General features: G+C 40.8%; 13 protein-coding genes across 13 annotated transcripts; 7 read left to right on the plus strand and 6 right to left on the minus strand.

The window, feature by feature from the left end:
• Positions 1 to 9276: 9276 nt before the first annotated feature.
• Positions 9277 to 9806, minus strand: K441DRAFT_163587 (uncharacterized protein). The gene has a single exon (XM_067640271.1). It carries the CDS (start codon positions 9679 to 9681, stop codon positions 9346 to 9348), a length of 336 nt encoding a protein of 111 aa, XP_067509425.1. The 5' UTR covers positions 9682 to 9806; the 3' UTR covers positions 9277 to 9345.
• Positions 9807 to 16833: 7027 nt separating this feature from the next.
• Positions 16834 to 18517, plus strand: K441DRAFT_673421 (PLP-dependent transferase; the record flags this gene model as incomplete). Its single annotated transcript, XM_067650647.1, has 3 exons — positions 16834 to 16981; positions 17161 to 17752; positions 17872 to 18517. 3 exons carry the CDS (start codon positions 16834 to 16836, stop codon positions 18515 to 18517), a joined length of 1386 nt encoding a protein of 461 aa, XP_067509426.1.
• Positions 18518 to 19262: 745 nt separating this feature from the next.
• K441DRAFT_673422 (glutathione S-transferase-like protein) lies at positions 19263 to 19987 on the plus strand (the record flags this gene model as incomplete). The annotated part of the gene is made up of 2 exons (XM_067650648.1): positions 19263 to 19466; positions 19526 to 19987. The coding sequence occupies 2 exons, from the start codon at positions 19263 to 19265 to the stop codon at positions 19985 to 19987; spliced, it is 666 nt and encodes a 221-aa protein (XP_067509427.1).
• A 6483-nt stretch (positions 19988 to 26470) lies between these two features.
• Positions 26471 to 27061, plus strand: K441DRAFT_535782 (uncharacterized protein; the record flags this gene model as incomplete). The annotated part of the gene is made up of 1 exon (XM_067642388.1): positions 26471 to 27061. One exon carries the CDS (start codon positions 26471 to 26473, stop codon positions 27059 to 27061), a length of 591 nt encoding a protein of 196 aa, XP_067509428.1.
• Positions 27062 to 27960: 899 nt separating this feature from the next.
• On the plus strand, positions 27961 to 30020 carry K441DRAFT_652221 (ADP-ribosylglycohydrolase). Its single transcript, XM_067647332.1, has 5 exons — positions 27961 to 28305; positions 28371 to 28466; positions 28612 to 28625; positions 28676 to 28846; positions 28944 to 30020. Exons 1-5 carry the CDS (start codon positions 28188 to 28190, stop codon positions 29910 to 29912), a joined length of 1368 nt encoding a protein of 455 aa, XP_067509429.1. The 5' UTR covers positions 27961 to 28187; the 3' UTR covers positions 29913 to 30020.
• Positions 30021 to 30376: 356 nt separating this feature from the next.
• Positions 30377 to 31865, minus strand: K441DRAFT_652223 (phospholipase C/P1 nuclease). Its single transcript, XM_067647333.1, has 3 exons — positions 31531 to 31865; positions 31385 to 31479; positions 30377 to 31296 (listed from the first exon to the last, which is right to left on the minus strand). The coding sequence occupies exons 1-3, from the start codon at positions 31769 to 31771 to the stop codon at positions 30703 to 30705; spliced, it is 930 nt and encodes a 309-aa protein (XP_067509430.1). The 5' UTR covers positions 31772 to 31865; the 3' UTR covers positions 30377 to 30702.
• A 2194-nt stretch (positions 31866 to 34059) lies between these two features.
• Positions 34060 to 35334, plus strand: K441DRAFT_163947 (uncharacterized protein). Its single transcript, XM_067640275.1, has 3 exons — positions 34060 to 34421; positions 34533 to 34602; positions 34654 to 35334. Exons 1-3 carry the CDS (start codon positions 34342 to 34344, stop codon positions 35107 to 35109), a joined length of 606 nt encoding a protein of 201 aa, XP_067509431.1. The 5' UTR covers positions 34060 to 34341; the 3' UTR covers positions 35110 to 35334.
• K441DRAFT_652226 (uncharacterized protein) lies at positions 35252 to 35708 on the minus strand (the record flags this gene model as incomplete). The annotated part of the gene is made up of 2 exons (XM_067647334.1): positions 35666 to 35708; positions 35252 to 35578 (listed from the first exon to the last, which is right to left on the minus strand). Coding segments are annotated over exons 1-2 (226 nt in total), but the record flags the coding sequence as incomplete, so codon positions are not given.
• Positions 35709 to 36226: 518 nt separating this feature from the next.
• K441DRAFT_163866 (uncharacterized protein) lies at positions 36227 to 36849 on the minus strand. The gene has a single exon (XM_067640272.1). The coding sequence runs from the start codon at positions 36660 to 36662 to the stop codon at positions 36321 to 36323; it is 342 nt and encodes a 113-aa protein (XP_067509433.1). The 5' UTR covers positions 36663 to 36849; the 3' UTR covers positions 36227 to 36320.
• Positions 36758 to 37776, plus strand: K441DRAFT_163879 (uncharacterized protein). Its single transcript, XM_067640273.1, has 2 exons — positions 36758 to 36976; positions 37083 to 37776. Exons 1-2 carry the CDS (start codon positions 36853 to 36855, stop codon positions 37457 to 37459), a joined length of 501 nt encoding a protein of 166 aa, XP_067509434.1. The 5' UTR covers positions 36758 to 36852; the 3' UTR covers positions 37460 to 37776.
• Positions 37777 to 37945: 169 nt separating this feature from the next.
• K441DRAFT_652228 (DUF890 domain protein) lies at positions 37946 to 40153 on the minus strand. The gene is made up of 6 exons (XM_067647335.1): positions 39869 to 40153; positions 39646 to 39721; positions 39574 to 39584; positions 39199 to 39297; positions 38562 to 39126; positions 37946 to 38512 (listed from the first exon to the last, which is right to left on the minus strand). Exons 1-6 carry the CDS (start codon positions 40135 to 40137, stop codon positions 38093 to 38095), a joined length of 1440 nt encoding a protein of 479 aa, XP_067509435.1. The 5' UTR covers positions 40138 to 40153; the 3' UTR covers positions 37946 to 38092.
• A 153-nt stretch (positions 40154 to 40306) lies between these two features.
• Positions 40307 to 41469, minus strand: K441DRAFT_652230 (siroheme synthase middle domains-like protein). Its single transcript, XM_067647336.1, has 3 exons — positions 41292 to 41469; positions 40748 to 41229; positions 40307 to 40698 (listed from the first exon to the last, which is right to left on the minus strand). The coding sequence occupies exons 1-3, from the start codon at positions 41385 to 41387 to the stop codon at positions 40530 to 40532; spliced, it is 747 nt and encodes a 248-aa protein (XP_067509436.1). The 5' UTR covers positions 41388 to 41469; the 3' UTR covers positions 40307 to 40529.
• Positions 41470 to 41679: 210 nt separating this feature from the next.
• On the plus strand, positions 41680 to 44420 carry K441DRAFT_163965 (uncharacterized protein). Its single transcript, XM_067640276.1, has 6 exons — positions 41680 to 42081; positions 42142 to 42164; positions 42221 to 42717; positions 42767 to 43141; positions 43194 to 43407; positions 43461 to 44420. Exons 1-6 carry the CDS (start codon positions 41800 to 41802, stop codon positions 44065 to 44067), a joined length of 1998 nt encoding a protein of 665 aa, XP_067509437.1. The 5' UTR covers positions 41680 to 41799; the 3' UTR covers positions 44068 to 44420.
• Positions 44421 to 67986: the final 23566 nt, after the last annotated feature.

Consider the following 67986-nt stretch of genomic DNA (forward strand, 5'->3'; position numbering starts at 1 on the left):
TAAACTAAAAAAAACCATAGAAGAATTTAGATAGAGAATTATTATATAGTAAAAACAGAAACTAAATAAGAGATCTAGTATATTAGGACGTATAAAGGATAGAGCGCTAGTATAGAGAATTACTAATAGGCCTAGGGTAGGTATATTAAGAGTTAAGTAGCTTACTAAACTAGAAAATAAAGAGGATTTAGGAATTCCTACTAGGTTTAAAGAATAATATATAAAGAGCTATTATAATATAGTAATAAGAAGATACTTCCTTACGGATAAGCTGTATATACTCTAATAGCTATACTAAAAGTGGTATAAATAGCAATATAATAATAAGTAGGAAGATTTCTATATATAGTTAGATAAAAAAGTTATTTAAGANTACCCAATTATAGAAAAGGCTATAAATTATATTAAAGGAGCCTTAATTATAACGTTAAAGGATCTAAAGGAATAATTAGAGGACTAGAGAAGTAAGANANNTATTTTANTACCTANAAANAAAGTTATAACATTTAGATTAGNACAATAAAGGTTTAAACTTAAGGATAAGGATAAGCTAAGAGTTAACCTAAAGCACCTAGCATACTATACGCTATTATGGATTATATATATAGACGATATATATAAGATATATAAAAATCTATAAAAAAAAAAAGAATCGGAAATACCCTATAAGGATGTACTAGATAATAGATAAGTAATAGTATAGGAATGCTAAATATATATATAAATGGCATCTAGCAGAAGTCTAAGAGGAAGGGGATTTAATACTTTAACCAGAAAGATTTCCTATAGAAGAATATTTAGATGGATAATAGTGGTAGGAATGCCTAGAAAATACGTATCTATAGTATATTAAAGATAAAAAGTAAACTAGGTATTGGCTAAAGAGTAAGCTAAGTATAATAGGATTAAGTAGCTAATAGTTAGGAAAAGTAGAGGCCTATAGGACTAGAGGGAGCTAGTAGTAGAGCCTTAGACCCTTAAAGGAATTTAAGGACAACACCTAAATTTAAGAGTTAAATAGTAAGATTAATAGTTTAAAGCGCTAATAAATAGTAAAGTAACGTAAAACCATATCTTATTAGTAGTAGTTAAGAGAATAGGGCTACCTTACAGATAGAAGGAGTAATTTTACCTATTAGTTATAATTTTAGGAGATCTAATAGCCTATAGAGGAGGGATTATTAACCTTAAAATAGGACCTATTTAGATAACTATTAAAGGAAGACGAATTAAGATATCTTTTAATATCCTACTTTTTTTTTTTTTTTTTTTTATATCCGTGTATTATACTACGTACAATACTGCGTATGCAGCCTCTAGGCTATAGCGCTATAGTCCTATATACATGAATCCCTTAGGGCAGCTTAATATATGTACTAGTAACTATGTCCTAGTAGTTTATAAGCCCTAAACTAGGGTTTATAGTTCCTTAGTAAAATACTAAGTTACAAGCAACTACTAGGTAATGAGAAAACGGTAGAAAACTATAAGAAATAAGAAATCCTAACGCCTTTCCCTATCCTTTTATAATTTGATTCTGTCCTTTTGCTTACTAATATCTCTTTACTAGAAGCCTAGTAGGAGTACCTCCTCTATAGATCCTGCTGTTATTAGCCACTTTCTAGTAGCTATCCCTGTCCTACTTAAAAATAGGAAAAGCGGCCTCTCTTTCCTTTTAGTGTACAAAATAGCTTCTTTAGAGAGAGAGAAAAGCTTAGTTTCCTTTTGCATTTTCTCTTCTTTCTTCTCTATATAGGTTGCAGTCTAGTAGTAGGTGCTTAGGGTTTGTAGTGCTCTACATTCCCTAAAGCATCTACCGTCTTCACTCTCCCCCCCCCTATTACTTTAGAGAAGGATTTAAAATAGCCTTTTCCTAGCTTTAGCTGGAAGAAAGCTAATTGTAGCTTTTAGGATATTTATCCTTAGGGGCTTTAAGAGAAAAGGAATAGCTTCCTTTACAGATCCTAGTATAGTGTTTTCCCTTATTCTTATTCTGCTTGCCAATTGTTTTTCCACTGTTCTAGTATCTTTTCTCTTACTGCTCTCCTATATATAGGCTAAGGAGGTATAAGAAGATTGTTAGTTTTCTTCTAGAAAGGCCCTTTTTAGCTAGCTTGTCTGCTATTTCATTCCCATAAATTCCTAGATGGCTAGGAACCCAGTAAAAGTTAATAGAGATCCTTTACTAGCTAAATAGAACAGGTAGTTATATATTAGCTAGTAATATTAGAGAGGTTCTATATACCTACTTATCTAGGCCTTCTACCCTAGTTTTCTAGTGCTTTAGTCCTAGTCTATAAGCAGTTGGCTGCCACCACCTATACACGGGGAATCTCACTAGTTCTTTCGGATATCTTATAACGGGATTAGCCCGAGTACTAGTCCGCCCCCCAGCGGTCCTATATAAGAGGTTTCCTCCTAGAGGTTAGTACGCTTTCGCACGGCTTAGGAGCCTTCCATAGCCTCTAGTTTTACGCCTCTCTTTATCATTTCCGCCGGCACGGGCATAAGCTACCATTTGCAGGGGTCGCAACTCCCATCTCACGCGCCTACTGGCGTAATCCTACAAGGGCGTCGTGGCTGCATCCTGCAATATAGCTAGGTATACTTCTACGGTCAAGTCCTAGCTAAAGCCTCTCCCGCCTGAGTAACTCCTGTTTGCTCCTTAAGCGTACCTCACCAGCGTACTGCCCTAGCGAGCAGTCCTGTCTATTAGTACACCGACACGCGCATCCGTTCTCTCGAGCCACGTAGTAGTCTCTCTAGCTAGGACGTAATCCTGCCTGCCTACCAGGTGCACTAGGGGTCAGAGCCCAGCTAAGGGGTGAGGTCCCTAGAGCCAGCAGTGGCTACTACGTACTACGCCCCGCGGGAGGTTCCCGTTTCGCGTTGCCTATAAGAGTCTCTCATAATAGGCCGACCGTGTCTTGCAGGAGGGGCCATAGAGACGCCAGGGTCCCGTGCCAGGCGACCTGCTCCCCCCTCTCCTACTAACCAAGCTTGTGTCCCCCCTTCCTATAAGCTGGCCTGTGTCTCTAACTGTCGAGTCCTCATACGACTGGCCTGTGTTTCCTTAGAGCCTCCCCCATATGTATATGCGCAGGTTGCGTGCACCACGCCTATTAAGACCCTCCTGTGAGTCACCTGGTCGCCATAGGGCCGTCAAAGCTGGCCTGTGTTTCCGCTGCCTAGAGCTTTGCCCGTGTTTCCACCTCGTTAAGCCGTCTGGTCGCTGTCGCGTCGCCGTCGCGTCGCCATCGCGTCGCTGTCGTCGTCCAGGTCGCGCGCACCACGCCTATTAAGACCCTCTTCTGAGTCACCTGGGTGTACCGGATACCAGATAGGCCCTTATAGAGGGGCCTTAACGAGTTCTCTAGGCAGGGCCTTAANAAGTTCTTTGNGGTGGCCTTNGGGCCTTAACAAGTTTCGTACGAGGTATCTGCGACGCGTTAACCTTAACAAGTTCTTATAGAAAGAGGTTCCCTACGCCCTCGCCGTATCCTCTCGGTCTCAGAGCTAGTGCAAGCCCAAGGGTGTCCTGTCGTACGCCTAGGACGCGTCCGCATCCGCTGGCTTAATAAGGCCAGTTTCGGCCCTAGCTACGAGCTAGGTAGTCGTACGTCGGGTGGTTTTCGTATCCCAGTTTCCCTTAATTGATTGCCCCCCTAGATGGTAGAACGGGAGCCCCAAGCGGGGGCAGTAGGACTCCTGGTGTTGTTGAGGGCAATGCTTCGTACGCGTCGCAGGCTCAACACCACAGAGTCGCGACGACAGCGCGCTGCACGCGCTGCGACGGCTCCTTACCATCGCCTCTGCACTTAGCCATCGTAAGGAACGATTTCCTGATGATGTTTCCACCCGCGGCGACGTGGACGCGTGCAGTAGGACTTCGCGGGCTTAATATCCTACTATTAGGATGGGATAAGGCAGTATTAGGGATGCCTTAGTTACAGGAATATAATCTAAAGATTAATTAGATTATAGGTTAGGTCAATATTAGAGATACTTAATACCGTAAAATGTGATAATAAGCTAAGATAGTATAGTACTAAGTTAGAGCGATATATAAAGAGACTAAGTAAGGCTTAAGTTATATACTAAAGAGATACTACAAGTACGGCAAAAAACTATAATTACTAGAAAGTAAAAAGCTATTAGATTATATAGTATAGGACTATAAGATAGAATTAGAACTAGAAGTAAGTCTAAAGTTCTTTCTAATCTATAAGCTTACTAAAGAAGAAGGTAAAGCACTTAAAAAGTTTATCTAGGAAAACTTATAAAAGGGATATATTAGACCATCATAGTTATTAGTGGGTTATTTAGTACTGTTTATACTAAAGAAAAACGGTAAATTAAGGCTGTGTATTAACTATAGATAGTTAAATAGTATTACTTAAAAGAATAGGTATCCTTTACCCTTAATTAGTGAAATTTAAAACAGGATAGGTAACGCGTAAATCTTTATAAAGATAGATCTAAGATGGGCGTATTATTAGATTTAGATTAAGGAAGGCAATAAATAGAAGGCAGCCTTTAGGTTAAAGAAAGAACTATATAAACTATTAGTTATATAATTCGGGCTTATAAACGCACTAGTGATGTTCTAGAAGCGTATTAACAATATATTAGGAGAATACTTAGATAAATTTATTATAGTATACCTTAATAATATTATTATCTACTTTATAACTAAGGAAGAATATAGGGAGTATATTAAATAGGTTTTATAGAGACTATAAGAAGAATAGATGCTAGTAGTAATTAAGAAATGCGAGTTCTTTATAAGGAAGACAGATTTTATTAGATTTATTATTAAACTAGGCCAACTTAGTATAGATCTAAAGAAGATTAAGGCTATAGTAAATTGGCAAGAACTAGAGAATGTAATATAGTTAAGGTTATTTTTAGGGTTTTATAATTATTATAGAAGGTTTATAGTATAATGGTTAAAGGACATTAAACCATTTATATAATTAACGAAGAAAGAGGAACTATAGGCATAGGAAAAGGAACAGTAAGAGTTATTTAAGAAGGTTAAAAAGTTGTTTACCTAGGAGCCAGTTCTTAAGATCTATTAACTAGGACTAGAGACGGTTATAGAAATAGATGCATTAGACTATATACTAAGGGTATACTTTATATAAAAATATTAAAATAAATGGCACCTAGTGGCATACTATAGTCGAAAGATAATACTACTAGAGTTAAACTATAACATTTATAATAAGGAGTTATTAGGTATAGTTATAGTACTAAAGGAATAGAGAGCATTCTTATAAGGTATAGAGAAACTATTTATAGTTAAGACGGATTATAAGAACCTAATAGGATTCCTAATAATAAAGGAACTTAATTAGAGATAGGTTAGATAGGTAGAGATGCTTATAAAATACTATTTTAAGATTTAGTATATTAAGGGTATAAATAATATATAAGCAGATACTCTAAGTTAAAAGGCTAAACTATAAAATAATAAAAAGCTATTAGGGGCTTTACTGTAAAAAGATATTAATTAATTAATTAGGTATAATTATCTAAAAATTGCAGTAACTTAAGAAAATAAGGAACTAGAAAAAGTCTATAAGATACTAGAAAGCTTTTAGGTATAAAGAATTCTAAAAGCATAGCTAGAAGATCTATAGATGGATATATACGAAAACTAAAAAGTAAAGTATATCCTAAGAAGTATAGCAGAGTAGTTTATAGAGGACTTTTATAAGGGACTAACTTAAGGACATAATAGAGCTATAGGCTTAGTGTTAAAACTCTAAGAAGAGTATATTATTAATAGAATTTAAAATATTATAAGAAAAGTAATAAAGGAGTATTTAGATTGCTAAAGGAATAAACTAATAAGGTATAAGCTATATAGAGGGCTATAACCTATTAAAATACTAGAGAGACTATAGGAGGTTATATTATAGGACTTTATTATTAAGTTACCTAAGTTAAGAAATCCTATTACCGGATAAGATTATAACGTAATCTTAGTAATAGTAGATAAGCTTATAAAGTAGGGATACTTTATAGTATATATAGAAGAAATATTAGTAAAAGATATTGCTAAAATCTATATTAAAGAAGTGTTTATAAGATATAGAGTACTAAGTAAGATTATATTGGATAGGGATTTAAGATTTATAGCAGCATTCTAGAAGGTATTTTTAGCGGAGTAAGGAGTTTAAGTAGTAACTTCTACTATATATTATTTGCAGACAGATAGTTAAACGGAAAGATTAAATTAGACACTAGAATAGTATCTAAGGCATTATATCAATTATGCATAAAATAATTGGGTATTGCTATTACTAGTTATATAGTTTATATACAATATAACACCTTAAGAAGGGATAGGCATATTACTATTTAAGGTAAATTATGGATATAAGCTAAGGACATCGTTATTACTACGGTAAGTAAAGAAGACAAGTAGTACAGCTAAAGAAAGAATAAAAACATTAATAAATCTTTATATAGACCTTATAGAATTAGTAAAGAAAGTATAAAAGAGAATAAAAAAGTATTATAATGCTAAGAGATTTAAGGGACTAGATCTTAAGGAGGGAGATAAAGTATAGCTACTATACAAAATTTTTAAGAGTTGACGATTAAGTAAGAAGTTAGACTACGTTAGACTAGGACCTTTTAAAATTATATAGAGGATTTNACTAGTTATATTTAAGTTAAACCTATTAGCTAAAATAAAGATCTACCCTATATAGTATATTACAATGCTAGAGCCAGTATATAGGAATATTAAGCTACTAGTTTACGAAGCAGACACATATAGAGGATAAGAAGAAAATAAATAGTAAGTTTTAAAGATCGTTAGTTATAAGGATATTAACGATAAAATATAGTATAAGGTTAAGTAGATAGGCTATAATAAGACTACCTAGGAACTACTAGAGAATTTAAAAAACGCTAGGAGAAAGGTACAGGAGTATTAGAAGAGATTAGGTTAGGCAGCATTAATAAAAAAGAATTGCCAAAGAATAAGTTACCTAAGGGGGACCTAAGAAGAGTAGTTGCCGAGCTACTTAGACCTATTTCCTTCTCTATTAAAAGAGAATTCGTTCTTTTATCGCTAAGTTCCTATAAACCTTATTTTATAAGTTTTTACTCCTTAAAACGGACCTTCTTACGAACCTTTTTAAGACAAATTAACTAAGTAGACGCAGTAAGACAAGAATTAAGGGCTCTTTACTAAGCTTTAGCAGCCTCTTATTTAGCATTATAGGAATAACATAATTTCGCTAGAGTAATAGACAGTTTATTATCTAGCTATGTAGTAGTAGATTAAATATAAAACCCTAAAATAAATTAATTAGGGAATTAGACGACTATTAAGAGTAATAGGTTATGTATATTTAGTATTAGAAATAGAGCAAACGTTATAGAATAAATTAATATTTACTTTAGTGCACTTTAAATAAGAGGACGGTTATTGCGAAGATGGACTCGCTAGCGTAATATAAACTAACCCCTTTTTTAAACAACGTGAATATAGAGATAGTATAATCTCACTAAGAGATAATATAATAGTAATAATACGAAACCGACGGGCTATAGAAGAAGAAGAAATTGCTTTAGGTATAATAAGTAAGGATATTAACTAAATTAATTAGACGGACATTATACCTTTAGTAAATGACTTAGAGATATTTTAAATCTTTAAGAATAAAGATAAAGAGGAGGAAGATAGTGTTACGGACGCTTTAAGTACAATATTATAATTACTTAAAGAAGAAACAGAAGAAGCTAGTTAGTTAATATAAGTACGGTCTAGGATAGAGCTAATAGAGCTATATAATGAAGAATGGTAACTAAGGTTATATAGGGTAATCTATATAATCTATAGGATCTATAGGATCCGTAATAGAGCAGATAAAGCATACGTATATTACGTATAAGAAGGATTTTATAGGAGTACGGTTATGTATTTAAGGACCCTTAGTCCCTACCTAGACAGTTCCTTCCTTATAGTGATTCTTAGAATATAATTAGAGTTAATCTATTAGGCAACTACTCCACCAGTTATTATTACGTTGTTAACTTTAACTTACATTACCTACACATCTAGCCTAATAACGAGCCTATTGTAGTTCTTGCTACAAGGTTCCGTTACACTATATAAATAACACATAAAGCTAAAATATGGGTTAGCGGCGGGTTTAATAGGTATATAGCTTTACCGTCCTAACCTAGCTGTATATAAATAACCTATAACCTACCTATAAAGTATATACGGCGCTATACCGGTATAGCGTAAGGCCAAAGTAGGGTTAGTAGCGGATTTAATAGGTATATAGCCTTACCGTTCTAAACCTAGCTATATATAAGTAACCTATAACCTACTCGCGAAGTATATATAGCGCTACGCCAGTATAGCATAAGGCTAAAGTAGGGTTAGTAGCGGATTTAATAGGTATATAGCCTTACTGTCTATAAATCTGGCTGTATATAAATAACTTACGACCTACTTATAAGGTACTAGCGACCTACCTATATAAGTGAGCTTTAGAATATTTCTAGTCTACTAAATTTAGGTGATAGTATTAAGCTCTACTAGCTCTACCTATTAAATAGACTAATTAGGATTTTCTATACTAGGTATATAAAATTGCTACTAGCTTAGTTAAATACAGGGGAGTCTTAGTAAGGCAAATCTAACTAATTAGATAACTTTAACCGCTGGTTAAAGTTCCTTAATATTTTTGCGCCGTGTATATATACTACCCGTCTCTCTATACGCAAAATTAAGACGCTCTTTCCCCTCTAAATTTTTTCCTTACTAAGGTTTTTTATGGGGTTTTATTAAGGCTTAAGTATATAAAGGATCGGGGATGACCCTGTTCGGATCACGGTGGGGGGGTTTTTGGTTCAATTGTATTCGTCTTATTCTCTTTTCTTCTACTTCTACAGGTAGAATTTGATAGATCTCCTGAGCTCGCTTAGCTCACGTGGTTAACCCAATTGGTTACAAGTAACTGTGTCTACTATATTACAGAACCTTATTCAGACACTGGCAACAACTAGGAAATAAGAGAAAAAGAAGTACTAATAAATAAGGCCGTAGTCTATCCCTCTCCCTTTGCAAATTCGGTCCAAAACGCCTCCGCCTTAGGGTCGCCGTAATAGCTAGGACAGGGTTCTATATTAAGGTGGGTGAAGTAGTATTTGAGAGCAAGGCCGCGGAGCATAGTAGGAATAGCAATGATATAGGCCTGCTTAGGGACGCGGCTCGCTCGGAGGCAGTAGTTTTGGAGATCTTAAAACTTAAAATCGAAGTTGTCTTGTTCGCTAGAGTACTTAACTTCATCCGTGTAGAGCTTAGTTAAGTTAGTGATCTCTCTTCCGAAGCTTCCTTGTAGGGCGAGCTGGTCTGTGGCTTGGGTCGCAGTCGGTAGTGATGGTAGAAGCTGGGGTAGGGTCGTCGGTAGGGTCGTCGGTAGGGTCGTCGGTAGGGCCGTCGGTAGGGCCGTCAGTAGGGTCGTCGGTAGGGCCGTCGGTAGGGCCGTCGGTAGGGCCGTCGGTAGGGCCGTCGGTAGGGTCGTCGTCGGTAGGGTCGTCAATGGGGTCGTCGGTAGGCCATTTTGAGGGAGTTGGTTCGTGAATAACTCCTAAAAGACCGTCTATAATTGACTTCCTTGCCTCCTTTCGTACATATATACCCATTTTCACGGAGGTAATCCCTGATCTCCCTCAATCGATCCTTGCCAAGGTTATTAAGTATATCCTTCGTAAACGACTCAAAATCGTCGATAAAGCTCTCCCATAAGTCGAATCCCTTCCATCCTTCTCTTCATATATTGATAATCGCCATCGACGAATGCTTCGACTTCCTTGATATCGGTTGCGGTCGCGTCGATTCCGGTCTTCCATTTTGCAGTATCTATCGCGGAGGTAGCCATCGCGGAGGTAGCCATCTTTTGGTTCCGCAGTTGATTGGATTCGACAGTCGGACTAGAAGCGTGGAAACCCACAAACTAAATCGTTCTGAAGGGCGTGATGGACGCAGGTCAGAAGCGCGAGTAACCTCACAAACTGGCCTTTAGGCTTAGCAAGCAATACTTTAATTCTTAGCCTTCGACGAGAGGTCTAGAGAATTAGGTAGTGCCTCTCTTCGTTATACCTTGCTGATCTGTGCGGCACTGATCAGTGTTCGGATCACGGTGGGGGGGTTTTGGTTCAATTGTATTCGTCTTATTCTCTTTTTCTTCTACTTCTACAGGTAGAATTTGATAGATCTCCTGAGCTCGCTTAGCTCACGTGGTTAACCCAATTGGTTACAAGTAACTGTGTCTACTATATTACAGAACCTTATTCAGACAGACCCTTTTTAAAGGGGGGGGCATTATTAGGTAAAACCTAAGTAGATAGTTATATAGCTATAAGGTATAGGCGACCCTAAGGCAACCTAGGGGTGACTCGCCCGTAAGGCACGTGCTCTGCATATACCTAGGGAAAACCCTTCTTACCTCGCACACAGACTCCTCCTTTTCCCTTAAGGATTCGTCTCTGTCTATATAATATACCTACTATTCTATTATTGGACTCCCTATCTACATCCTTACCTTATATATAGCTTACTCTAGCCTAAATAGTATATAGGTATATACACTATTCTTTATATCCTTAAGCAGTTAAGGGTTCTAAAATTTTATATCCACTAATATTAAGTATAGGTTTATACTAGGGTATTAACGAATTAGCTTAACCTATTTCCCCCCTAGTTTACTTAATAAAATAAGCTATATTATAATCTGGCTAGTTAAGACTAAGAAAGTATAGAATATAATATTTTTACTAAAGCCAGTTTTTATAATAAGTATAGTATCTCCTATTTTATAAACTAGTTAATAAAGTGCCCTAACCTACTAAGTATAGGGATTCTTTTTACTAAGGAGTTAGTATATAGCACAGGTAAGTATTTCTATTTAATGCTTAATATTTTAAGATTTAAAACCATCTAATATAAGCCTCCGGAGCTATAGGATAGTTAAGGTTAGTATATATTTTATTCGGGCAGTGTTACGGCACCGTAACGGATCTAGTTAGGGGGCTCGCTTGAGCCTTGGCATATGTATATAGACGTGTCCTTTTCCACCTTCTGCTCCTTATCTTGATATCCGGGTCTATAGACATTCCAATTATATAGGCTTGCATACGTTCTAAACGGCGCTCATGCCTCAATTAACTGAGTCGCTGTGATATTATATTAAGATCCCTTAACCGATCGCAGGCTGTTGTATCCTAGGTCAAAGAAGCCCTATGGCCTAGGGTAGTTAATAGGTAACGGAGCCCTATATACTAGCAGGCAAGGAAGGAGAGCCTAACTTCTATAATAAAGAAGGCAGGAGACGCATACTCTAAGACAAAGCAGGATCATTGTTATTGAAGTCCTGTGGTGGCTGGGTATGGAATCCCTATACCGTACAGGCACCCCTTATACTTATTGTTACTGTGGACCTATAGTGGCTGGGTATGGAATCCCTACACTTATAGGTACCCTCCCTTATATTCTCTTCTTTTTTTCTTTTCTCTTTACTAAACGGCCGCCTATGCTATGGGGAAGCACGTGCCGAACGGTAACCTCTTTCCGACCGTACGATCTCGTTGACCAACCGAGCAACGCGTATATCTGTCAACTGAACGCGTACACCTACCGACCGATCAATCGATCGAACGACGACCCTTTAAACGACCACCGTACGTCTCTATCGGACGCTTGCACCGTACTGCTACCTAAATAGTCCTTTTTAATAGACACTAAGCCACGTATACTGTGAGGAACGAAATCGGTTGATACTGAGACTAGTGCTATGCATTGGCTGCGATAAACGACCCTAACTGATACTGAGTAATACGAGCTTTGAGGAACGAAATCACTAGGACTATTAACGCTGGCATCACTCTGCTATTGACTACCGATCGTGCCAATATGCATACGATCTATATACTAGACAACAGTAGTGCCGCTATACCTACTATAACCGACTACAACTGTGCCGATACGCCTACAGTCCATTAACCGTACGATCGTGCCGTTACGCCTGCGATCCACAACTTCCGCTTGCATCGTACTGCTACAACGAACGACTGCCCTGCCACAGTCGACGAGACAATAATCGTGCCTCTACGCCTACGATCACTCGACCAATCGATAGCCCAAGCTCTACGTTTAACCTGCTATCACAAGACAACCGATAGACGAGCTCTGTGCTCGACCACTATCGTTACCGCCGCTAGTACCGTACTACTACCCGAACATAGCTGCTCATGCCTGTAGCTAAACCTTAATTCGACCACTACTGCTCCTGCCTGCAGTACCACAATTGACTTCTGCTGCTACGCCCGCAGCACTACGATCGACCCTCGCTGCTCTGCCTGCAGCATCTCATCGACTACTGCTGCCCCACCTGCAGCAAATAACCACAACTGTACAAGAGGTAGAAGACAAGCACCTAAGGACAAAGCTTGAGGGCAAGCTTTTTTGAAGGGGGGGGTAATGTTACGGCACAGTAACGGATCTAGTCAGGGGGCTCGCTTGAGCCTTGGCATATGTATATAGACGTGTCCTTTTCCACCTTCTGCTCCTTATCTTGATATCCGGGTCCATAGACATTCCAATTGTACAGGCTTGCATACGTTCTAAACGGCGCTCGTGCCTCGATTGACTGAGTCGCTGTGACAGGCAGTATATAATTAGGCCTTAAGAGAAGTTAAAGAGGCTAAAAGAGTTAGGGGGTTATGGCGTAAGCCGCCGTGTTACCGTTAGTAATACCGCTTACTTTAAGGCATTAAAAGAGGATTTATAAGTTAACCTAAAAAGACGTATTAAGAAATTTTAACCCATAATTTTAGAACTTTATATTAGCTAAAGTATATAAATAAGTATATAGATAAATAAAGCGGCCTTTAAAATATAATTAATTACCTTTTATAGTGGTTAACTAGTTAACTAGTAGAGATATATTGCTCTTTAGTAGTGTCGCGTTCTATTAACAAGTTAACCCTCCTATATTTTCGCACTAAAGGCCCTTAAACAGTAAACAAGATAGTGCTTATAAGTACAGGGGTTATATAACGCTAGCAGGGGTTTAATAAAGCTAGTAGGGGTTTTATATAAAGCTATACTAGTTAAGTACTAGCCAGATTTATCTCGTTTGCTATCTAAGTCGCTTACTAAGATAAACTAAAGTCTCTATAAGAGCTCTGCCCACACAGTAAATAAAGTATATAGTAATTACTCTATACAATAAAGCTTTAAATTAAAGCTTTAGGTTAATTAGTTGGCTTATTAATTATAAAATTAGGTTAGGTTTTTATAAACTCGGGTCAAAATTTTCGTTAAGCGCCTTTTTTCACCTTGTCGACCAAAATCGGATTTGCTTACCACCCTGTTGTTTACCACCCTCTTATTGCTTGCACCTACCTCATGTATATATAGTCTCTTTCCCTTCATAGATCGATCGGCACACGAGTTCCTGACCTGATATTTCTGGTCAAACAGTTACGAGCCCGGGCGACTTCGAGCGTATTTTGAGAACCACCAACGACTACAAGACACGACACGAATTCTTGACCTGACATTTCCGGTCAACGCACCTCTGAGTTCCCATTTGCTATGAGGCGTTGAAGGACAATTGCGGGGCCATAGGATGATTACAAACGCCACTAAAAGGTCATTTTGGGAGAAGGACAGCACTCTGGTAAGGCTCAATTGTGGCAAAAAAAAGATTCTGATTCGCAAATTCTGGTATTGGAGAACAGCCTGCAGCATCAACCTCGCATTGGCACAAGGTTGCGAATTGTGAGTGATAATCATTGGATGCCTTGGGAAAAGTTGGTCGTTGCCTTCTTCCATGCAGCCTAGAACCAGCCAAAGACAAGCCTACACGTAAGATTTGAGCATAAAATCAACATACTAAAATATCCCCAAGTTTGATGTACATGATTGTGAGCTTCCAATGCGCAAGGCAAAACCGCTAGTCTATAGTATGAAGGCATATTCTACAAAATAAATAAACAAGCCATTAATTTATTATTATTATAGAAGACTTCTTTTACACTATAGTCAATACTTTAACAGCGTATGAGAATCTTGGCGTCTACTTCCAGCCTTACCTCTTCGCTGATGGTTCAGCTTTGAGCGCACTCACATGATCACTATGCAACTGCAAACACGGGGAGGCTAAGGCATACTAGAACGACGTATTGCTAATATACATAGCATCTTCCTTCTGCCATTACCTTGAGCCTGCTCGAATTATTCCACGTCGTGTCGTTACTCGAGATGGCATCGACCAGCCTTCGCGTTGAGGATTATACAATCGCATGGATATGCGCCCTACCAATAGAAATGGCTGCCGCGACAGCCATGCTGGATGATCGCCATGATCAGCTCTCACGACATTCTCACGACGACAATACCTACACCTTTGGCAGCATCGGGCCGCATAATATCATTCTTGCCTGTCTGCCTGCTGGAGTCCCTGGCACCACTTCCGCTGCAATTGTGGCTACCCAACTGCTTTCAGCATTTCCCTCAATAAAGTTCGGCTTCATGGTCGGGGTCGGAGGCGGCGTGCCTAGCTCGACGGCTGACATTAGGCTGGGAGATGTTGTGGTTAGCAAGCCGAGCGGCACATCAGGAGGAGTTATCCAGTATGACTTTGGGAAAACAGTGCGGGAAGGCCGATTTGTGCGGACTGGGTCACTCAACAAGCCTCCAAGGGTGTTACTCACTGCGGTGTCGACCCTCGAAACAAAGTGTTTATTAGAGGGGAACAGGCTGCCGAAGCACTTATCAGAACTTTCCCTAAAGTATCCACAGCTACGATCAACTGTCGCTTATCCTGGTGCAGAGCACGACAAGCTGTTCGAAGCGGGATATGAACACCAGGGTGATGATAATGCCTGCACATCTTGCGATACTCAAAGATTAGTCCTGCGGTCAATACGTAGTGAACACAACCCGACCATCCATTATGGCGTTATTGCGTCTGGTAATCAAGTGATAAGGCATGGTGCCACGCGGGAAATAGTGCGTAGGAAGCTGGACGTGTTATGCTTCGAGATGGAGGCGGCTGGGTTAATGGACAGCTTTCCATGTCTGGTGGTCCGGGGCATCTGCGACTACTCAGATTCACACAAGAACAAGTTGTGGCACCCTTATGCAGCAGTAACAGCAGCAGCTTGTGCAAAGGAGCTTCTGTCGGTAATACCTCCCGCTGAAGTAGGCCAGACAGAGACTCCATGCGACACTATAATCCGCAGTAGTATATCGAGGCCTGTCTATCCTAATTTCATACCGAGTACACGGGGTCGGGCTTATAGTTCTGGAAAGGATTCTGTGCAAGAAAGAAATAGGTATGAAGACAGTGATGACGCGGCAGGCTATGACGTCCACCGGGAAAGCCAACGGGTTGATGACCAATGTTTTACCTGCGGACGGTTTGGCCATTGGGCTGAGGACTGCTCTAGGGTGAAATGCTACAAATGTGAGTAAGGATTATAAAGCTCTAACATTTCCCTGTGCTTGATTATGCTAACCGATTAGGCGACATATTTGGCCACCGTGCAGCGACATGTACTCGCCGACCTGGGTCTTGTTACAAATGTAAGTATCCGTAATTTCTTGTTAATGGCGACAAAATTAATATTTCTATTAGGCGGTACATGGGGCCATTATGCAGATACTTGCTGGAAATAACCGGCCAGGATCCGGGCAGTAACTCTGGGCAGTAACTTTACTGCCTGAATCTTTTGATCAGCGGCGGCTCAGCAGGCGGTAAGGGTAGCTAAGGCACTACTCGGGCACCTATTTTACTAGTAAAAGCCATACAAATGCAATGTTCACCAATACTCCCCTACCCCTGCATGCCCCACCAGCTGCTGCACGATTAAACGAAGGTGCACGTAACACTAGCGCGTTGATTAACACCGCTTGATCGCCACCTAAGCTCTACACCACCTTGTCAACTCCGATTGAAAGCGCGTGTCGATCTTGGTGATCGAACGGCGGAATTTATACCTTTTGAAGTAATAAGCACGGCCATTTAAACGTATTTCTGCCTACTTTTGGGTACAAATGTACGCATTTTAGTTAGCGTAATCAACGCGCTTTCAACCGAGGGTCTCCTGTGTCGTAATTATCGTACTTGCGGACCCCTAGCAGTGAGAGGCAGACATAGTGACCATTTGACCCTTGTGTTTTATACAACTTAATTGAGGAGTCGGATATACCTAGCATCATCTATCTTAGTGGCGGCATCTCTCCCTTAACACGTTGGGGTCCTTAGAGAATTTGCTACTGGATTTGATTGGGCACTTGCATTGAACCGGGTTCTCTGATTGGCTAGTCCCTTATCGATAACCGTAGGACCCAAATCAACGGGTTAAGGGATAAAAGAAGTGCTCACCTCCAAGCTAATGGGCCACTCAGCTGGCATTCTACCATTTCTTTTCCGAGAAAGTGATTACGATGAGCAAAACTAACACAACTGCCATGCAGAACTTCCAGTCATGCAGCCAGAGAAGCACGAAATACGAAAGCCGCGTCTAGCCGCTCGCTCCTGATTGGCCAATGGCAAATCAATCACGCCCTTCGATTCTACTTGGAAGCGACTAGTTAAATCCGATGTCGCAAACATGAATGACTCCTCCATCCAATTGACCTGCGTGCGTATAAGACCAACTTCGTATAGCTGTTGTGTCATTCACGTTCGCCATATACATGAATTTGAGAGTTTGAGTTTATTTTCTACTTCTGTTCTTAATTTGAATTTCGGCATCCTGCAGTGCAGTTGCCGGAGTCAGGCTGTAATGGCGGACACAATAACCCTGCCCGTGCGCGAGAAGCCTGCATTGACAGAGTCTGGTGGTATTGGAAGGGAGGGAGGGAGGATTCCGTTTGGAAGAGAGATGAGGAAGCAGTTTTTATTTGACGAGAATTTTGTGAATCTGAATCATGGTAATTTTTGAAAATTCCCCTAACTGCTATATTGAAATTTTCATTGAGTCTATGGCGTATTTCTCATTTCAGAATAACTACCATATAATCAAGTGTTTCAATGCCCACCGCCAGCTTCCCATTACCCAACCATGGCATTACTACAAAGCTCTAGCGAGCTGACAATCTAATTCGATCAGGCTCATTCGGTACCTACCCCAAGCCCGTCCGCGACGTGATGAGGCAGATCCAGGACCGAACCGAAGCGCGCCCTGACGCCTTCATCCGTTACACCTACAAAGACCTGCTGGACGAGGCACGTGGCGCTATGTCAACGCTACTTAACGCACCTGTTGAGACTCTCGTCTTCGTGCCTAACGCGACGACTGGCGTCAACACCGTCATGNGAAATCTTGTATTCGAGCCTGGCGACATGATCCTCTATTTTACAACCATCTACGGTGCATGCGAGAAGACGGTTGAGTATATAACTGAGACTACGCCAGCTAAGGCGGCGAAGGTGCAATATACGTATCCGGTCTCAGACGACTGGCTTGTTAGTGAGTTCAAAAAAAGGGTGCGGGAGGAGAAGGAAGCTGGAAACAGGGTTAAGATCGCGATCTTCGATACTGTGGTCAGTCTGCCCGGAGTACGCATGCCATTCGAACGGCTTACGCAGGCGTGCAAAGAGGAGGGTATGCTGAGCTGTATTGATGCGGCACATGGGGTTGGGCATGTTGAATTGGATTTGGGGAAACTGGATCCGGATTTCTTGGTTAGTAATTGCCATAAGTAAGCCCTTCTCTACTCTGACATATTGACTCAAAGGAAGAGGCGGAGTTACCGCTTCGTAGACGGGAGGGGGAAGGAGCTAGTGCTTATGGAAGCATATTCGAGCTAACTTCGTGAAGGTGGCTCTTCGTGCCCCGCGGCTGCGCAATCTTCTATGTTCCGGTGAGGAACCAGTACCTCTTACGATCCACGCTTCCAACTTNCCATGGTTTCATACCAACACCGAGACCTGGCCAGAAAATCACAAATCCGCTTCCTGCAAGTACGAAGTCGTCATTCGTGACGAATTTTGAATTTGTGGGCACGATTGACAATGCACCATATCTTTGTATTCCTGCTGCTTTAAAATTCCGGGAATCTATTGGAGGAGAGGAAGCTATCCGGGACTATAATACGATTCTTGCTCGTACGGCTGCTAAGCGCGCTGCGGAAGCTTTCGGAACGGAGGTTTTGGAGAATGAAGAAGGAACCTTGGGAAATTGCTGTTTGAGTAATTTCAGGCTTCCTTTAAAACTAGAATCTGTCCAGGCTGTAGTGAAGAAATTCGAAAAGGAAAAAGAGAATATTGAAAGCGCAGTAAGGGATTGGATGAGCTTGAAAATGGTTGAGGAGTACAACACATTCCTAGCTATATTCTTCTACGGAAATAGCTGGTGGGTCAGATTTAGTGGACAAGTCTATTTAGAGCTCGCGGATTTTGAATGGGCTATTAGTGTGTTGAAGAAGCTTTGCGATAGGACATTGGAGGGGGAATTTTTGAAGTGAATAAAAGTTATGGACAAGGACGGGGGATGGAATTGAGTGATTAGTAAAATCTGACTTCTTGATTACGACAGCATGTGAGGCATTTATTGCTGTTCTTCATACTCTCTGTTTGATTGGGTTCAAGCATGTAAATCGACAGCAAGTTGGGCACACAGCATTCGGAGTCGGAATTTTGGCTTCTTCGGCCGCGTAGAAGGCCGATGTGGCGTCTGCACCGGACGAAAAAAGGGGTTTGAGGTCTTATACGGAGGCTTTTGAGTGGTCGCATGGGAGTATACACGAAATATGGTGGGTTGAGGTAGTATGAGAGCTAGGCATTTGTCATCAGCATCCAGTTCCGAGCGCCGTGCAGCATACCCCTCCCGAAACCCTGCGCCCTTACTAACATTGCTCGCATCATGCCACGGAGACTGCACCACGGACGAATCGTAAGCCCGACGTGCCTGGAGCTATTGCCAACAATGACCAGTTGCGGAACTGTGCGCAGAGGTAGATTAGTAATGGGGGACCTGTGGCGTCTACTGTGGTGGGGAAGTGAAGGGGAGCATGACGGCCATGACGGCCATGACAGCGTCGTTTGGAATCGAGAGTGGAATTGCTACCTAAGGATTGGAGTATAAGTAGAGCCCTGTTTCTTCTTCACCAAGACTTTTGTTATCCTGCAGCCTTAGTCAAGCACCTATTCAAACCATAACACCTTACGAACTTCACGAATCCTCTTAACTTCAATTAGAAGCCTATCATTATGACGAAACCAATCACTCTCTATAGCCATGCCTCAGGGCCAAACCCATGGAAGGTCGCCATCTTGCTCGAGGAGCTAGGCTTGCCCTACGAGACCGTATACCTGCAATTCCCAGATTTGAAGAAAGAGCCGTTCGAGTCGAAGAATCCTAATGGCCGTGTCCCTGCCATTAAGGACCCCAACACCGGCGTAACTATGTTCGAGGTAATATCTGTTACTTCGCACAGTCAAAATAACAATGTATAACTGACGGCCATTCCTAGTCCGGCGCCATTCTTGAATACTTAATCGATACTTACGACAAAGAACACAAACTCTCCTACACCACTTCACCTGAGAAATGGCTCACCCTCTCCTGGCTGCATTTCCAAATGTCCGGCCAAGGCCCGTACTACGGCCAGAAAGCGTGGTTCTCTTTCTACCACCCAGAGAAGAATCTAACCTCTGTGCTCGAACGTTATAGCAACGAGATCAAGCGCGTTGTCGGTGTCATCGACCGCCACCTGAAGAAGCAGGGTACTGAGTACCTTGTTGGAGATAAATGCACATTTGCAGACTTAGCGTTCGTGATGTGGCATCAGGCGATGCCGAGGTTGGTGGATGGCTGGGATTACCAGACAGAGGCGCCCACGTTCCATGCCTGGAATGAGAGGCTGCAGAGCAGGCCAGCCGTGAAGAAAATCTCTGAGGAAAAGGCTAAGGCGACGGCTGCGGCGCAGCATTGATTTGATGAAATGGCTCTACAGTGGTAAAAAAGTCGTTTGATTGACTCTGGAATGGTCAAATAATCCACGGAAGCAAGAATTAAACTACTTTTCGGGAAGCGTGATCGCAAGTTCTTTGACCCTAGGCGTTTGATCTGCAACTATCGCCCGGAATTATTTCCAATCTCTCCTTCCTCTTGTTCCTCCCCACGCCTCAAACCTCAGAATCTCCGTTTAGAGCCTTCCCTCTCTCCTATCGCTTACAACCTGCGCCTCATAAACCGCTGCTACTGCTTATACGTGTGCCGCTATGCTAGGGAGAACCCAACCTTGCCTTCGAGTCATCCAACGTCTCGTACAAGTCTACTCCTAAAATCTTACCCAACACTAACACATCAGATTTCTTTAGGTTTTTTTGGGAAATAGTGTTCCTACTTTATTGTCAAACCAATTCTATGCTTAAATTTCGCAGCGCCTTATCCCCTGGAGTGCTCTCTCAGCCGGTTTAATGAAGCTAGTAGTACATGTCATTTATATTCCTCAGAATCTCTTTTTCTACATTTACTGCATTATGTCTCCAGTCTTCTCGTATCTTGAAGAATGACATGTATTGAGTTAATGTAGAATGACAGTAACGCAAAGTACAATACCAGGTGGAGACTAAAGAGATCGGAAACCTCATGCTTCGAACACATCTATATTTGAAGCTAAGCAGGTCACTCTGCAGTGCATAAAAATATGCGAGTAGGCACTCAGTAGCATGTCCACCCGGACCGGTTATCCGACGGTGTACTAGGAAGGCTGCTATTGTTAAATATTGGTCAAGGATGCGCTGGTGGCTCGTCGGCTAGCAGAACCATTTCGTGTTCATGGTTAGCTATATCGTTGTTATGGATGATATTCTAAGATTTGTGGTTTGCATTAGACGGACTTTATGAGATTAAACACTTGATGAAACCAGCTGTATAGGTATAATCGCAGGGTTCCAAGTATATGGAGTTAGTATAAACTTCCAACTATTCCGTCCACGTGGAGGTGGTGTATAGAGGCTTCACGCCTCTATGGAGGCTCCATAGCTCCATACCCTTTACCTATAAATTTGGGCTTGAAGTTTAATATAATCTAGAGTTAAAAGTCCTCGTTTTTAAAAGAGGCTTCGGCGATATATTTAGTCTTATTCTTTACCATGGAAATCTACTACAGATGATAAGATAGAGTGGCTTACTTATCCTTGTAGAAGCGATAGAGCTCCACGGGCGGCTTATCTCATAAATCCGACGCTTCGCAGAAGATTCAGGTCTCAGCATTCGAGCGAAATACCGGCTGCACTACCCGCGGTTGGGGCGCCCGTAGAGGTCAAATAGAGGCATCAGCACCCAATCTAGTCTTTATAGCGCCTCGCAGAGCACTCTATAGTCCTACTAGTCAACTTAGGATGATCTTAAAGGTGTTAAAGGTGCTATATTTTAACACTTTGATTTTCGCGATTTGGGTGTGAACAAGTCAAACACACGTGATATTCTAACTTGAAGTGGAAGGATCTAAGCTTGTTGGTTATCTCATAAATCAGACCCCCGGGGAGAAATTGCGCTACGACGTGGAAAGACTAGCGCTACGCTTGTGGACCTTACCCTAGTCCTGTGGACTCCTGGACCAATCAGATCACACCAAGAGGAATTTCTCCCCAAGGGTCTGAGAGCTTATGGGCGCCCTTTGTATGAGAACTCAAAGTTTTTTATTAGGCGATAACTCTTCCACCACAACGCGTATCTTAACCCTTTTATAACGTCTAGTTATTATAAAAATACTATAAGATAGGAGCTCTTTAATTTCTCTATCTATTGCATTAAATAATAACGTTGTAGCTATATTATATAGTTAGTTACGTTAGTTGCAATTTTTTCTTATTGGTTGTGTTTTCTTGTCGGTCGCATTTTCTTGTCGCAATTTTGCCTTACTACTATGCCTTATATACTTCTCTACGTCTAATTATCTCTAAAATAATACGAGCTAAAAGCTCTTTTTCTTCTCTATCGCCTTTATATTATAGCAATATCGTAGCTTTATTCTACGAGAAGTTAGATATAGGTAGTTGGTTGTTTTAGTCCATTTTATCGCAATCTTGCCTTACTGCTAAAACTTACATACTTCTCTATGTCTAATTACTTCTAAAATAGTACGAGCTAAAAGCCCTTTGTCTCCTCTATCGCCTCTATATTATAGTAATATTCTAGCTCTATTTTATGAGAAGTTAGATATAGGTAGTTGGTTGGTTTTAGTAAACATTCAAATCTAATATCTAACTTACGTTCTACGACGATGTATCTCGCCCCCTAGTGTTCTTAGTAGGGGGTTATAATTTATAAATATATAGATATAATTATCTAAAGAATCTATTGCATTAATAAAATATATAATAAGTCTTGTGGTTAGGACGTCGCTCGTAAAAATATACAAAATTTGATTTTTAAAACATTCAATTCTCACCAAAGCGACGCCCATAAGCTCTCAGACGCTCCGCAGAAGATTTTGTCAGGTGACAGGGGTGCGCAGGGGGCTGAAATTAGTGCGCTGTTCTAATTGGTCCAGAAGAGGGTCTATGCGTTATCCCATGTCACGGAACAAATCTTCTGCGGAGCGTCTGATTCATGAGATAACTTGTTGGCGTATTCTTAGTACAGTAAAATCTCCTTAATACGATATGGGGTATATAACGATAACCTCTACATTACGATCTACACCCCTTAATTAAGCCTTTTTTGGTGTAATATTACGATAATCTGACTTTGGCAATATCGTTAAGCACCTACCACCAATATCGGTATAACCAGTAGAGAATTTGTATGGGAGAGGGCCCTATTTAGCCCGCGAGGGAGACATCCTAAGCCTTTTTAGGTATTAAGCTCCTCTTTTTCCTACTTATTCACCCAACACGTGACTCTTGATATAACAATACCATTGGTATTACGATACGCNCGGCCGAACAAACGGTATCGTACTAAAGAGATTTTACTGTAGGCCAGCGGTAAATTGACACCCCCCAATTATTGATACGCGGACACCCCCACTAATTGAGTTTAGTTCCTTCTTGATCAAGTTAGAATGTCACGTGCGTTTGACTTGTTTACATCTGCATCGCGAACAATCGTCACGCGCCCACCAAATGACGTTCGCGAGCCTCAGTTCGAAGATATCTTGTACAAAATAACGCCCTAGGGCCACCTCAAGGCCCAACTAGAGTGCAAAGTCTACTAATTACCAGCCAAATTGTAGTGGCTCTTGGACTGCTGTATCCCTTGACCCGGTGAAATTCGTCCTGTGGTTATCGATAAGAACCAGCCAATCAGAGGAGCTAGATCTCGTACCCGTGCTTAGATATTTGAAGCTCGTAATATCAGCTAGTTGCTATAGAAAATCTATATACACTCTTAATCCTTAGAGTTGAGTCGCTGAATATGAGGCTTCCAGCACTCATCCTTCCTATAGAACGGTATTTGACATACGCTGCAGCCGAATTGAGTCCTTGGCGTTCGCTGCGGCCTCTTCCAATTATCACTATCGCGAGATTTTTTAGTGTAGTTTGATGAAAGCTCTGCCAAGGCTTTCCTGCGTCCCCTACGCTGCAGCTGAGTCTTCCTGCCAGTCTCAATACACGCTGAGTAGTTGTGAGGTTTTGTCCAAAGCCTTATCAGCTTATAATCCTTCGTTGGATACCACGTAATCTCGTTTGTAGAGCGTCGAGGAGGGGGTTCTTGTGTATACTGCTTTCGATTTTGGCTTGAGCGCTCGAATAGGGCGTGGCGGAGGTCCTTCCGAAATTGTTTGTGGGTATCTTTACGGCCTGCTCTATGATCCAGAGGCTTATAGGAAGACAGCTGATAGCAGTTGCCTAGTACTGTATTAAGTAGGAAGTGGAATAGAGGCTTCCAAGTCTTCCTATGTATCCTCTGAGTATTGTAATACGAGCGCAGCTGGTCCGCGATATCTACGCCGCATATATAGCAATTGTAGTAGTAGATAAAGCTAGGAATTGGCAGATCCTTCTCATCTTTGTTGCCGAACACCTTGCGAGTCTGTCTGGCGCCGCTGGCAATAAGGGGAGGACGTTGTCGTTGAGTAACTATATAGTGGCGACCTGGCGATGTATGACGTCATTAGCTTCGAGGTTCTGGTGTAGAGGTAAGAAACTCACCGTCATCGACTGTTGATATAAAAAGTACTACATTGGCGTCCTTTTAAGCAAACTCCATTACCTAGCTGTCTTTAGAAAGCGCCCCATAGAGCTCACCCCAAGGTATTTGTGATGAATGTGTCAGCTTAAGCTCCGCGAGCTGACGATTAATCTGCTCTGCAGGCACCTTCTTCCTCCTTCCTACAGCTTCCTCGATATCGCCCTCGAAGTCGCCCTGCTCCTCACGCTTTGTTCTAGTTATTTGGACAGTTCCTGCGCCTTTAATACCAAGCTCTCGTAGTTGTGTAAGAAGCTTAACACTTATAAATAGATTATCGAGCCAAACTATATGTTTTCCTGGTAGATAGAGGCGCTTATTAGTTTCGGCGTCTCGCTGCGTAAGGAAATTAAGCACCACTGCCTGCGTCTTTGAAAAGCCTTCCTTTGTAAACGCCTTATCTAGATCAACTGGCCCTTTCTTATTACCTTTAGCGTGCTATATCTAATCCAATATATAGCCCTTATTGGCTAGAATCCATATTTTGAAGCCTTCTGGTGTCGGTTTGGTTGGGATAGTAAGGATTTTGGGGGCACGGCCTATAAAGCGCTTAATTGTCTCGTTGATAGCAAGGTGCGTTCTAGGGGTGTAGAGTTTTCTATAAGTAAGCCGGAGGTGCTTAGAAAGCTCGTTGACTCTATTAAATGTAGATCTTAGTATAGGATCGTTTTTTGGCTAAGGTTTAGTGACTCGAAAGTAGCGATTAAGCTGCTCGAATCTTTGAAGTCCTATATATTTTTTGACGATATGTTCCACTCCATTGGTGTCTAAATCACTCCAGTAGTCCTTAATGCACGATTTGCTGGATAGGCCCATATGAATAAGCACTGCTAAGTACGCGTATAGTTCCTCTTTATATGTCGGCTGCCATGGCCGAGCGCGCTCCTTAGGGGCCTTCTCCTTGGGTGTCGGGTAGAGCTCTATATACTCGTTTGTCTACTCTATAAGCTTATCCATTATCTTATCTGTAAAGAACAGACTGAATAGCTGGAAAGGATTGTGTAGATCTACGTTGGGGGGGAGGTTTGGCTTGCCATGGTCGTCAAAATCGTCTATAGTAAGAGGTTCGAATTTGGGTAACGGCCAGGGCTTAGGGGGTGGTTTTTTGGCAGTCTAATTCGGTGGAACAATATATTGAGTAGGCTGGACAAGGTCTAGGTCGTTGGAAGCACGATTAGAAGGTATAATGGTGATATATTAATCAATTAAATCTATATAGAGTGTATGCGAAGCTTTGAGACTGGTGTTCCTAAAGTCTGTGCACGGGCCACATCCTCACAGGACGCCACCGGGTTAAGGGATACGGCCTCCCCTGCTGCCATATACTCCACCGACAGCTACACCGAAGCGCCACCCCCGTACTTGGGATTGAGGTTACCGAAATTAACGAACACTAGTGGTTTAATCGCCCTTAGCTGGGTCCTCCTACCGGCCCACCTATTAATTCTCTACTACTTATTCAAGAGCCTCTAATTGTTAAGCGTCGCCGCGGCCGCCCAGCTGGCTCTGCAACTCCTAATCGGGTTGATACATTGACTCGCCGCGAGCCATCAGCATTCGAGCGAAATACTGGATATACTATACGTGGGCGCGGGCGTGCCCGCGGAGGTAGCAGCACTTAAATTAGTTCGCGCGATGTCTACAAAGCACTACATAATCCGATTAATCGACTCAGGAGCAGATGGGTAATATTTTAGGTGATGGGGGTAGTGGTGGAAGTCAAAATACTACTAATGGATTTAAGGTGTCGGCGGCAATATTCAACAGGCTTACAGAGGCCTAGGTGACTTGCCCTTTCAGGAGATTTTTGCTGAGAGCTCCTTTAGCGCATTCCAAATCTAATTTAGACTCTACTACTTGTACTACAACTAGAATCGAGACTTGATTGTGGTGTTGCAGTTATAAAAGTTGCATTTTAATAATTTAATTTTCGCGATGCAAATGTAAACAAGTCAAACGCACGTGATATTCTAACTTAATCAGGAAGGAACTAAACTCAATTAGTGGGGTGTCCGCGTATCAATTGGGAGGTGTCCGTATACCAATTAGGGGGTGTCAATTTACCGCTGGCCTTCTTAGTAATATCGAGTCCTTAATCAGGACTAGATCGTGGCTATGCACGCGGAAGTAGCGTCAAGTTTGATGGCTGAAGGTCCCTAATGCGTGGGCGCCTAATTTAGTAGATCCTTCCACTATTCTTAAACTTAGCTGCTCTCTGAGATGCTTCGCCAGCTCGCTATCACAGCACACACCCTCTCTTTAAAAATATTTTGTCATGGCCAACTTCAACTCGAACCAGTGGTACCAGCTAAATGTGAAAGCTTTTTCAACTGACCTGTCCATGGACGGCAGCATCCTGTATGATCACGGCAAAGGAGCCGTCTTCTTCCAGGATACAAATACCACTCTTCCAGGACAGCAGTGGCAAATCTACGCCTTCAGCTCTTCCACCTACGTTCTACGTACTAAGGAATCCGGCCATGATGGCTATCTAGGCGTTGCTGTTACTTACAACGGGACCACGGCAGGCAACACTGTACCGGAAATGCGCAACCACACATTGTCGGATAATTCGATGTTTTGGCAGATAACTCCATGGGGAGACGGCACATTTTTCTTCACAAATTCCGCGAATGGGACTGCGTGGCATCTAGATGTGTTGTCAAGTGCACTTATGGCCATGAGTTCGAATATTACAGCACCCCAAGATGGCCAAAGGCATTCGTTCGCAGCTCTGGGACCGATCAATGACCAAGCATTTTCGACGGTAGACGTGGGTAACCTCCTCAATATAGATACCACCTCATGTAGTCCACTAACACCTGCCCGCGAAGACTCCTCCGGCGACAGCTACGCCTACCTCTAGTGTAAATCCCAATTCAGCTACGAAAACTTCCTCAGCCTTCGCAACCAGCACATCTTCATCCTCAGCCTCCACAACCAGCACATCTTCATCCTCGAGCTCGAAAGGCCTATCAACTGGCGCATCCGCTGCAATCGGTGCCTCCATCGGAGCGGTTGCGCTCATAGCTCTGATAATTATTACTTGGGTACTCTATCGGCGTCGGAAGAGGCATGCCAGCCCTGCTGATCCACAGTATTATCAATCACAGCTCCCTCCTCAGGAACTCCAAGCTTCGGATGTAGCTAAGTACGAAATGTCAGTACCGCCAGCCGAACTCTAAGGGGATACTTTACTAGTAAAGAAGCTAGGGGCTACCGAGAATAATGGGACTTCATAAGTTACAGCTTGCATGAACCAGTAGCAAATTCGCTGGTGGCAAGAAGATGGGAAAGGCTCGCAAATAGTTCAATGTCGGACATCGGGCAGAAGATCTTCTAGGGTCCGTTTGTGGTCAAGTCTTAATCCGCGTACTACTTTGCAAGCAGCCTTGGCCCATCGCCTACCCTCAATTTCCTGCTAAGGCCTCTGTACTGAAGCAGAGGAATCTAGCCATCCTTCGGACTTACTTAGGGTAAATACATGGGCGCACGGCTAGCCCAATGGGCCGATGGTATGCACGCATCAGTGGCTCGATCAAGATATTCGAATATGTCCACGGCTTGGCTGCAGGCTCGGCCGTGGACATGCGCGAATGTCGACGGGGGTCGTTAGCGTCACGTGCGGCTCAGCGACTCAGCGGGCGCTCAGCCGAGCCGTGACCAAAGGTAGAATAATAAGGGGAATGACATGAAAAATCACCATACGAAATAGCCAATCACTGCTAATCCACTACCCTAGACGTGGTTAATCTACGACTACTCCGCCACCACAAGTTTGTTGCCAAGACAAGGAACCGAACTCCCGGAAGGTCGGAGCTTTATAGGCCCTCCGAGGTGTATACTCCCAAGCCCCTATTCTACTAATAAAGCACAGCTGTTTAGACGCCATTTCCCGAGCTACTATCATTCCTTATAAGCTTAAGTGAATATCATATATTAGATTATTATATACGTTGTCAAGAAGGCCGATACAGCTATTTACCGTAAATATGACTGACGAATTAGAATTTCTTTCGGTTCATCCGTTTGTGCGGTCAATAGCCCAAGATAAAGTGTTTGGAACAATTTTTGGCTCTGCGCTTGGTGATGCCATTGGTCTCTATACAGGTAAGTACTCTTTTCCGATATTTACAAAGTCCGTTAAGATTACTTAACTGCTAACTGTTGGAAAGAATTTCTACCCCAGCACGAGGCCGAACGCTCATATCCTTACCGAAAGTTTTCTCTAGTATCACCGACCACGCCTATCAGATCAGATAGCCATCGGAGTAAGTTTTAATAGTTCAATCAAATCCATTTTCCTAGTTCTCTTTGCTGCTCACAAACACCCCGTAAGCCTAAGATGTCTTCCACCTTCACTCTATTCCAATAAACTCAAGCCCAGTCAGAGGTTGAAAACTTACAAAAGCCTAGACAAGTTCGAGCGTGTAAGGAAATCCCCCATCTAGCAACAATGAAACACTAATGTAGCAGCAAGAATGCCTGGACTGATGACACCGATCATGCCCTGTTAATCATACTATCATACCTGCACAACGAGGGTAAAGTCCTTCCACAAGATTTTGCTGTCCGGCTGCAAATTTGGATCGATCAAGGGCTCAGATGTCTCGATCGTCCTCCCATGGGTATAGGACGGCTAGTTGCTGGGGTGAGCTCCAAAATTCTTCAAAGTCTATCTACAGCTATTCTACATCATGCGAGACAACATATCTGAACTAAGCCTGTTATCTAACAATTCTGCCAAGGTCACAAAAGATCCAGCATTCCTTGAGTCTCCTGAAGATGTGGCCCGGAAACGGTGGATCAAATCCGGCCGCCATGTAGCGCCTAACGGCTCTCTTATGCGTACACATCCTCTCGGAATCATATGCGTAGGCTTCAATCTCGAGAAGACCTTCTGGACCGCCGCAAATATGTCCGTTGTAACTCATGCTGACCCTCGCTGCGTTGTTGCCTGCTGCATTTCTACCGCGCTTATTCGTGGCATTCTCCGAGGAGAGGTTCTCACCGAGGCTGATGTAGATACCATTCTCCAACAAGCTTATGACTGGGTGGAAGCGCAGCCTGAACTACTTAATCCAGGGCAGGACGAAGAACTTACGCCCCCGGAAGTTGCCGGCTTGCTAGATCCAAAGGAATTCGAGCGTTATGTCTACGCGCAGACTTGGGATGATCTAAAACTGGATGCCGCTCAGCAAATAGGATATGTGTACAAATGCCTCGGGTCAGCAATCTTAGCGCTGCGATTCGGCATACGGCAAACAGCACCTCAATTCCCAATCTCTCCGGATGTCTTCGAAAATATCATTACAGACTTGATAATGTGTGGAGGCGATGCTGACACGAATGCTTGTGTTGCCGGAGCATTGTTGGGCTGCTGGGTCGGATATTCTTGCTTGCCTCTAACATGGGCAAATGGAATTGTGTACAAGGAGTGGCTTTGTAAGAAGACTGAGAGATTTAGTAGAATGGTGGGAATTGCTTATGATAATGCAGAAGCAGTCAATGAGAATGATCCTGACACTGCTCCAGATGGAGGAAAAGGTCTTCTAAGTAAAGAAGAATTGGATCGCAAGGAGAGAGATATTATTCTCATGATTCTAAATAGAGATAAGGAGAGGAAAGAGGAAGAGGAAAGAGAGAGACAGAGGGTGCGGGGGAAAGGATTCGGGAAATGGCTAAAAGGCATGTCCAGTAGTGGCAGTGGGAAGTGAGAGTAGACTGATGTAGTCAAATCTTAATAATGGTGTTCCAAGGCTTAATAGTTCTGGTGCACCCTCAAGTATTGAAAAGATATAATGCTAGGGCATAGTAAGACAACCAAGCTAGTCTAATTATCCTAATCATTGGTGAACATCCTTCAAAAAAAATCCGGAAATTGAATGCCTTCTAACTTTCCATTACACGGTAAGGCACAGATATAATCTAACTGCTAAGGCACTCTTATTTGTCGTTTAACCTAGATATATAAGTGCCTATACCAAGTTAAAAACTTTTATTTTAGTCAGCAATAACGCAATGACACATTAAGTTTAAAATATTGTAAATACAGCTTGTGCGAGCTCCATTGTCCCCTGTGTGCGCGCGCAACACAGCAATTTCGCTTTGTATGCACTAGAGAATTCCAAGTTTAACTTTTATAATTAAGCTTAAAAAATTAAAGGCTTTGCCTTTCTTGCGGGTGCATAGCTCTTTTGGCAAGCGCATAGTATCTACGCTGGATAGTGCACTTCAGTTTCGAGTTCTGAGTTAGTCCTAAGAACCGGGGCTAACTGGTAAGTCCACTGAGAACTCATCCCTAATTGGTTTATGTGTAAGCATAATATTCAATCATAGCAAATACGGGAATAAGGCATTAAATATACGCTCATTCTTGTTGCCTTAGATGAGTATCAGAGTATCTTCTACAGTTAAAAACGAGAGGTGAAGGTTCAAAATTTTCTTTTCAGGGCTGCCTATGTCAAAACGAATGTTACCGATAGGCTTGACCCCTCCGACCTCCCTTTAGACTTCAACCCTTTCGCTATTCTGAACCACGAATTTCTCTCCGGTCGATCTGGCGGCGGCCAAAGCGTTCAACCATGCACCAAGCCTTAGCCCAGCCTTTCCGATCAGATCATCAACAATAGTGACTGCTCCGTTGAAGTAATCCCCACCCAGGTCATTCTGCTCAATCCAGTCGACACTCGGTTGCAAGACATACTTGCAGATCCAGCCATTGGATTCTGTTGCCCATGCAAGGGCGCACTTTTGCGCCGTGTTAATATTGCTGCATTCAGCTGTGGTAACCATGCCCCTTGCCTCATTTGAGGATTTTAGTTCTGCAGCCCACTGCGCAGCAGCTTCCTTCAAAATTGTATGATCACTCACGCTGGGTTTTAGTCCGCGGTGCTTGTAGAGAATGTCTTTGTCCCAAATGCCATGTAGATTGACCTTCTCTCCACAATGAGAATCAAAGCAGACTTTTATCTCGTTCCCGCCTCGATCCAACATTTCAGTGTGAAGTGGCTGGTGGATGTCACCAATAAAGTGTAGGATGAACATAAGGGCTTCTTTTTGCTGATTTGTATCAAGGTCACCATCGTTAACGCGGGATGTCTGGAAATGTCGATGATGTTAGTTCAAATCTAATAGCTAATATGCAAACATTTTGGGTAACCAGAAAAGTGAAATGAGTTTAACAGACCATGTTTGTGATAGCAGAAACGACGCATCCCGGTCCAGCCTTGCAATCCCTTTTATATATTACGCCACAGGTTCTAGGCGGGTCGTCTTGAGCGTCTAGGAATTCGAGTCAGTTAAGTCCGCTTATCAATTCAATGCTTAGCAAACCGATATAATGCCACTCAGCCGTCTGAGTATACCCCCGCCGTCGTTTGACAGAATCTGCCCATAGCGCTCCGTCGGATATGTCAAAACCTTGGTCATTTTCAAGCAAAGTATTCACAAATTGAGAAGCATCATCTGTAAGATAATTTGCCGCAAGATAGGCCACGGTGCGGTGACCAAGATCTCCCCAGCAATAGGCGCCTTGGATAGCAGCAAGAAAAAAGAGGATATTATTTAGAATCATTACGAATGATTGAGAATCGGGGGCCAAGATAGCAGAATCCGGCTACACGTTGAGATGGACTTGAAACTTAATATATTCTAAAATAGAGTAGAATCTCTGCCTGCTTATAAGGAGGGACACCTCAAGCTTACCATCAGTTCAGCTCACATAGTATGTGGAATGTAAGGATGTATTGGATACTCCTATCTAACCTTCCTAATTCGCTGAGAAGAGCTTGAAACTAGAAAGGCTGAATGTTGTTCTGAGAATGAGTCACTCCACCATATTCTTTAACTGGTACTCAGAGAGGCCCATCGAAAGTTCCAGCCCCCCTTGTCTTATTTGAGCCTTGCATGTGCCTGTGCAATTAAATTTTTGGGCGCTCTAAACCCGTTCCGAGGGCACCCTAGACGACTTTGGGCAATCTTCTAGGCAGGGGCCTCCGAAGAGTGAGGGGCAACCTCCTCCGAAAAGGCCCAGGAACTTTTAACAGATACCTACGCGTTGTAACTTCATAAATCAAGTCCCTGTAAAAGCCACCTCGCCTTTTATATTAAATTGGCTGGCAAGCCTCATGCGGTAAGAATTCTAGACCACTTGATCGGCCATGTGCGAAAGGCTACAATTCATATAATTATACTCGTTCATCGTGAACTATTGATCTCGGGGTCGCCGTGACTGAAGGCGTTCAAGTGGACGGGCTGGGGGTTGCACGTGGTTCGCATCTGAGTGAACAAGTGGAGGATGTTCAGGATCAGCTTCAGTTTTGTGGCACTGTGGCTTGCATCCAGGCTCTCCGTACTGCCTCGAACTAAATGGAAAATTCCGAGAGGGATAAAAAAGTAAATGTATAAATAAGAACATACGTAAAAAAAGCCAGGCACATAGTTTCAGACATCGGCAGAGTAACTAGATATGTCATAATATATTTACTACGCAGGTTTCATCTCCAAGATGCTTTGAGCAACGATTAAACAAAATGAATTCTAATATGCGGCTTTAAATTAGAAGTTCGGGCCACTTCGTGGACGTCCCCACCCTCGTATACGGCATTAATACACCTTTTTAAAGTTTTACATATATATTCACCATAGTTATTAAGTTATAGGTATTTAAAAAGGATATATTTTTGGCACCGTGCACGAGGGTGGGACCGTGCACGGGGTGGCCCGAACTTCTAATACAACGACTGCAAAATTGAAAACCCTGCGGTGGGGATTGGCCTATATTCAATTGGAGTTCCTAGGGTGTTTTCTGGGAGTGTAAGAAATACCGGGAGTTGCAATTTTCCCTCTTCAAGGTAAATCTTAAAAAGGTTGGCACACCGTAATGATTGTGACTGCTTAGCTGTGACGGACTTCCTAACGGGTGGCCGGATGAGTGGTGGAACATGTTAGCACATAACCGTCAAATTAAATAATCGCAATCCCCTGCAATCCACCACTCTCCGCAATACAGCTAAAACCCACGCATAATCTCTACGCGGTTGATATACAGCTATCTAGTCTAATCATGGTTTAATTATAACTATATTAACTGAGCTAATTTACACGTAACCTTAACTGCGTGCATCAGTCACGCGCGAATCGAGTGTTCTTTTAGATACGGATGCCACCACTCAGTCCTTCCTATATAGGAATTTTCTACACCTCCTAGATAACCCTGCAAAAATAAATACTCCCACCTTCTAAACATTTCATAGGTCTAAGTAGTTTTCTAAAGATGCCTCTGCGTTAAACATGAGCCATACTCAGAAATAGTTCTTGACATATCCTAATTAGTGGACATTGTAAAAGATTTTCCGGCATTTAAATGCTTTCCGACTTTCCACATTGTGGTAAGCCAACCGAATGTTCGACCGTAAACGGTCTATCCTTAAATACACTATTCAACTGCAAAAATACAGGGACAAGGTCTTTAAACATGCGCTTATTCTTATCACTATAAGTAAGAATCTTCTACAGCTAGAAAGCGAGAGACGAAGTTTTAAAAATTTCTTTCTAGCGTATATCAGAATGAATGCTTCCAATAGGCCTCACCCTTTCGACCTTCCCTTAGACTTCGCCCCCTCGACAGCAAAAATAAGATAAAAAAGACGAGCGACGAACCCCAGGGTAGGACTTCCTTTTTGATGTTATTGTGGCACGGAATCTCCTTGTCGCGCTTTACCCTTCATCTAGAACACTCGGTGCAGGCGAAACGTTTGCGAGACGTTGCTGAAGCTATAGTAAAAGAAGCGAATAGGTTCAGGTTTCTTCGTGTCTCACTACAATCATTATTGAGCTTTGCGCTTTTTGAATTGTAGCTTTTTGACCCGCAAGCAAATTTTTCATCTATTTCTCAAAGAGATACGAGAGGAGCCTCTACATTGTATCGATTAGACAAACGCTAACCCGACGCTGCAGGATTGTTCAAGACGTGCGTGCATAAGCCAAATCAATCCCAACACTCCCCCATTCAGACAGCCTTCAGTGATCCCAATTGCGCTACCTGACACGCGAGGTGGGCGTAACGACAATGGGGGACTGCTGTTGTTGAGATGTTGTCGATGCGAATGGCAGAACTTAATGTCCGATTAAACTCGGCATTATATGCTCTGCCTCGAGGTCTTCCATCGTATGCAACCCGACTGTTCCGAGCACCGAAGCCTCATCGAAGAGAGCTTCGTCATGCTTCGTCCATACAAGCAAAGTGCCACCGCGAAACGTGGAATTAAGCTCATATTTGAATTGCTGGAAGCCATCGACCGGAGCTGTCCCAACGCCCGGAAGCGTATAGCTAGTGACGTTGATCATCCTCAGTCGTCCGCCTCCCAGGATAAGCGCCAACAGTTCCTGGATAGGCCACAGCTCGTAAGATCATTCCGGGGTGCAAATTCGCAGGCGTTGACAACCAGAAACTAGAGTTCTCGACAAATTAATGCCACCGATATCTCAGCTATCGATCCGTTACTTCAGGCTGTGCACTCAAATGACAAAAAGGATTCCGTCTTGAAAATCTTCGATCGAGAATGGACCGAGGAGTGCGCTTACTCGCTAGGGAAGATCCATCTGGAATATTTCCGCTCTCTCAGGCCTCTTTTGACGGCGAAACCATATTTGAACAGTTGCTATTCCTGGCACGTGGCTTTAGTGAATGAAGTCTCCCGTATTATGATCACATGCTGCTCTGTTATTTTGCTCTTGCCTCTTCCTCGCGGCTCTGACAGCCTTGTAAATTCCCCTTTTGGACAAAAATTCGTACGGCTTCAGCATATCCCCCGCTATCCATCCCCACCTATCTTCCAACGTTACAATCGCGCTAGCTTCACACAGCCCCTGCACCGCCTCTTCGTTCCCACTCTGCACGGCGCCATGTAACGCCGTTGCACCTCCCCTGTCCTGCGCATTCAGATTCACCTCCGGAAGGACAAGATTCTTCATGAAGCGGATTTCTCCTGACGATAGCTCTAGAAGAGTCCTCCACATGCGTTTTCCTGCTTACATAAGCAGATTCCCTTTGTTCGGTCTCCGCAGCAACCTCTTCGGTGACCGTAGATATAGGCCTATATCAAGGCTTATATTCCTCGTAGTTAGATTCCATAGATTCATTCATTCCAATATCATTTCAGTTCATCATCTCCGTTTTTAGCCGCAAAATGCAGCAGTGTTTCTCGATTCTTAGAGGTCGCCGTGACTAGCACGCCTCTCGCCAGAAGCAGCTGCGCACGTTCGCAGTCTGCGTTTTCGAGTGCGTGGGACAGTGTCACGGTGCCGTCTTCACCGCGGATATCGAAGTCGTGCGCATGATCGATGATGAGTTCTGTCCATTCAAGGGTCGTCTCTGATAGTGAGGTCAACCGCTGTACTGAAACGGGCGCCGGGGATCTTGCACTTGGCGCCGGCTTTAAGGAGAAGCCTGCTGATTTTGAAGTAGCCATTTCGGGTGGAGATGTGGAGGGCGGTGTCCGAATTCTCATCCTGGAGGTTTGGGTCTGCACGGTGTTGCAGCAGGACTTCCACGAGGGCGCGCCCGGCTATGTTCAGGGCCAAAGTTCCGTTGTTGTCCCGGCATACAACTGCATGGAAGGGCGTCTCGTTGCGCCAAGTCACAGTATTGACTCTTGCCCCCCGTTCAAGAAGTAGCTTGGCAATTGCAGGTGTACTGTATGTGACGGCAGTGTGGAGGGCGGATAGACCGTTGTGAAGATAGCCTCGCATTGCCCTACGTTTCAGCTTCGGATGCAATTTCGATGTCGCCCCATGGTCCAGCAGTAGGCGGGTCATATCCAAGTTCTTGTTCATGATCGCGGCTTCGAGAACGGAAGTATGGGCTACTCCCCTGCGACAGGTCGTTTTCTTGAACTCCTGGTCAGCGCCGGCCCGGGGCGGCAACAACGCCATGTTCTTGTCTTTGTTGCAGACTGCATAATAGAGTGGAGTGCTCGAGTAGCCGTCCACTGTTGAGAATTGGGTGGCTGGGCCCAATATAGGGTGGCTGTTACCAGCCACCTAATTATTGTTGTATAATACGAGCTTCTTACCCTACCAAATATCAAGAATTCAACCTTCCATCTTACTTTTGACTCCCCTCAGTCGTTCATTTCAACATCCACTCTCAAGACATCAACGCATCTGGTAAGCAGCATTTCCGCGACGCCACGCCGGCCTAACCTGGCTGCTATGGGCAATGGGGAGTCGAGCGGAGCTTCTAGTTTTCCGCCTTCGACCCACTTGCCATTCAAGCGGACTGTGGCTGGAAGTCCAGTGTTGGGCGGATATTTTTTGAACCAATTTGGATCACGGCCTTGATTTGGGAGATTAAAAACCTCATTACGATCCCCGGATTTAATGGTGAGGAATAGAGGATCATCTATATGCGGCGTCTTATCCTGATCAACAATGATATGCGTGCATTGGGTGGAGTTGCTCATATCAGACACCACGGATGCTCGCCGTCTTAGCGGAAGCTGGAACTCGTTTTGGGCCTCCGATCAAGCTAGGGAAGGCGACGTGACCGTTGGTGTAGCAGAAGCATCGTCATGTATTTCAGAAACCACACTTCCTGAATCGACGCAGTTGAATGAGCCTTACGTCTCGAAGATCGAGTCGGGATCCTGATGCATGCAGCACGCTCCGCTGAAACCTTTCAATGACAGTTCTTGCGGTTGGGCGTGCTCGGAGGTTCTCGTCCATCGTCTCTCATATTATCGGGAGAGGGAAGTTTTCTCGACAGTCACCTTTTGCTGTGAGTCTCTCCATGCATTCATCGAACATCTGAATATGTGCAAAAATCATGTTCTCCTGAATGGCTATTAGTAGCTTCCATAGTCTGACTTTCTCGGCACTTCCAGTTACACGCTTCCAGCGGGGAAGGAAGTGCTTCTTTATTCTCTCCAAGAGTTATACATCTAAAACTATTAATGTATTGCGCCAAAGGCCTTTAAATCGACTCACGGGGGTGGTCATTCTCCTCCGGCAGCTACGATGCATTACATTGGCCTCAATGTTACTTGGCAGTGTGAAGGCAATCTCCTCGTGGGCCTATGTGGCCTCTGGCTTTGAGCGTGACTTTGTTCGATCTGCGCGCCTCGAAGTTTCCACTGGCGCAGAAGTGGAAACTCTCCCACTTTCACCTCTATTAAAGCCGTCACGATGTAGTGTGGGAGGACGGTGGCGTGTAGGAGACTCCACAACGCCCCGAACAGATCTATACTGTCTTGGTGCATAGCGCACTGGGCTTAACGGACTTCCGACTACTTAGTGCGGTAAGATTTTCGGGATATGGTACCCTAGTGGCAAGGTGCTGAATCAATGTTCTACAAGCGTAATTTAATGCTGGCTGACGGGGAGATGTTGAAAGAGAGGCGAAGTTTCCTGCAGCACGTCGCTAAACTTGGTGGAGTAAACTTCCGACTGACCATTGATGGAGCTAAAAAAGGATGCGAAGAAAGCCTTTGTGCACGATTTGGAGGCTTTGATATAGGAGATGACGTTTAAGAGACCCTATTTGGGAGATGAGGCGGTGAGTATATGTACATGTCGAAAGAGGTTGCTTAGTGAGTCATATATCTAAGATAGGGAAGAGAGAAATCCGAGGGGATAAAAAATCAGGCTTTTTTGCTGATGTATCCGTGGCTATCGAGACCACGTCTGGTCGAAGATGGTACGGATAGTTGGTATATTTGAAAGAGGTGACGCGCGTGATGATAAAATGGTCAAATTTTCAAGGAATGAGGGTATATAATTATTTAAAGGTTTGCTCAGTCTCCTGGGTATCTAGCGTTGGCGGTGCAGATTCACAACGCACTCTTAAGCAGATAGAGCTTTTATTGCAATCTCGCCGCTACATCCCATGGAATCATCAGGCAACACCATCTACAACCCTCTTCAACATCCCGCAAAAGCTTTCATAGAGCACCTGATCCGTGCCTTGTAGCCACCTCACCTGTACATCCTGCTCCGTAACACCAATCTTAAAACCCAAGGCCACCCTTTCGTCTTCTTCCTCATCATTATCTTCATCCATTTCGGTAATATCTGCTTTCTTCATTTCTTCGTCCCGTTTCTTTTTCCTTCTCGCTGATCGTGACCAAACGTTCTGAGCTGCTAAACCGACACCAGCCATATGCTCCTCTTTCCAAATCCAGCGTAGATCGAGCGATTCGAGCTTGTCATTGATGATAGCCACGACTTCCTTCCTATTGTTCTCCGCGATAGGAATGTGGTACTCCGTCGGAAAAGGCAAGATATCATGAGTGAGCAAGCCGCGCCTCGTAATGTCCTGCTTCACATCAGCTGCTTCCGACCCACCGCCAACGAATATTACTTACATTTCTCGGCCGCATATCCCCCCAACTCCACGCAACAGCCCACCGCCTCGTCTTCCCACCAGAATGCAGACAGCAAACCGCCCAGTTTGTGATTCCAACCGTCTTCAGCTTTGCCACCAGCGCAATAGCGCTAGACAGCTTCCCAAACATCGAGCTGTACCATTGTACCTTATCCCGTAGAACCCTGCTCTCCTCCACCATCCGCAGCACAAACCCTAAATCCCCGCCTGTGGTCACCATCTCGACCTCCGCGCCCGTGCACAAGGCGCTCGGCCTATCTTTCTTCCCTTCGCCGCGCAGCGAGTCGTGCATTTCCTTTACAGACGAGAAGAAGGGCGGGTTGCAGATTGTGAAATCGAGGCGGTCGAGGCCAAGGGCCGAGAGCGGGATGAGCGGGCCCGAAGGCAAAGTCTGCAGGAGGCGCATGCGCGAGCCGAAGTTGTTGGTCTGGATGTTGGCGGTAGCATGGGCGAGGGAGGCGGAGTCGATGTCGGTGCCGCACATGAGCCAGGAGGGGCGGGTGCGGAGGAGAAGAAGGGCGTAGATAGCGGAGGCACCGGTACCACTAGGAGAGGGTCAGTCGGTGCGAATATTGCGAATGTAAGGGAGGGGAAGGAGCTGGACAGCGGCGTCTCACATGTCTAAGCCTGTGGCGCGGCGGTTGGGGTTGTAGGCGTCAGTATAGGTGGGGCCAGTTGTGTCAATTAGATCTTGGATCCAGCGGACATAGCTGTAGCTGTGGTAGTTGATTAGATAAGGAGTTGGATAGTCAGTGAGGTGGAAAGGACTTTGAGCTAGGAAGACGCAAACTTTTCGGAGATACAATTAGAGATAATTATGAAACGGTAAAATCTAACGTCCACGATATAGAGGAGAACGCGTGCTTAGATCCACTCGAGATCATTGAGAACAGAAGAAATAATATTAGATAAGCGGCCCAGAGAGTAGTAAGACAGGACCAAAGGCAATAATTGAGAATATTTCAAGTAAACGGAGAAGGAGAAGAACTAACCGCACAGGAATCTATAGGGGTTTAGTATTTTAATAGATTTCAACTTCAGGCAAGGACTCCAATAGCACTTACAGGCGGACAAAGTCTGTCTTCTGGAAGATCGATCACGAGATCGAAATCTCGTTTCAAGAGACTTTTCGTCAGTTGTCTAAGAGAGGTCAGTCTGCGTTGTAACTCTATAAAAAATCTCAAGAGGCATATAATATAATACTAATAATCTCAATAAAAAAGAGAAAGTATGGCAGAGAAACCGGAAAGTTCGAAGCAAAAACGTTCAATTGGAGTGAAAGCTTACTTCACTGCTTGTGGATCGTGGAAGTCCAAAATGCCTTCGTTTGCATTCAGAACCTTAGCAAAGTCTGCATCTTGCAGAGCGAGAGCTTCGAAATCTACGTCCTCTTCGTAGTTCGGTAATTTTATTGGTGCATCCATGACATCGCAAGAGTGGGAAAGCTTAAAGGTATGAGTGTGAGAGGCGGAAAGGTGTGTTGGTTCGGATATTAGCTTGGCTTGGTCAGGGACATTCCTTAAATTCCATATCTGAGGCAAAGCCTGAAAGACCATACATCTGAAGTTTGTCTTGTGTAGGTTCTGGTGTGAAGTGAGCTTGGACCACTCCACGTAGAGCAGCATCATTAAAATGGATCAAATAAAACTTGGGTAACTTGAATCCTCAGAATTTTATAATGCGTTATAGTATAGCATCACCTAATGATATAATACTAATTCTCAATGGGCATTCAATGAATGGAAGATTCATGTGAGCTTGTCCAAAACAGCACAAGACTAGCAATGACTACCTATACAATTCCTACAGTAGCGCCAATTTGTGTCCGTCCACTATGCCTGCACAAATGCAACACCAGCTCCTGATAACTGGCTAAAATAAAACATAAACACTTGTGGAGCTGTCCTATAGCAGCCCATATACGCTAGTCTCCCATCTTTTCAATGTTTTACATCCAACCAAACGAGCCATCAAAGACGGTAGCAGCTTCGCCAGTATGCAATTCTTGAAGCCTGGGAATCTTCCCCGGTTTGTAGTATCTAAGCAAAGCCTCCATGTCATCCTCGTCCATCTCGCATAGATCCTCGAGACTCCATGTCTCACAAACTTTGGACATCCTACAAGCTCTTTAGACATGCGTCAAACAAAAACCAATGTTCAACTTACCACTGCATCCTTTTAGGCCCCTCCTCTGGTGCCGGTGCAATCTTTCGAAGCTTCCTCCGCAAAGCTCCGACCTTCTGTATGGCAGCACCGATATTCTCTGGTAATCCGGCAGCAATCTTTTTCCTCACAATATTCGCTAACTTTGGGCCATTCCCATTCGTGCTGACCATAATCTGCAACGGCCCATCTCTATGCACGCTTCCGAAGTAGAAGTCACACTCCGGCGGCACGTCTGCAATATTTGCCGGTATCCGACGCTCTTGGCATAGCTTGTATATTTGCGTAGACGCATCGGGGTCGTCCACAGCTGCTAGGACCATGTCTACCCCATCGAGATCAGAGGGCTCAAATTTCCGGTCAATGTAATTCACTTGTTTTTGGTCGATTCGGAAGGCGACTTCATCATTCAGGCCTTCACGAGGCGATACGACGGTGACTTTGGCATCAGCATTGAGCACGTTGACAATACGACCGGCTGCTACCTGACCTTTGTGTCAATTGTCAATACATTTCAGACTTGTAAACAAGATCGGATTTCACTTACATCACCGCCGCCGATAACAAGAACATTTTTATTCTTGACCTGCCAGGCAAGTATTAGAGAGCCGCCACCCTGAATTTCGGGGTATTGTCCCTTCATTGTGAAGGCTTATGTTGAGGAAAAGAAAGTTGGAATATCCACGGAGATAGCAAGCTCCATGTGAAGCTAACTTGTAAGCCAAGCTTTTCAGCCACAGCGGCTCGGTTTTTATGGGCACGGGGAGACACCAATCCAGACGGCAAAAAGGCCACCGATTAGCCTTATTTGACATTACTACACTAAAAGAGCAAATATAAGTACAACTTCTGAATCGTGGATTTTAAAGACGCTATAAGCCCCTCGGATCTCAAACTCGGAAATCCTCCCAAGCCCTGCTAACAGTGCCACAACTTAATTTAGCTTGACAAGATACCTCCGCGCCTCGGACCATTGCAATTTAACCACTCCCAGGGCACCTCGCCGACAACGAAAGTGACATGACGACCCCCCGAACCACCAACCTCTCACAGTCATGACCTCGGGCAGGTCCCTTGGTGGAGGGAGAGTTTTGGGCAGTGGGCGAAATGTATCGCCCGCCGTCTCTCCTCTCCCTCCTCCGCAACACGGGCGGAATGTTAGTCTGCTATCACCCTCTGAGAGTTCAGTCTCGTTGAATTCACAGGCCTCAAACAGCCCTGCCTCGACAGCTGAGACGCAAGACATTATCTCCAAAGTATCCTTGGATAATGCAGACAGTGCAGCGGCAGCTTCGGCGAGCTCGAGACTCGTATGCCCGATATGCAACGAAGAGATGGTATGCAACCCCCATTCTGTACTCACTTGTTCATGGACTGCTGCTAAGTATACATTCTAGGTGACGCTATTGCAGTTGAATAGGTAGAGAATTCCTAAAACCCTCGCGACACTCTTCGCATAGTCTGACATAAAGATAGACACATAGACGACGTACACCAGAATCTCGAGGAGGTTGAGCAGGACGAAGTGAAGACATGGCTCAAGACGCAAATGGTCAAGGCGAAGAAATTTCAGCCACTTGCCGTTCTCAATCAGAAGCTCAAAGGCCTTGATGTCTTCGAATCAAACGATGCTCCCGCGCCGCCCTCAAACCCCGCCAGCAGCCACTCGACTCCAGAACCGCCCCCACCTAGACGAGACCCTGACGAGGAGGTTACGAGAGCACATTGGCAACGGCCAGGATACCGAGATGTATGCTCTGACCCAATTTGTGGAAGGCCTATCGGTGGAACGACCTTGGGTGGAACGAATGGGAGTGTCAATTGCAGGAAATGTGGTAGACTGTTCTGTGAGGACCATACTATGTACCAAATGAAATTGTCACGATCAGCCGAACATGAACCGGTTCGAGGATTCTGGTGTAGGGTGTGTGAAACTTGTTATAAGTCAAGGGAGGGGTACAACGATCACAACGGTACGATAGGCACGGATGGCTTAAAGGGTTTGATGCTGATGTTTTGTAGGCGTTGAGAGAAATCACTTTGAGGAATTTGCAAGTATACGGAGAAAGACTGTGGATAAAGAGTATTTGGAAGTTAGTCGATTGGAAAAGCGCTTAACCAAGCTCACCCAACTTCTCGCAAATCTACCCCCCGATCAAGGCTCAGGAAGTGGGAGTCTGCTTTGGCCCTTGTCTGGAGCAAAGTCACAACAAAAGGCTCTTGAGCAATCTATCATCACATGGGAAGAAGATGCCAAAGTCTCCAATTGTCCATTTTGTCAGCAGGAGTTTTCCACTTACTCTTTCAGAAGACATCATTGTCGGTTATGTGGTAGAGTGGTTTGTGGCGATTTGCGTACGGGATGCTCGACGGAGATTGGCTTGAATGTAGCTGCGGGTGAGTGCAGCTGTTTCTACTTCATGCACCCAGGCAACTAACGAGTAATTAGGCACTAACAGGAACTCGGAGAAAGGCAGTAACCAAGTCAGTATTGATGTCCGAATATGCAAAGACTGCAAGCATACATTATTTAGTAAGAGTGACTTCGCAAGAGAGTTTGCACAGAAGCCTCCAGATCAACGAGCGTATGAGAACTTAGCACAGTTCGAACGAGGTATTCGTCTACTACTTCCGAGATTCCAAAAGTTACTCCTCGCATTGCAGTTCGTTCATCAACTTAAATTTTCCATAACGTCGCACGACTAACTAATCCTAGGGACCCGGACAAACCTCCAACAACGCAGCAACTCCAGGACGCAACAAAAGTACGAAAGCGCCTAATGGATGCTTTCGCTCAATTCGATACCGCGGCTCGCAGGATCCGCGACTTCCCCACTGAATCACTAACACAAAAACGTCTTCAAAAGGCGGTCTACCAGCAAGCCTACAACTTCCTCAGTCTCCACATGCTTCCACTCCGTACCCTACCGAAGATCCTCAAACACGCCGCGCCTCATGGTAATCCGAATGGAAGAGGCTCACCTGCTCTAAATGGCCGCCCTGCTGGTGGTGCTCTTGCCGCAATCAAATACAACGACATCGAAGCTGGCAGTGTTGTGAGCAGCAGCAGTGCTGTTTCAGTCATGGAAGCTGAAGAGAAAGAGCTAAGAGAAAGGCTCATTGTGCTAGAAGAGCAGAAGTTCTTTGTTACGGAAATGATTGCGGATGCGAACAAGCACCGAAAATTCGACGAGGTTGGGAGCCTAGCACAGAATGTGGAGGACCTGAGTAAAGAGATTGACCAGATCAATGGCCAGCTAAATCAGCTAGATTTTGCTGCTGCGTATCAGAATGATGTGGTTAGTCCACCATCAGTAACATGAAAATGAAGAGGTTCTGGACTCGACCATCTCTAGTTCACAAAATGGAGCGGGGTTCCTATCCGCTCCCATCAGAGCCATGAAGAGCCGTGCTCGATGGTTATGAAAATGAATTAAGATATTACCATGTCAACGCCGATGGCAAATTTGGCTCATATTCCCAGGGGGTTATTTTAAGGGGCCTTGGGCATGGATGTTTTGGCTAGAAGCTGCCGGGGCTACAGACCAGCTCTGATACACAGCCTCATCACCGCCACACTTTCCACCGATTAGATAAGGTATAGACACCGCTCGGTGAAGCAAGTCATCAGACACGGAAATCTGCTATGATGTTCCAGTGAGCGGTTCCCCGAGGACCGAGGGATGTGTCTTTATATCATATTAGCAGGGATAGCAGCCTCAGTGGATTTGTTGATAACGGTCTTTAAGAGGATCGTGCGGCGCCTGGACTGAGTAACACAGCCGGTCAGGATAGAATTACACTGAACGGAATACTCGATGAATAGCTGGAATGAGCAGCACACGATGCTACGAATCTATGAATGCTTGAATATTAAATGCTAGTCCCAATTCGCCTGAGGCATGGTGCGAGAATTTATCCGACTTCCTATCGGATGACACTGCAGCTGACCTCGCGGCAAGGCGCGCAGCCAAGCACGTATCCACCTCGCATTTAGATTTCTACTCACCTCATGTCTCCAGATGGGTAATGCAGCGACTCAGCTATAAACCTTATTTGGATGTCCTATCTACTCACTCCTACATCGTAAGATTACAGTGCAATGTCTGTTCCTTTCCCGTCCGGGTTTCCCGTAGCTACTGCAAACATTACCGAGCATTATTCATTAGCATTATCTCATACCGCTCGTGCGCTAAGCTTCATGCGTCCCGCGCGTTTCTAGCGACGCCTCCTATGCCTTTACACAAGACCCCCGAGTAACGATGGGCAGGTGCTGCAGAGTCTGCCATCCGGGCTACGTCACATTCTCAACGAGCCTCCTCCACTACCCACCTAATGACCTCCATCTTGCTCATTTCTTTACCACAGTGGAAGTCGCATCGCTAGCTAACCTAATTAAGGAGAAATACTTCCTTAAAGTAGATTAGCTATACTCTATTATTACTAATAGGGGTAGCGTCTTTATAAGTTAATACTAGTCGGATTTATGCTTTTATTTAAAAATAGACCACTATTATAGTATAGCTTTCTATTTATAGATGGATAGGTAAATAGAGCGCTAGAATTAGAAACTAGAGTCTTATCTATAAATATATTTAAATTACTAGCAAGATAATTAGTATAAGCTACTTCTGTATACGGAATACGCTTATAACTTAAAGTAGTATTTATCGCATTAGTATATACCTATCTAGATTACCTATAGCGCCTAACTATTAGGGTTTAATAGTATACCTAATAATTAATAGCTAAGGCCGTATAATTAATTATAGGATCCTACTAGAAAGTTTAAAGATATTTACTAGAGAGTATAAAGATACCTTAAGGAATAGAAGGAGTAATAGAAGTATATAAAGTAGAGCCTATAAGATACCTAAAAGTAGTAGAGACTTTAGTATAACTGTAAATACTAGGATAAGTATTTTAGAGTAGGTAATAAGGTTCTATTACATTTAATAAATATTAAGACCCATTAATTATTAAAGAAGCTTAATATAAGATACCTAGGTCCTTTCTAAATTAAGGAATAAATTAGTAAGCTAGCCTACTATACCTAGCTACCCCTATCTATAGCCCATATATATCTAGTATTTTATATAAACTTACTAGAAGTATCCCTTAACACGGCAATTTAGGTCCTTAGGTTATCGATAAGAATTAACTAATTAAAAAAGCTAGGTTAATATAAATATTTAATTGAATTTAGTCGTTAATATAAGGGAACTTAGTAAAGGACCCTGCCGTGTTAAGGGATAGTATAAACTACCGCTGGAAAAGAACTTCTAACTAGGCCTAATTAAATACCCTAAGGTAGTAGGCGAGCGGTATAAGGTTAAAGCTATACTATACCATAAGCCTATTAAGAATAAGCTTTAATATAAAGTTAAATAGCTAGGCTAGCCTACTAAAGATTCTATATAGGAACTAGAGGATTACCTTAATTATTATAAAGATATTCTAAAAAAATATTAGGACTAAGGTCCACAATCTACAAATTATAGAAAGCGCTCTAATACTATAGTATTATTGCAACCTATAAAGAAAGCTTATAGTAGGCTATAAGAGGCCCAAAAGAGTAAATAGGTTAAACTAAATATAGAATAGATAGGCTCTAGAAACTATAAGGATTAAGGCTACAGCCTAAGCCAGGATAGGTCCTTAGCCTTTTTATATATATAGTATAGAATTAATAGGGCATTTTGCTAGAACTGTATTTCTATTAATTAATCTATACTAGAAATACTATTTTTAGGGCTCCTAGGCCCTTCCTAAAAGCCTTCTAAAGCCTTTTTAAGCACCTTAATTGCTACTATATATAAGAATAAATCCTAAATGCCTAATTTAAAAAGCCACTATGCCTTATCCTTGGGAGTAGGATTAGTATCTATTAGCCCTTTAAGGGATAGTAATAGGAATAAGATCCCTTTATAGGTATATAAGTAGGTATAAAAATAAGGGTAAGACAATAAGGTATAGCTAGAGCAGAGATCCTTAAGCGCTTAATACTAATATTAGGTCCAAATGAATACTAATAAAGCTCTTATGGCGTAAGCTTATAGTTAATAAAGATACGCTTAAGCCTAGAATAAATAGAAATGTTAGCTAGCTAGTATAGTCCAGAACTACTAAGACCTTACTATAGTAACTATTAGTTACCTATCTACTAGGTGCCTAAAGGGTAACCTACCTAATAATGTATTATATTATACTTTTTTAAAACTTAACGCGTATACGCGAACTCCTTTTTATAGTATATAATGATCTTCTTCTTATTATCCCTACCCTTTACCCTATTCTTAGTATACTAGCCTTACTTACGTATTAGACGCTACTAGCTAGCTTACTAGGAATTATAGGCGGTGTAGATAGCTGTAATATAGTCTTAAATTTAACCTAGTTATTTAGTATCAGCGCTAGAATAAGATAAAGCTTAGGCGATATAATAGTTAAGAACATTAAAGGAACGCCGCTGCTTAGGCCCAGGCTATTAAAGCTTTAAGTTAGTAATAGGAACTATTAAGAATAGAAAAACTTACCTTAATATAACTACTGCTCTTAGTACGCATATATTAATTATAAGGACTAAAGGTATTAGATCTTATATGATGCGTCTTATTATAAGCCTCTATAATCCTTTTATTAGATTTCTGGTCTTTTAAAGATATATAAGTAAAATTATTTAGGTAGGACTAGTACTAGTTATAGGTTAGCGGGGGTTAGGGTTTTATATATAATAGTTAGGCTAGAATATGCTAAGGAATCGGCTTAAAAGAGTAGTTAGTGGGAGAATAAAGAGGTATATTAAATTTATAGTAAAAAAGAAGAAAATCTTAATAATATATTAAAGATACGTCTAAAATTAGACGAGGGTTAATAGGGGGAAGTAAGGTATTTAAGAAAAGGAGCAGCTTAATAAGTAAGGTATCTCTATACTTTACCTTCTAATACCCTTCTAGTAAATAGGCATAACCTTACTAATATACCTCCATTATAATAGTGTTATTTAAAAGGAAGGAAATACGCGTATAAGTTATCTAACTATTACCCCCTTATAGAAACTAATTATATAGCCAGGGGAAGATAATTAAGACGTTAATTAAAGATATATATAGGTTTAAATTATACCTAAATAATACTATAGTATTAAAGAATAATGTTATAGACGTTCTTAACAGTTATATAATAGCTATAGATACTATTATAAAGTATCCCTCCTATTTACTAAGCAGTAAAGCTACGCCAATTATACAGTATGGGACCACTAGATTTAAAAGCATATATACTAAATCTTAAAAGATAAGTCTCCTTAATTAACTAATTAATACCTTAACTATACTTAATAACCTAAGGGCGAATATAGAAGTAATATATTAGTAATATAGAGGGTTATAAGAAAATATTACGGATTATATCTTAGTAGTTAAAGATAATGGCAAGCCAAGGCCCTATACGCCAAATCCTATACTAAAGGTTCTATAGAACTATATAAGGAACACTAAATTACCTATAATACTTATAATTAATTACAGACTAGTATAAAGGCTTAGAAGTAGAGTTATATAAAAATCCTTAAGTTAACCTAAAAGGTTACTAGTATATTTCTAGTAGGCTTCTAATAGGTCTCCTAGTAATCCTTACGTCTTTTCTCTAGTTATATTTTTTCATTATTAAGGTTTTTAGGAGTTTAAAGTAGGGGTTAAATAGATAGATAATAGATAATAGCATACTAATATCTCTCTAAACCCCTTTTGGGATAAGCCCTTATAATCTCCCTCTACCGTAAGGTAATAGCGATTAGGGGCTAACTATAAGAAGAGGGGGGGCAATGTAAGGGATATTATTGCGGTTACCTTAAATTACCCTTAGGACAACCCCTAGACACCCCTTAGATGTCCATTAGTTACGTGCTAGAGGCACATACCTATAGTATATAGTCTCCACGATTCTAGAGGCCTTACCTCCTTAAAGATTTATCTCTCTTACTAATCTATTTTATTTCGCAATCGTGTCCTTATAGCCCCCTATCCATAAGTTCCCCTTATACTACTAATATATAAAATCCTCTTTAATCTCCTCCTCTTCTAAGAGATAGGCTTCTACTTTACAATAAAGGATATTATTTAAACTAGTATTATTATAAATAATAGACCTAAGCTTTTATATAATACCGTAGTCCTTAAGGACTAAAAAAAGAGTAGCAAATTACTTATCTCTATTATGGTTTGCTAATATATAAAGGGTAAAAAGAGCCTTTAATTACTTCTTCTAACCCTAATTAATAAAGTAGGCGCAGATCCCTAGAAGAAGGAGCCTATTTAAAAAGGTCTAGATATTAAGTAATAGATAAACACTTAATATTACTAACTAAAGTTTTTTTTAATAATATCTTTATAAGCTTACTAGGATTGTTTAATATTTTTTATAATTTAAAAGTGTACTATTATAAGAAAGTTAGACGATTCTAAATTAAGAACTTAGCAAAAAGTATAATATTTAAGCTATTTAATAATACAGAAGGGCTTAATGAAATCGGCCTCTGTACCTCCACGCGGTAGAGCCCGGGAACCTGGCAGCTACTATTGATATTCCATTTAGATCATGTCAATAGACTACCAGAGCAAACGCAGAGACGTGTATACGGCTGCGCAGCGCCTGCGCAGCGACGTGGTAGTGGGGTAAAAAATTTTCACTGGGGGGTAAGCCCTAGCAAAAAGTTTAAACATAGCTACCATGTCTATTATACACATTCGGTCATTTAAATTGATAAGCAATTATCCCTCCGGCGTACCCCCTCCCTCCTATAAATACTATATACACCGCACAGCAACTATACACATACGCAAATAATCCGCGCCCTAAGCGTAGCAGACGCCCCCCATTTTAATATTACCTGGCAACCTGGGTATCTAGTTATAGGGACTAGTCCCCCCTAGATACTAAAGCGTCCTCCTATACCTCACGAATAGGTGCAAGGGCTTAGGTTTAGGCCCTAGGGCAAAAGCAATACTAAGTTATATACACCCCATTATAGAAACCTTTTAATAAAGGAATAAATAAGAGACCTTAGTATGTAGGCCCAGGCGGAGCGCAAGCGTTATTATCAGGAGATATTTATAGGAGACTTAGAAAAGGAGCTAGGGATAGGCACATAACTTTATATAGGCAATACATAGACGTGGCAAAAATGGTTTAAGTGGTAGACGGGGTAAGACAGGCATTTTAGACACTCCTACGGAGTCTCAGAGCAGTAACCTGACGGTGTTTTTCCTCTTATTAATGTAGTACGGATGCTACCTAGAAGTATTACCTCTCATGTTTCCCCTAAAGGTTTTTTATACACCAAAAAAAATGGGGTTTTTCTTAGATAAGGAGGTTTTTCCTATAGGAATTAGTCTATGTGGACCCATTAGGGGGACCAGGTCGGACGGTAAATTAAGGGCATGTTCGGTTGCAGCTCCATATTATAACGGAAATGGAGCTCAAATATGAATATGAGGGTGTTGTTCGGTAAATCTGACGACTTTTGAATATGGAGCTCCTCCATATCGGTAAGCGCGTCAAATTTGCAAGCTATACTATATACAGTAGTTGTAATGAGGTTCTTGGCACCGTTTTAATATGGAGCTTCGAGCTCCGGTTCCATATTCCATATTAATCTGGAGCCCTCGCATACGCGCTAAAGTAACGACTTCTTATAATATGGCGACTCCAAATACCCTAATCGCGATACTACCGTCGCATTTATATACCTTATATAATATTATTATTCTAGCCTTCGTAATTACAATAAGCTTATTTTAAGGCGTCGCGGGCATTATTATAGCTCTACTACAGCTCCTACGGGAGGTGGGCAAAGATGTAGAAAACGTTGATTGTAGAGAGGGCGTTGGTCGAGGAGGAGGCTCTATTGCTACACTAAAGTAGGGAGTCGCGATAGAGGCCTAGTGGCAGAGAGGGGCTCATTCGAATTGCTCACCGACGTTAAATATGGAGCCTTATTCTGGAGTTGCAACCGAACAATCGACTCAATTATAGATTTAAATGAGCCACGGTGGTAGCCGCCACTAATTACAAAACGGGCGACACTAAAAGGCGCACGGATTGAATAGATTATGATATGGAGGCGATTTGCAACCGAACGTGCCCTAAATCTATTATTATATTAATACAGAATGGAATATTTTATACAATAATTAATAAGATTAAAGCCTTATTAATTATATCCTAATTGAGCCGTTTTTAAAAGACCTAAGTATTTATTTCTGTTGTTTAACCTAAAGACTCTACTTTAATATATAGTTGCTAAAGTTTTTTATTTTATTTTTTTTAAATATCTCTAATTGTATTAGGCTAGTATCTTTTTTAACCTAAAGTAGATATTTTAAATTAAGATGCTTTTGAAAATTACTAGTAACTAGACTACTATATAGCAATTCTTATAGATGGTAAATGTAGTAGAGAATACAATTTTAACCTAAATATTCTAGCTCTATGCTAAGTGCTATACAAGTGTGGGCCTATATTGTAACGGCTATTTAAGCCCTTATTAGGCGAGTTAAGGCTAAATCAACTGTAGTTAAAGGCGTAAGAAGAGATAATTCTGCTTTGGAATCTATATTTATATAATAGGGTAAAGGGAAGGTAAAAGCTAAGAGAATTTTTCTAGCGGTGAGGAAGTATAGATAATATTTGTAATCCATATCGGTAAGATCTATATCGATAATGGATTAATAAGATAAATAAGAAGGGAATGGAAACCTAGTCTGCCAGGTAGATATAAAGGTTATTATTTATAATAGCAATTAATGGTGCCGCTGCATAAACGGTTAGGTTATACCTTTAGATAAATTGCTATTATGTAACTAACTAAGTATAGAAAGGATTTTCTATATAGAAAGTGGAACGCTAGGGAAACCACAATAAAGTTAAAGCTACGAGCTTATCTTGCTAAACTTAAAGCTGTAGCATAAACCGAAGAGGATAGAACATTAATAGAAGGGGATACAACACAAATCGAAGGAGATCCATTATTATTACTTAAAGAAATCTTCTACAGGACTTGGCTTTATAAAAGGGACATTTGTATTAAAAACCATGTTAACTAAGAGAATATCCTAGCGCTAGTAAAAGTGCTCTTTAATAATCTCCTTAAAGCTTAGGTAAACCAAAGAATCGTCTATATTAGAGACTACTGTAAAACCCTACCTCTAGGATATTAATTAGAATTAGAAACTCTTTACAATAAGAGCTATACGGAAGTGCTATCGCTAGGTAATTGTGTAGAAGAGTTCCTTAAGGGGCTAAAACATCATTATCCGAACAAAGCAGAGACTTTTTGAGTAGAATACTCCCGGCTTTTTGAAAAATCTTTTCTTTAGAGCAGTAATATGTCTTGCTTAACCTAACTAGCCGAGAATATATACTCGGCTACAGCGAATTCTCTAGGAAAGAGCTGGAGAAGAGCCTAGACGCAAGGGTCTAAGGCCTTAAAGATACAGCAATGTCCCAGATTTGCTAGTCTTAAGATCTATTAATTACTATAAAATACGATAGCCGGGACCTTGTAAAAGGCTAGTAGGCAGGTCACTAATTCGCAATTATCTTAGTGCTAGCATTCAATAAGAGCACTAATGGCTATGGGGATTGGAAGAACGCTAGTGGCGAGGTATATAAGGTCCTTAACAAAATATGGAAGGCGGAGGGTTATTGATAGCAAGTCGCTCCTTTAAATATTGTATGAATGTAGTGCTAGGACGTAGGTACTAGCACATTATTATTTACTAGTTAGAACTGATAACCTACGCCGCCCTAGATAGGAGACAAAGTCTTATAGGGAGAAGTTTGACTACCGTTAGTTTGCAGATCGCTATTAAAGAAGTAATTAGACAGAAAGCAATTTGAAGCACGGGGACAAAATACGGAAGACGGTCGCGGCAGTGATGCAACTGGATTGGATATACTTTGGTTTGGTATAGATAAACTAAAATCTAAACTAGATTCGGTTTATCTAATTTAATTAGCTTAATCTGGATTAGTTTTAAAGCTTTAAAGATAACTAATATCTAGTATAACTAATAAGACCTTAGTGGTAAGGTTTTAGGTAAGAGGAGTCGCCACCCTAAGGGAGCTATAGCTCGTATATTAGCCCAAAATCGTTTTATAATAATAATTAAAATCAAATAACTCTTAATTTAATCTGTTTAAGGTTTTATAAATAGCTAGCTTAATCTAAAGAAGTTAATCTAGATAAGGTTGTAAATCCTTATTTATACCCATGCCTCGCCTTTAATTATTACCCTTATCTTTACTATTATTTCTTAACTATCTTAATCCTCTAATTATATGGAGAACTTTATTACTATTACCGGCCAATTAACGCGCGTGGGGGGAAGTAGCTATATATTAAGCAGCCGTGCTATAAGTAAGGCTCCTATTAGCGACTTAGTTAATCAAGACATAAGCACGGCAAAAGGGTCGCGCAAGCCTGTACGATTTAATTGTCTATAAACGAGAATCTAAAGCTAGGGAAAGGAAAGGAGAAGAAGAGCAGCGCTGTTCGGTATTTTATAAGATCTTCGCGTCACGTAATCGCAATATACGGCAATCTGTGGCAATCTGTGGCAACTTATTAGTGCGAAGTTCTACTAGTGCCGTAACATTACCCCCCCCTTTAAAAAAGCCTGCCCTTAGGCTTTATTACTAAAAGTCTTAGTAAGAGAATCTAACTAATTAGATAACTTTAACCGCTAATTAAAGTTTCTAGATATCTTAATACCTTATATAACTAAGAAATTTCTAGGGTGTTTTTACCCTTATATTCTTCTAGTAGCTTATTATCTTTATTAAACTAGCATTCTATTTACTTATCTAGGTACTTTAGCAGTCCGGGTTTATTAGGGTAATAGCTATAAAACTTTTAAAGCTTATAGGGATTACCTATAAAGTTCTATATAGGGTACTAAGTGGGGTCTAGGTTATATCCTTTTTAACTAATATAATACTTTAATGTTCCCTTTATAAGTTTATAGGGCTAGCATTTCTTTAATTTCCTATTTATTATTGCTATTAACTTAAATTAGTAGGGGAGGTTTATTCTTTTATCTAGGTAGTAGGTTATTTATAGCCTTTTATAGCTTATCTGGTAAGAAAATAGGGTGAACTTTAATTAAGTCTGGGAGCTTAACCTTATATAAGTTACCTACTTTATTAAGAATCTTATATAGTCCTACTATTTTATAGTTTAGCTTATGGCTAGGCCGTTCTATCTTTTAGTTCTTTATTATAACCTAGACTATATTACCTACAGTAAAGTTAGGCTTACGCCTATGCTTATTTACCTGCTATTTTATTAATTTCTAGGCCTTTTCTAGGTTTATATAGGCTACTTTTTAGGCTTCTTCTAAGCGCTTAGCGTACTGCTAAGCTTTCTTATAAAATAGTTTTTTATATACGGTCTGGGGCCCTTCTAGTCTTTTCTAGTTAAAGCTTATATAGGGTAGGTAACCCATTTCTAGTTAAATAGGGGCAAATTCGGTAGAGTTATAGGGTAGGGTTGCTTAGGCGTAGTTTATTAAGGGTAATAGTTTAGCCTAGTTATCCTAGAAGTAGTTAACAAAAGGCTAAAGTCTCTAGTTTAAGTATTAATTTATAATCTCCGTTTAACTATCTATCTAGGGGTAATATACCGTAGAAAGCTTTAGCTTAATGCTTAAGATTTAGGTAAACTTATTCTAAAAGGCTAATATAAACTGCGGCCTATAGTTGGATATAATAGTATCTAGTAGTCTATAAATTTAGTAGATATAGTAGATATATAGTTAGACTGCCTCTTTAGTATTAATATTCTTATAATAGGGAATTAAAAATAGGCGCTTATTAAAGCAGTTAACTAAAATTATAACTATATTATATCCATTACGGTCTAGAGGTAGCTTATAAAAGTCTATAGAGATATATTACTAGAGGCGGTTGGGTATTAGAAGGGGTTTTAATAATCCTAGGGTCTTATCTTATAGAATTATAAACCTATAGCAGTTATTGCAGTTCCGTATATAGCGGTTAATTTTATAATTATTCCGGGCTAGTAGTAGCGGTCGCTAATAATCCTATAGGTCTTATTTTTTCTAGGGTAGGCCGTAGAGACCTAGGCATGTGCTTCGGCAATAAGCTAAGTCTATAAGTTCTATTCCTCTACTACTACTAGCCATTTACGGTACTTAAGTAGTCCACTTTTAAGGGACTATAAGCTAGAAACGTTCTTTACCTTTTTATAGTACTCCTATAGAGAAGGGGCCGTATAGTTTACCTATAGTAATTTATTAATAAGGTCTAGTTCTATAAAGTTAATAAGGCATATCTTGGTATCTAAAGAGTTTATATTTAGTTCTGCCTATATCTAAGAATTAAGGTGCTCTAGTTATAGTAGCGCTTAGATTTATAATAAGATCTTTACGGCTATCTAGTTATTTATATCCTATTTATACCTTATAAGAGCGTCTACACAGTTAGTAGTGTCTAGCCTATATATAATTAGAAAGTTAAACTAAGATAGGGTATTTACCTAGCGCGCCTATCGGGCTATAAGGGCCTTTATTATTATAAAATATTCTAAGGCCTTATAATCGGAAACTACCTAAATAGACTTAAGGGTGCTTTTTAGTTAGGCTCGCCAGTGCTAAAAGCTAGAGATAATAGCTAGTATTTCTTTATTGTAAATTAGGTAGTTTAGCTTAGCATCTACTATAGTCTTTAAATAGTAAGCAATAGGGTGCTATTCTCTATTTGTCTACTTTTAGGAGTAAACGCCAGCTATAACACTATCTAAGGCATTAGTTTCTAGCATTAAGGGCCGTTTTAAATTAAAGTAGGCGAGTAAGGGAGTAGAGACCAGTCGTTTCTTAAGCTTATTAAAGGCCTGCCTATATATAGTATTAAAGTAAAAAGGCCGGTCCTTATAGGTAAGTAGGCTTAGTAGCTGGGTAATCCTACTATAGTTCTTAATAAAGTATTAGTAGAAGTTATAGAACTCTAAGAATAACTATACCCCCTTTATAGTTCTTAGGGGTACCTATTAGTTAATTATAGCCATCTTTTCTAGGTCTGCCTTAATCCCGTTTAGACTAATAATAAACCCTAAGTACTTTATATGCTTAACATTAAATTCTAACTTCTTAATATTAGCTTAGAGGCTAGCTTTCTAAAGCCATTATAAGACTTTATAGATATACTCTTTATATTTTAGTTCGTTTTTAAAGTAGATTATAATATTATCTAGGTATGCTATATAGAAGTTATTAAGGTAGTTAAATAGTACGTTATTTATATATCGTTAGTATATAGCCAGTCCGTTAGTTAGTCTAAAAGTAGTACTTTATATTTATATATTCTATAATAGGTCTAAAACGTAATAAGGTCTTCTAATTTAGAGTTTATCCTAATTTAGTAAAAAGCCTAGCAGATATTAAGCTTTATAAAGATTTTAACTCTGCTTATTTAGGCCAAAGTCTTATTAAGTAAAGGCAGTGGGTAGCAGTCTTTAAGGGTTAAATTATTAAGCTTATGGTAGTTAATATAGAAATAAAGTCCTCTATTTAGCTTTTTAGTAAAGAGAATAGGTAAGTTAAAAGGGGCTTAACTAGGCTTAATAAAGCCCTTATCCAGGTTATTAATAAGATACTACTTTATAGCCTATAATTTGGCAATAGATTGCTATCAGAGGGGGCTATAGCTAAGGGTAACTACCTTATCCGGCTTAATTTTAATTTTATAATTATATAGTTAGTAAGGCGGGAGTATATTAAATACTACTTTAGAAAAGGTGTTTTTAAATTTCTAGTATTAATAGGGCAGTTTCTGTTCTACTAGCTCCTTATCTATAAGCTTACCTTTCTTTTAGGCTAGGGCTTCTTTCTCTTTAATTATTTAATTAATTTCGTATAAGCTAGTTATAAAGGTAATAATATTAGGCTAAACTAGGTGTTTGTACTAACTTAATAGCACAAGTAAGTTAGATCCAGGGGCACGAAATACATATAGTATCGTATACTCTTTTGGATAATAGTAACTGTCTCTTATATTAAAGCAGACTACGTAGTCTATATACTGATGCGTCCTCCCCCCCTAATTAGTTAGTGCTTGTGCACCAGACGCGTAAGCGGGTGGTTAGTGCGCCGAACGCGTAAACGCGTACCTAACGTACCGAACGCGTAGGCACACGGTTGGTACGACAGGTGCTATAATTATACACTGGCGGTACTTAAAAAATAAAACTACTTATATATAGTCTCCGTAGTTGCTTTAATAAAACCATAGAACATAAAAGAAAATATATAGGAAATCTCCCCCAAGGTGCCGTCTAGGCTGCCTTCTAAACGGTGCCCTAAGCTAGCCGTAAGTTCTGCTTACGGTCCGTAAAATAAACCATACGGCCTTTTAACGGGCAGTAGACGAGCTATAAGTCAGGTCTTAAGGGCCGCTAAGGCGCTAGTGCTAAGCGAGCTAATGGCGATTTTCTATCCCGGGGATAGAAAATCGTAATTGGTTAATTCGACTACTGTGGCAGAATAATAGGCCGTATAAGCCGTACGGCCTTCTAACGGGCCGTAGACGTACCATAAATACTCCATTAGTCTCGTTCTACCCATTCCATAACTTCTAGGTTAAGCTTATTTATATTAATTAGGGTTTTAAGGGCTTAATACGGCTTTACCTTAGTTATGGCGTCTACTAAGTTATCTCCGCTACTAATCCATTTAACCTCCGTAATCTCACGTTATTTATAGGCCTAATATAAGCACATTAGGTCGACTATAAGCCTTTTCTCTTATATCGTACCTAGTTTAACTAGGTAGTTGTAAAGGGACTTTAAATCGGTATATAAAACTAGGAGTAACTACTTCAGTTATAGAATCTTCTAGACCATTAATTTAATTGCGGCTGCTATATTAAAGCTATAAGCTAATGCATATAGTTTAGAAGCTAGTACACTGCGGGTTACTTATTTGCATTTAATTAAGGACTAGTATAGGATATTTACGTCCTAATTACGGTCCGTAAGTACAAGTATAAAGCCAATTTATAATAATAGGTCTTTGTTATTGGCGAAGGAGGCGTCTATAAATACCAGTAGGCTAAGGGAATTTAGGTCTAGTGGTACAAAAGTAAGTCCTCTTATCGCGTTGTTAATTTGCCATTAAATGCGCTTATTAAGCTACTTAATATTTTCTTCTTATAGATCTACTGCCTAGGCCGCAAAGGATAAGTTATAGGTAGATTTGGGTTAGCAGACTATGGAAATATAGGCACCTCTTACGCGCTATGCAGCGTATTAGTCCTTTATATTTACGGTCTTATAGGTCTCTTCGCGGGAACTAGTAAGGTCCATAGGCTTTACTATAACAAGCTTTAGGTTTTAAGCTTAGCGTTCCTAGGTCAGCTAGATTAAGTTGCCCTTTTATATAATTAAGCCTCTGTTAAACTTAATTAGAGTCTACTTAGTTAACTGCTCTTACAGCTTTACTAAGAACTTTGCCTTTTATAGTTTAGTTTCTTTAGCATCCGTAAAGGTTTGGTCTGCTAGGAAGAGGGTATTATTTATTTGGAGTCTAATAATACTAAGGCCATTTAATGGGCTATATAGGAGGTAGGGGTTATAGGTCAACTATTCCATTTTAAGTTTACTAACGTGGTGCTAGTAGTATATCTTAAACCAATAGTTTCTAGCTTCTGGTACTCCGTAAAGGGGTTTTATAACCTATAAAATTATTCTTAATTATAGGTTAAGCTTATGGGGTAGTCGTATAAAGATGTCTCTGCTTAGGTAGATATTAGACTATATATAGGCTTGCGAGATATCCCATAAGTAGAGGGCTATGTATTTAGTTTGCTATAGTCCAGGCGTAAGTACAAGTATAATCCGTTAACTGACTTATTAAATTGTAGGTAATTGCGTAAGGACTAAGCCCTTTCCTTAGTCGTTATAAGCTTGTATAATAAGTCTTAATTTTTTAAAGGCTTTGTTAGTACTAGGGTGCTTAATCTCGTTAACGAAGCGTGAGTTAAATATATAGACGCCTTACGGGACGTCTTTCTCCGTTATAACCGCAAAGACGCCCTTTTTAAGTAGTCCATTGATCTCTTTACGTCGTAAGTCCGTAAAAGGGGTTTCTTATACTAGAACTAATATATCCACAGGCAGAGATTGCCTTGCGGATATACCTGTAGAGGTTAGATAATTCTCCGTTATAAAGTTCTTACGGGGGCGTCCTCGGCCACGCTTTATAGCAGGTTTAGTAGGTTTAGTGGGTTTCTAGGGGACCTTTAGGGTAGGTAAGGGTGTTTCTGGTTCATCTAGCTCGGTAGGTGCTTCTAGTTTATCTGGCTTGACGTTATAAGTGTTTTCGGACCAAAAATAGGGTTTTACGGATATGCTTCTAAAGCTTGTCGGTCCGCTAGGGAGCTATACACAGCAGGTCTCGTCTTTTACGGCTAGTAGACAGTAAGGTCTAGTCCAATTACCGCTTTTACGCTATATAAGGACTTTAGAATTAAGCGGGAGGTTGTATACTAGGGTTATATTAGGTCCGTTACGGTAGTACAGGGCGTTATTAACAGTTTGTTTGGCCCGTAATTTAACTATTTTGGCTATTGCCTTCTGTATTGCAGCTGCTTATTCCGTAATAGACGGGGCAGGAAGGCCTAGGTTGCTTATCCTTAGGTAGGCTCCATAAACTAAGAGGGTGGGTACTAGTCCATTAGGGCCAGCGGTGTTATTAACGGCTTTTACGGCTATCTGTAAAGCCAGTTCCTTTTAGATGTCCTTATAGTCGTCCGTAATAATCTAATAAGCTCTCTATAGAGCTAGGTAAGCTTGCTTAATAAGCCTAATAGACTAGTACGCCTTAACTGGAATTCTTTACTAATAAAGTTCCTACCGGCGTCGTGGGTAATATACTTAGGGGGTCTAATATATATATTAATCCAGTAGGTCCGTAAAATGTCCTAAGTGTGTTTTGCGGATATATTTTGCAACTAACGGGCGGCTTAATAGCGGGTTACCTCGTTAATTATGTATAATACTAGACTGCTATTAATGTACATAATGTCTATATATACTAAGTGGTTAAAGTCAAGGTCCTTATAAAGGGTAAACTTAAATCTGCCTAGGGAACGTCTGTATTTCTAGCAAAAAGAGCAATATTTAGTTAGGTGGTCAATTGCCTTCCTATTAACGTTGTCGTGTCTAGAGCGTTTAAGGACTCTATATAGCTTTTTAGCTAACGGGTGGCCAAAGCGGCGGTATAGGCGGTAGATTTTAGTACTGGTAAGGTAGCACGGGTTATAGTTAAAAGATTCCTAAATGTAGGTCTGTAAAGTCTCTCCCTATATAAGGAACGGGTGTCCAAATCGTTGTGTAACTGGTAGGGTAATATACTTGCTTTCTAGGGTAGTTGCGGGGCCAATTAGGGTGTCCGTAACATTATTGTAGTATACCTATAACCTATCTATATCTGCAAGACAGAGTAGGAAGAGGGTGTCCGCTTTTACTACGTGGAAGTTGACTAGGCTAATTAGAGTCTTAACTTTAACTAATCTAATTAATGCGGTTACTGTGGTTTTCTTATCTTCTGCAAATTCGCTTGATAAGAGCCGCCCACATCACAAATGCGCATCAAAAAATACACCCCCTATCGCCCCATTAAATATAGCTCTATATTTTATATATAGAGGCCTATTTTATAGCTTTATTCTAGGGCTATAAAATAAGCCCTTATTTATATAATTTAGGGTTGTTTTTGTGGAGTTATAGGGGGTGCTTATTGATAGGAATGGAGGAGGGTCGCGATCGCGCAGAGCCTCAATTTAAGTTTTACAGCTACCCCATATAGCCCCACTAATACAGCTCTATATTTTATAAATAGAGGCCTATTTTATAGCTCTATTCTAGGGTTATAAAATAAGCCATTATTTATATAAATTGGACTAATATTGGTGGAATTATATGGGGTGCTTTGCAACAGCTGTAAAACTTAATTAAGGCTCTGCGCTGACTAATCTAGGAACCACTTTACCCCAAAATAAGCACCCCCTACAACTCTACTAAAATAGCTCTAAATTATATAAATAAGGGCTTGTTTTATAGCTCTAAAATAGGGCTATAAAATAGGCCTCTATTTATAAAATATAGAGCTGTATTAGTGGGGCTATAGGGGGTAGCTGTAAAACTTGAATTGAGGCTCTGCGCGATCGCGNCNCTCCTCAATAAGCACCCCCCATAACTCCACAAAAACAGCCCTAAATTATATAAATAAGGGCTTATTTTATAGCCCTAGAATAGAGCTATAAAATAGGCCTCTATATATAAAATATAGAGCTATATTTAGTGGGGCGATAGGGGGTGTATTTTTTGATGCGCATTGTGATGCGGGCGGCTCTTATCAAGCGAATTTGCAGAAGATAAGAAAACCACAGTAAGCCGATACCGAATTAGACGTTTACGGCCCTAGTTTACGTAATATTAATGTCCGTATTATTATTTACGGTGGTCCTATATGCAAGGTATTATCCGTAACCTACGGTAGACTTCTTAGAGGCACCTATGTTAATTATAATACCATAGAATTCCTTAGGGGTATAGCGTTCTGTAGTAATATATGCAAATAGGTCCTATTTGTGGTCCGTAACGTCCGTAACGGGGGTACTTATAGAATAGTTTTTGGGCGCAATTAAGTGTACAAAGGAGCGGTCGGCTAATGCGGTCATAGTATTAAAGGCTTAGCTATCCGTAAAGGGTCTAAAAGTGGTTAGGAACGTCTCTAAGGTCTCCTATTCCTAAGCGTCTAAGTTAAAGTTAATTATAAGGGCTTCTATTAACTTATTAGGGGGCTCTTCTACTTCCTCTCCTTTGTATTCTAAAATAAACTAGCTAATACGGCTGTTAAGTCTCTTCCTGAACTTGTTATGTTCTTCCTAGGTATACCTTATAGACTAATATCCTTCCTTACCACACACGAAGCACTTCTGGCTGGTTCGTCTATGGGGGTATATTTTCGTACAGGGGTTGCTACGGGGGTTACGGGTAGGACTTAGTCGGTATAGGTGCTGCTAGCGGTAGTGGTGGTCCGTAAAGTAGGCGTCTAAGTCTGTTTATAGATATTAAATATCTGTAATAAAGGCTTAAGTGCTGCCTAGTGGGTTTAAGACTTCGTACATTATAATAGAGGAGCGTAGATCATTAATGAGGCTAGCTAAGGTATCTGTAGGCTTATAGCAGGCGTACTTGCAGGGCTCTACTTCCTAGCAGGCCGTAATAAGTTTATTATACAGGAAGTCGTCTGTTTAAAGCTTAGCGTTAAGGCCGTGCTATAGGTGCCGGAGGTCTTTAATAAGAATTTGCAGGCACTCTATAGTCGATTTTTTAGTATTCTTGTTAATTACGGTCCGTAGCTTAGTCGCATTCCATTAGGTAAGGATATNACGCNTATATTCNNGTCCTTTAAAGTAGTTANNNGTNGCTTNNNATAGCTTATTAAAGGAAACACCAAGGGGGTTACTCTTAAGGTTAGTGTAGTAGTAGTCGAGTGCTAGGCCGCGCAGCATGGTAGAGTAGGCTTGGCTAAATTCCTGTTTAGGAATATTAGCCTTCTGGTAAAGGTCCGTAAAGATAGTCAGTTTAAAGTCAAAATTGTCATTTTCACCGCTGTACTTAGATTCGTCGGTATAAAGCTTAGCTAGGTTAGCTAGCTCCTTACTATAGGTCTTTACTCGGGTAGCTTACGGATCTATAACTTACGGATCTGTAGCTTGCGGATATATAGCTTGCGGATATATAGCTTGCGGATATATAGCTTGCGAATCTGTGACTTAAATAACGAAAGGGGTTTGGTCCGTATTTTGGTTTACGGGGGTATTACAGTCCGTAATTTGGGTTACGGGGGTATTACGGTCCGTAACTTAAGTACTAGGTATACTTTAGCCAGTAAAATCAATTCTAAGACTGCTTAAGTTTATAGGATAAATTTGGTTAAGTGGGTTAGGTATAAGGCCAGTAATTATATTAAGTTTAGAAGAAGTAAAGAGTTCCTTAGTTTCTTGGAACTAGTCTAGGATTTCCTCTTTAGTCTATTCCGTTTGGTCCTTCTTATATATTATATTGTATAAGGACTATACAACAGTAACTTATTTATTCCTTTTAACCTATATACCTTAGTTACGTAAAAGGGTCCGTAGGTTACGGATAGTAGTAGGGTTGTATGCTTTAAAGATAGCTTCCATAAAGTCCGCGAAGTCTTTTTAGTATTGCTCCCATAGGTCGACGTTTATAAGCTTAAAATATTTATATTTAAGAACTTTAAATTTAATATAGTTATTAACGTCAGGTATAGACGTAAGGTCAGCTCCCTGCCTCCACTTTTCCTAGCCTTTATCGACTTGCTTCCTTAGGTCTGCCATACTATATAGTGTAATGTAGTACGTAGTGGGTGGAAGAGGTCTTATAGTGGTCCGTAACGGTTTGCAGAAGGGTAGGGGGTTTCCGTGAGGTCTTGTAACAGTCCGTAGAGGTAATTAACAGGTCCGTAGTGGTTCGCAGAAGGGTAAGGGGTTTAAGGTTTAAGGGTAGGGGTTCTATACAGGTCTGTATTCGCGTCTATTATACTTCTAGTAAACCGTACTAAGACTTAAATAAGTATATAGAGTTGGAGATAAGTCCGTAATCCCCGACTTCCGACCTTTCAGTAGGTTATACTAGGAGTCTAAACAGGTGGTCGCTGTCGAGTATCGCTCGGTGGGAGGTATCGAGTAATTGCTGATCTGTGCGCGCTCACTAATCAGTGTTTGTACTAACTTAATAGCACGAGTGAGTTAGATCCAGGGGCACGAAATACGTGTAGTATTATATGCTCTTTTAGATAATAGTGACTGTCTCTTATATTAAAGCAGACTACGTGGTCTATATACTAATGCGTCCTCCCCCCCTAATTAGTCAGTGCTTATGCACCAGACGCGTAAGCGGGTGGTTGGTGCGCCGAACGCGTAAACGCGTACCTAACGTACCGAACGCGTAGGCACACGGTTGGTACAACAGGTGCTATAATTATACACTAGGTTTTAATAGAATTTTATAGCGCTAATATAGCAGATATTAACTGGCGGAAGGTCTATAGGTTTCTTTACAAATATTTATTAGGCCGTATTTTGCAGTATAGGGTTTATAATCTTCCTTAGCTTATATTCTATTTTCTATAAGTTATCCTTCTAGTCTATTAGTTTAGTATATTGTCTAATATCCCTGGCCTTTCTTTATAGCTATATAGGGCCTAAGTTCTCCATTAGGGACTTAGCTAGGCTACTACTAACTTTTTAAGTCTTTAGTGCGGGTAGTGTAATATAGGTAATCTAGGGGCGGCGTAGTATATAAATCCGTTACGGATTAAGCTATATATCCTTCTTAAAAGCCTAGTCCCTATATATTGTATTAGCCTAGTAAATGATATTTATTTACGGCTGTATAAGGTTTTCTATTATAATACTAATCTCTTTTATAAAGGAAGGCGTTAAAGGCATAGTTTTAGGCTAGATAAGCTGCCTATTCTATACGTTAAGCTATAAGCCTAAATAGGCTAGCTATTTTCTTTTTAAGATTATATTATAGCTTCTAAGGTCCGTAATAAGGAAGGGGATATTATATTACCTTTATCCATTAACGCGGAGGTAAATCTATAAGATAGTTATAATAGGTAGTTTTATCTATCCGTTATAACCGTAAATAGGGACTAGTTTAGGCAGTTCTTTAAGGGGTATATTTAAAAAGTTAGCCAGTTTTACAGCGCACTTTATATTAATTAAGGTAAAGGTATTTACTCCTAAGTTAGCTAAAGTAGAGGTTAAAACTTAATATTTATTACAAAATAAAGTATAAGGGATAGTATAGCTTCTTTTACTAACTAGCTAACCTAGATTAATATATAATATATTAATCCCTTTTAACCCTAAAGAGGAGTCTTTCTCTAAGGTTCCTCTTTTTCTAGCTCTATACTATCCTCCTAAATTAATAGAACCTTATTTATCTTTACCTTTATTAGCCAGTTCCTTATAGGGTAGCCTATTTAACCGTATAAGAAGTAAGCTTTTTAATTACTAAGGGCCTATATATGGGGGTCGCTATATATAGGCTAGGTGTATACTAGGCCCGTAGTAGGGGTAGCTACGCGGCTAGCTGCTAGGTTAACTATAGGAGTTACCGATTATACTAGGGCACTATAGGCCGTACTTATAGTACTTACGGCCTAGTTTATAAGGTTTCTAGTTTTTAGCTAGTTAGCACGTGCCTTAATTTAATAAAGGCCTTAGTTAATAGCTAGGCAATAGTCTATAAGTTTCTTTAACGTCTATACCGTAGTATAAGCTAGTAATACGGCCCGCTATAGGTTTAGGGTAAGCTTATTAAAGAGGTCTAGTAGTAGGTCTTTTTAGGGGATCTAGGCCTATCTGGCTAGGTATAAAAAGCGGGTTTAGAAGGCTAAAAAGGTCTCCGTTATTTTTATATTTAGGCTTTTATAGTTAAGGTAGGCGTTTTATACTTTAAAAGGGTCTTTATAAATAAAAGACAAGTGTTTAATTATTTCTTCTCTAGAGATAAAGGGGTCTGCTAAGTCTTTAGTATATTATAGGCGTAAATATATCTAAGCATCTCCGCTAGTACGGCCGAAAATATAAGCTATTCTAGCTTAGGCATTAGGGAAGTAGTCTGCATTAACTTTAAGCTTATTCTATAATTAAAGCTTCTAATTGTTAAATATAGGGTCGGTTTTTTTTATAAATAGCGGGGGATCTACGACCTTTACTAACCGCTTTAGTGCTATATAGGCCTTAGTAAATCTACTAAGGCGCTAGGATAGGGCCTAAAGGACTATAGCAAGTCTTTAGTTATCTAATAATAACTTATTATTAGATATAGGGGTATCTCTNGCTTTAAGCAGCTCTNNNAGTNNTTTAATTTNNGTATTAGNNNCCGNAAGCTCCGCCTNGGGGGTTAAAACGTTAATTATTTCTTTATCTAAAGTATTTAAGGGTCCTATAGCTGCTTTACCTACTACTATAGTTTATGGTATAGTAATAGGGGTGTTAAGTAATTTTAGGTAATTTCTTTAGGGGTTCTAGTCTGTGTATATCTTATAGGTCCTTTTCTTAGGGTTCTATTCCTTTCTTTTAGGTCCTGTCCTTATGGTCCTAGTAATGTCCTTAGGGTCCTATTCTATATTCTTATAGATATATTTAAGTTCCTTCTTAGGAAGAAAGAGTAGAGTAAGCTTTAGATAATATTAGCGATTTAGTTAATTAAGATATAAGCATAGCAAAAGGGTCGCGCAAGCCTATATAATTAGATTGTCTATAAACAAGAATCTAAAGCTAGGGAAAGGAAAGGAGAAGAAGAGTAGCGCCGTTTGGTATTTTATAAGATCTTCACGTCACGTAATCGCAATATGCGGCAATCTATGGCAATCTATGGCAACTTACCGGTGCGAAGTTCTGCCAGTACCGTAACAGCTCCTACTATTCCTTATAAGTAATATAATAAGGCCTCTAGTAGTAAAAAAAAGGAAGCTTTAAAGATAACTATAAATGTAATAGAGGTAGAGGCGAAGCTTTTTACCTATTACGAACCTAAACCTAAACCTAAGTAAGAGCCTTTCCTACTACACTAATCTAACGAGCTAATTCGAATTATATTACGGACCTTATATTAGCAGTAGTGGTACTACTAAGAAGAGATATAAACGAACTAGTAGTAGAAGTATGGGAGGTGCTAGAACTAGTTAAACTATAGGATAAAGGGTAGCTAAGTTATATAACGAATTATAGGAGGAAATCTATTAATCTGTTAGATCTATAAGATCTACTTATATACCTTATATACCTTATATACTTAGTATTTCTTAGGCGCAGTATTATATATTTAAAGGACTATAGTCCCTACCTAGATAGTTCTCTTCTTTATAGTAAATCTTAGAATATAATTAGAGTTAATCTATTAGGCAACTACTCTACTAGTTATATTTACGTTATTAACTATTCTATACCTATATACCTAGCCTATTAACAAGTTTACTATAGTATTTCCTACAAGGCTTCATTATATATTTACTACTAAGGTTATAGTAAAAGAAGTTAAATAATATGCCACTAAAAGCAGTAGTTATAATATTATTAACGGCAGCAACTATATCGGGATTAGACAACGACACTAGTATAGTAAATACTTAATCTTAGCTAGTTACGGTTGGATAATTAAAAGCTATAGTTAATTAATTAATAGACAATAATAGGATATTTAAAGAAAGGATTAAAGGAATTAGAGCGGTAAAGATTAAGCTACCATCTATTAAGCGATTCTTAGGTAAGAAGTTAAAACTTAAGGGATTTCTTACGTAGATATATTTTAAGGTTACGTAAAAAGGAGTAAAGCTAGCAACGCCTATAGATTAAATAGCCTATATAGGACTATTCCTAACAGGGAGGGTACTTAAGTAGTTTAAACCTTACCTTATAGAGATATAGAAAAGCGGTATAGTAACTACTAACTAAGAAGTATAATATATATTTACTAGTTAGAGCGGGTTTATAGAACACCTAATATAAATATTTAGAGACCTAAAAGCTACTACTATAGCAGAATAAAAGCTTTAAAACTTAACGTAATAGACCTTAGCAATTAAGTACATGATATAGTTTTAGATATTAGCTATATAAGTTAAATAGAATAATAAGGCGCTTATAATATAGTATAAGCAAGGACTTAAAGTAAAAGTTTAAGACGTAATTATCCTAATAGAAGATGCGGATACTCTTAGGGAATTAATTAATTAAGTAATTAAAATTAATAATAGGATTTACTAAAGAGAGCAGACTAAGAAGGGTTAGGATAGAGTTCTATAATTATATAAGGTGTAGAATATATAATAACGAAGTTAAAGTTAAAAACTATAGTATGGCGCAGAGCTAATAAACCTAAGAAGTACTAAAGAAAATAGAAAATAGAATAAGAAACTATAAAAACCTAAAGGATAAGGATTAAGTAATTAAAGGTTTAAGGAGTAGAGGCTAAACTAGGGATTTTAATAGCAGAAGACGTTTAGGCGGACTTTATAATAAGAAAAATGGTTTAAAAAAGGAGCTTATATAAATTGCGGAAAATAAGGTTATTTTATTAAAAACTATAAAGATAGTTAGGGGCACTATATAGT

The sequence above is a fragment of the Cenococcum geophilum genome (genome assembly GCF_001692895.1).
Source record: "Cenococcum geophilum 1.58 unplaced genomic scaffold K441scaffold_3, whole genome shotgun sequence".
In the NCBI taxonomy this organism is placed as follows: Eukaryota; Fungi; Ascomycota; class Dothideomycetes; order Gloniales; family Gloniaceae; genus Cenococcum; species Cenococcum geophilum.

What these genes read in the sequence shown, in the direction of transcription:
- K441DRAFT_163866 (XM_067640272.1), bottom strand. Translation starts at nt 36,662, where the DNA reads ATGAGCAACTCCACCCAATGCACGCATATCATTGTTGATCAGGATAAG.
- K441DRAFT_652223 (XM_067647333.1), bottom strand. Translation starts at nt 31,771, where the DNA reads ATGATTCTAAATAATATCCTCTTTTTTCTTGCTGCTATCCAAGGCGCC. An exon ending in GGCTGAGTGGCATTATATCG is followed by an intron (nt 31,480 to 31,530) that starts GTTTGCTAAGCA and finishes TCGAATTCCTAG; the next exon opens with ACGCTCAAGACGACCCGCCT. An exon ending in TTTCTGCTATCACAAACATG is followed by an intron (nt 31,297 to 31,384) that starts GTCTGTTAAACT and finishes CGACATTTCCAG; the next exon opens with ACATCCCGCGTTAACGATGG.
- K441DRAFT_163879 (XM_067640273.1), top strand. Translation starts at nt 36,853, where the DNA reads ATGCAGCACGCTCCGCTGAAACCTTTCAATGACAGTTCTTGCGGTTGG. An exon ending in CTCGACAGTCACCTTTTGCT is followed by an intron (nt 36,977 to 37,082) that starts GTGAGTCTCTCC and finishes CGGCACTTCCAG; the next exon opens with TTACACGCTTCCAGCGGGGA.
- K441DRAFT_163965 (XM_067640276.1), top strand. Translation starts at nt 41,800, where the DNA reads ATGACCTCGGGCAGGTCCCTTGGTGGAGGGAGAGTTTTGGGCAGTGGG. An exon ending in CGATATGCAACGAAGAGATG is followed by an intron (nt 42,082 to 42,141) that starts GTATGCAACCCC and finishes TATACATTCTAG; the next exon opens with GTGACGCTATTGCAGTTGAA. An exon ending in GGGGTACAACGATCACAACG is followed by an intron (nt 42,718 to 42,766) that starts GTACGATAGGCA and finishes GATGTTTTGTAG; the next exon opens with GCGTTGAGAGAAATCACTTT.
- K441DRAFT_163947 (XM_067640275.1), top strand. Translation starts at nt 34,342, where the DNA reads ATGCTCTGCCTCGAGGTCTTCCATCGTATGCAACCCGACTGTTCCGAG. An exon ending in ATCGAAGAGAGCTTCGTCAT is followed by an intron (nt 34,422 to 34,532) that starts GCTTCGTCCATA and finishes GCGTATAGCTAG; the next exon opens with TGACGTTGATCATCCTCAGT. An exon ending in TCCTGGATAGGCCACAGCTC is followed by an intron (nt 34,603 to 34,653) that starts GTAAGATCATTC and finishes ACCAGAAACTAG; the next exon opens with AGTTCTCGACAAATTAATGC.
- K441DRAFT_652228 (XM_067647335.1), bottom strand. Translation starts at nt 40,137, where the DNA reads ATGGTCTTTCAGGCTTTGCCTCAGATATGGAATTTAAGGAATGTCCCT. An exon ending in CACGATCCACAAGCAGTGAA is followed by an intron (nt 39,722 to 39,868) that starts GTAAGCTTTCAC and finishes GACCTCTCTTAG; the next exon opens with ACAACTGACGAAAAGTCTCT. An exon ending in CGCGCCACAGGCTTAGACAT is followed by an intron (nt 39,127 to 39,198) that starts GTGAGACGCCGC and finishes ACCCTCTCCTAG; the next exon opens with TGGTACCGGTGCCTCCGCTA.
- K441DRAFT_652221 (XM_067647332.1), top strand. Translation starts at nt 28,188, where the DNA reads ATGACTGACGAATTAGAATTTCTTTCGGTTCATCCGTTTGTGCGGTCA. An exon ending in TGCCATTGGTCTCTATACAG is followed by an intron (nt 28,306 to 28,370) that starts GTAAGTACTCTT and finishes ACTGTTGGAAAG; the next exon opens with AATTTCTACCCCAGCACGAG. An exon ending in TAGGACGGCTAGTTGCTGGG is followed by an intron (nt 28,847 to 28,943) that starts GTGAGCTCCAAA and finishes AATTCTGCCAAG; the next exon opens with GTCACAAAAGATCCAGCATT.
- K441DRAFT_652230 (XM_067647336.1), bottom strand. Translation starts at nt 41,387, where the DNA reads ATGAAGGGACAATACCCCGAAATTCAGGGTGGCGGCTCTCTAATACTT. An exon ending in TTGTTATCGGCGGCGGTGAT is followed by an intron (nt 41,230 to 41,291) that starts GTAAGTGAAATC and finishes CACAAAGGTCAG; the next exon opens with GTAGCAGCCGGTCGTATTGT. An exon ending in GGGCCTAAAAGGATGCAGTG is followed by an intron (nt 40,699 to 40,747) that starts GTAAGTTGAACA and finishes AAGAGCTTGTAG; the next exon opens with GATGTCCAAAGTTTGTGAGA.
- K441DRAFT_163587 (XM_067640271.1), bottom strand. Translation starts at nt 9,681, where the DNA reads ATGGGTATATATGTACGAAAGGAGGCAAGGAAGTCAATTATAGACGGT.